Here is a 72,089-nt window from a genome sequence, read left to right as displayed (position 1 = left end):
ATAGATGAAAATCCCTTCACAAAGAGACGGTAATAACCCGCCAAACCAAGAAAGCTCCTAATCTCCGCGGCTGAGGACGGTCTAGGCCAACTCTGCACCGCCTATATCTTTTTCGGATCCACCTGAATACCCTCACTGGACACCATGTGCCCCAAGAATGCTAGTGAACCGAGCCAAAACTCACACTTGGAGAACTTTGCATAAAGCTTCTCCTCCCTCAATCTCTGCAATACAACCCTCAAATTCTGGGCATGCTCCTCCTGGCTACGAGAGTACACCAGGATGTCATCAATGAATACAATAATGAATGAATCCAAATAGGGCTGGATTACATTGTTCATCAAATGCATGAACGTTGCTGGGGCATTGGTCAGCCCAAAAGACATCACCAAGAACTCATAATGGCCATAATGAGTCCTGAAAGTTGTCTTAAGAATATCCAAATCCCGAACCTTCATCTGGTGATAACCGTACCTCAAATCAATCTTGGAGAACACCCTTGCTCCCTAAAGCTGGTCAAATAAATCATTAATGCGAGAAAAGGATACTTGTTCTTGACTGTGACCTTTTTCAACTGCCTGTAATCAATGCACATCCTCATAGAACTATCCTTCTTCTTTACAAATAGAACCGGTGCATCCCAAGGTGACACACTAGGCCGAATAAACCTCTTATCATGGAGTTCCTGATGTTTTTCCTTCAACTCCTTCAACTACGATACGGTGGAATAGAAATGGGCTGAGTACCCGGCACCAAATCAATACCAAAGTCAATATCCCTGTCAGGCGGCATGCCCGGCAGGTCTGCAGGAAACACATCCGGAAAATCACATACCACCGGAATAGAATCAATGGCAGGAGTCTCTGCACTAACATCCCTCACAAATACCAAATAAGATAGGCAACCCTTCTCAACCATACCCTGAGCCTTGAAATATGAAATCACCCTACTAGGTAAATAATCTATAGAATCGCTCCACTCAACCCTCGGAAATCCTGGCATCGCCAACGTCATGGTCTTAGTGTGACAATCTAGAACAGCATGACATGGAGATAACCAATCCATACCCAATATCACATCAAAGTCAACCATACTGAGCAACAAAAGGTCCACTTGGGTCTTCAGAACCCCAATAGTAACCACACATGACCGATATATGCGGTCCACAACAATAGTATCACTCACAGGAGTAGATACATGAACAGAAAAAACTAAAGACTCACAGGGGCATATCCAGAAAATGGGCAAAATACGAGGAAATATATGAATACATGGAACCAGGGTCAAATAATACAGAGGCATCTCTGTGACAAACTGAGACAATACCTGTAATCACAACATCTGAAGCAATAGCATCTGGTCTGGCAGGGAGGGCATAGAAACGGGCCTGACCACCCCCTGATCTGCCTCCCCCTCTCGGGCGACCCCTAGCTGACTGGGCTCCGCCCCTAGCTGGCTGAGCTCCACCCCTAGCTGGCTGGGTGGGTGGTGGAGGAACTGGTACTGGTGCGATCGGCCGAGTACTCCGATGTGGAGTCCCAGCCAATAGCCTAGGGCAATCTCTCACAATATGACCAAAATCTCTGCACTCGAAACAACCCCTCTCCTGACGAAACTGTTGTTCCTGATGCCCAAAAGAACTACCCGAGGATACTTGAGCGGGCGGGGCATGATGAGAACTCTGCGCTGGTAGTGCACTGAATGATGATTGGCCCTGCTGATGACTGTGAGAACCATGGCCAGATGATGTACCACGGTGAAATGGCCGAGCTGTCTGAGCTTGTCTGAAATGACGACCTCTACCGTGTTGGAACTGACCCCCAAAAGGAGCACCGCTGAATCCACCCTGACTACGAGGCCTCTTGGCCTCCCTCTCAACCCTTTACTAACCGTGAACCATCTCAATCTGCCGAGCAATGTCGACAACCTCATCAAAGGTAGCACCAAACACCCTCTCTCTGGTCATAAGCAACCGTAGTTGAAAAGTGAGACCATCTATAAACCTCATGATCCTCTCCCTGTCTGTGGGAACCAACCAGATAGCATGACAGGCCAACTCCAAGAATCGCATCTCATACTCTGTCACAGACATATCACCCTGGCAAAGCTGCTCAAACTGTCTGCGCAGCTCCTCTCTGCGGGACTGAGGCACGAACTTCTCCAAAAAGACCACGGAGAATTGCTGCCAAGTAAGGGGTGTTGCGCCAACAGGCCTACGCCTCTCGTAACTGATAAGTAGGGATTTTAACCTATTATTTGCTCTCTTTTAATTGTGTTTAGGGCCAGAAATGCGTGAAGGTATTCCCGAAAACTACTGTAATATGCTTCTTGGAGGGATTGTTCAAAATGAGATAAAGGAGTCATAATCAACTCATAAAGGAGTCTAAACTAGAACAAAAACCAAAACTGGGCCAAAAGATATGAAACGCGGACAGCACAAATATTGTGCGGCCGTAAAAGCTACAACGCGGTTGCGAGCACTATTTCGAGGTCCGCAAAAGGAAGATTCAAAGAGATGGATTTTTGGGCTAAAACATGAAAGCGTACCACGTCAGAATGGTGCGGCCACGAAAGTAATTGCGCGACAGCGATTGGAATTACGTGGACTGCGGTTGCTGAGGTTCAGAGAGCTTACATTTTAAGCAAAAACAAGAAGTGCGGTCCGCGTCAAGATTATGCGGCCGCGGAAGTCTTCTACGCGACCGCGATGGAAATTACGCGGTCCGTGAAACCATGCTCAACCCAGATCCAGAAGTGAAGAACGTGGACCGCGATAGAATTATGCGGCCGCTAAAGCAAGAGTGCGGCCACGGTCAGAATTACGCGGCTGCGTAACCTCCGGAGGGGTATTTTTGTCTGAAAATTTCAACTTAGTATAAATAGAACTTTTTTGTCATTTTTAGAGGGGGGTGTATTAGCTGAGCACGTGAGACGGCTGAAACTTCTCTTTTGGGCAATTTTATATTAGATTCACCTTATAAAATTAGATTTTCATCTTTTAATCTAGTATTATAAATTTTATCTTCTTTTCATATTTGATTTCTGCTATTTCTATGAGTAGCTAGACCCATAGCTAGGGTTGTGACCCCACCCTAGTGTGGGTATTTAATGGGTACTGAATTTTAGGGCTTGAATGTTTATAGGTTAGTGATATTTAGCCTAGTTCTTGCTAGAATTGTAGAATTAGTGGTTGCAAATACTGATTCATGCCTTTGTGACTTAGTCTCTTCTTGAGAAAGAGGGACTAAGTCTAGGAAAACTAGACTAACAAGGAATTGGGCGAACTCAAGAAATTGATAGCCCCAATTAAAGGGTTAAAGCTAGAGACAGTAATACCTGACTTGAGCTAATATCACGTGACTTGCATGAATACCCATTTGGACTTAAGAAAGCCAAATTGGGCAAAATCACTCAGACTATCGAGAGGTATAGAGTGAGTACTTGGGTGTGATAGATATATTACGACCCCAAATTAATCAAGCTTGCCCTAGATTCTTGCTACCCGTTAGATATCCACCTAGGCGAAAGTCACTACCCTAGTCCTTTTAAACACTTGAAAACCAACATCAAAAAAAATATTGTACTTAGCTTTAATCATTGCATACAATAGAATAGAATTAGAAGTAGAATCAAAACCAAAATATGTGGAAGCGTAATTAGGAACAAAACACGCATCTAGACTTAGATATAAACTTAATTCCAAATTAATTAACTCCATAGTAGTGCAGGCTTGGACCCGATCAATTTTTGGTTCCATTGCCGGGGAGTTAGACGGTCTTAGCTATATATCTAACTATTGTGTGTTTTGTTTTTCTTTCCTTCTGTTTTTCTAATTTTTGTGTGTCAATTTCTTTTAGGTACCAAATGGCTCTTAACGAGGCCCACGGACATATTCCTCAGGGAGAGGAGGTAGATGAAAATGAAGTGGATGAGGTTCATCTTGAACCTCAAGTACAAAGAAGAGGTCGCCCGCCTCATGACAACGTTCCAAACCCTCCCCCACCTCCTCCAAGGGCAGCACACCGGGTGTTTCCCAATGAAGGCTACGCAAGTGCAATTGTCCTGCCCCGGATACGGGCGGGCATTTTCAAATAACCAATGTCATGCTTACTCTATTGGAACAAAGGAGTTTCTTCACCGGAGCTCCACATCAGAATGCATATAAGCATCTCAAAGGTTTTGTAGACACATGTTAGGGGAGCAAGCAGACGAATGTATTTGAGGACGCTTTGAGGTTAAGGCTTTTCCCTTTCTCACTTAGAGGGAAGGCTTTGGATTGGCTTGAGAGGCTAACCAACCATTCCATCACCACTTGAGATGAGTTGGCCGAGAAGTTCATAGCAAAGTTATTTTCTCCGGGACATATGGCAATATTGAGAATGAAATCCTTGCTTCTAAACAAGAGCCAAATGAACCGTTATATGAGATTTGAGACCGGTACCAGATAATGGTCAAAGAATTCCCCAACAACGATATGACTAAAGCAATGATCCAGCAAACCTTTTATAGGGGTATCAACACAACTAACCAGTGTGTGGTGAATCAGCTCGCAGGGGGTAACTTCATGAACACGCCATATTCAGAAGCATGTGAAATATTAGATGAGATGGCGGACACCTCTTCAGCTTGGCAGGCGGGCCAACGTTCCTCAGGGTGACCCTAATGTTATCCACCTTCACAAGGAACTTCATGATCACTGACAAGCCATAACAGAGTTGACAACTACCATGAATCAGTTAGCCAAGGCACAACTTCAGCAGGTTCAGGGGCCAAAGCAAGTAAATGCCATGGAAGGAGTGAATGTAATGGTTAACAAGAGGAGACAAAGAGGTCAACAAGTTCAACACAATCAGGATCAATTTGAGCAAAGTGGTAGTGGGTACAACCAAGATGACTCTTATGACGATCAAAGTGAAGAGGTTCAATATGTGAACAATTACCAAGGTCAACGGAGCAATGCTCCAAATCAACAATGGTGGAGAAAACGGGAAAACAATCAAAATTGGGGCAACCAAGGCCAAGGGAATTGGAATTGTGGCAACAACGACAATCCGAACAATTGGGGGAACAACAATCAAAATTGGGGGAATCAAGGAAATAACCAAGGTAATTGGGGTGGCAACAATAATAGTAATTGGGGAGGAGAGGTTGGAACAACTATAATCAAGGGAATCGGGGGCCGGGCTTTCAAAGGCCCCCGATGTATCAACAACCCAACAACCCGCCTCCATATCTGTCACAAGGGCAAAGTTCTTCCAACAATGAGATGGGATGGATAGAAAGTATGTTCAAGCAAATGATGGAAAGAAACGCCGACTCCGATGCCCAAATAGCTTCCCACAATAGATCTATCCGCAACTTGGAAGTCCAAATGGGTCAAATTTCTCAAGCCTTGAATACTCGCCCTAGGGGGAACTACCAAGTGATACGGTAGTAAACCCAAAGGGTGGAAACAATACTGGCCATGTTATGGTGGTGACTACAAGAAGTGGTAGAGGTGGAGTTGCTAGTACCTCCAATCCAAGAAAGATCATGAATGATGATGTGGTTATGCAAGAAGAGGATGAGCCAAGAAATGATGAGAATGTGAATGATGAAGTGAGGATAGACATTGATGAAAACGTGGAGGAGACCCAAGATGATGTGAACCCGTCTAGGGAACACGTGATAGACATATCGGATCCGGTAGTGCCCAAAGCCACGGCTCCTTTGCCAAGGCCTCCTCCACCATATCCTCAAAGGATCTCAAAGAAAAACAACGAGAACCAATTCAAGAAATTCATTGATATGATGAAAAGTTTGTCCATAAATGTGCCTTTGGTTGAAGCTCTAGAACAAATGCCGGGATATGCCAAGTTCATGAAGGACTTGGTAACAAAGAAGAGGTCAATGAACTATGAGATGATCAAAATGACACATCAAGTGAGTGCCATTTTGCATTCCATGGCTCCAAAGCTAGAAGATCCCGGTGCCTTTACAATTCCATGCACTATTGGTAGTGCCGATTTCGCCAAAACCTTGTGTGATTTGGGAGTGAGCATTAATTTGATGCCATATTCTGTGTTCAAGACATTGGGGATTGGGAAAACAAGACCTACTTCCATGAGGTTGCAAATGGCAGACCGAACAATGAAGAAGCCATTGGGGATAATTGATTATGTGCTAGTTCGGGTCGACAAGTTCATATTTCCCGCAGATTTTGTGATACTCGACTGTGAGGTTGACTATGAGGTGCCAATCATATTGGAGAGACCTTTCCTAGCTACATGGAAGGACTTAGTTGATGTGGAAGCTGGGGAGCTCACCTTCCGGGTGGGCGGTGAAAAAGTTGTGTTCCACGTGTGCAAGTCAATGAGGCAGCCTAATTGCAACGAAGTACGTTTGTTTGTGGATTTTATGAATGAGGTGATGGTTGATGACACAAGTGCTATGATTAATATGGAAGACCCTTTGGAAGCTGTGTTATTGAATCATGATGAGGATGAGAAGGAAGGCTTGGTAGAATGTGCAAATGCTTTGCAAGGAATGGGATCCTACTCATATGGACCCTGAAAACTTTCCTTGGACCTTGAGAACCGGAAGACTCTACCAACAAAGCCCTCAATCGAGGAGCCACCCACATTGGAGTTGAAGCCCTTGCCTTCACACCTCAGGTATGAGTTCTTAGGCCATTGTTCCACATTACCTATTATTCTTTCTTCGTGCTTAACTAACGTAAAGGTAGATTCCACCCTTGCAGTGCTTCAAAGAAGGAAGAAGGCAATAGGTTGGACATTGGCGGATATTCGGGGTATAAGCCCCGCCTTTTGCATGCACAAAATCATATTGGAGGAAGATGCCAAACCCTCCGTGGAACATTAAAGGAGGTTGAACGAGGCCATGCAAGATGTAGTCAAGAAAGAGATCATCAAGTGGCTAGATGCAGGGGTTGTGTACCCCATTTCTGATAGTTCATGGACTTTGCAGGTACAATGTGTCCCAAAGAAAGGGGGCATGACTGTGATCACAAATGATAGAAATGAATTGATCCCCACAAGAACTGTCACCGGTTGGAGGGTATGCATGGATTATAGGAAGCTGAATAAAGTGACCCGAAAAGACCATTTTCCATTGCCATTTCTTGACCAAATGTTGGATAGACTTGCCGGACGTGCTTATTATTACTTTTTGGATAGGTATTCCGGATATAATCAGATTCACATTGCACCTTAAGGCCAAGAGAAAACCACTTTCACTTGTCCGTATGGCACATTTGTGTTCTCAAGGATGCCGTTTGTTTTGTGTAATGCACCAGCTACTTTTCAGCGGTGTATGATGGCAATATTTACGGATATGGTGGAGGACTTTCTCGAGGTGTTCATGGATGATTTCAGTGTTGTGGGGGATTCCTTTGAAGAGTGCTTGGATAATCTTGATAAAGTGTTGGCCCGATGTGAAGAGACCAACTTAGTGCTTAATTGGGAGAAGTGACACTTTATGGTCGAGGAGGGCATTGTCCTCGGCCATAAGATCTCCAAGAATGGTATTGAAGTGGAAAAAGCAAAAATTGAAGTGATATCAAAAATCCCTCCTCCGACTTCTATCAAGGGAGTGAGGAGCTTTCTTGGTCACGCGGGGTTTTACCGTAGGTTCATCAAGGATTTCTCAAAAGTGGTGAACCCCTTGTGCAAGTTGTTGGAAAAAGATGTCAAGTTTGTGTTCAATGATGATTGCATGAAAGCTTTTGAGCTACTCAAGTATAGGTTGACTACCACTCCCATCATTACCGCACACAATTGGAGCTTACAATTTGAGCTCATGTGCGATGCTAACAATGTTGCCGTAGGAGCGATATTGGGGCAAAGAATCAACAAGATATTTCATCTGGTCTTTTATACAAGCAAAACAATGAACGACTCCCAAGTCAACTACACGGTGACTGAGAAAGAGCTATTAGCCATTGTCTTCGCCATGGAAAAGTTCCGCCCGTACCTCATGGGTACCAAAGTGATTGGCACAACAATCACCCGGCACTTCGTTATTTGATGAGTAAAAAGGACTCTAAGGCTAGGTTGATGAGATGAGTTCTTCTTCTACAAGAGTTTGACCTTGAAATCATAGACCAAAAAAGGAGTGAGAATCATGTGGCGGACCACTTGTCATGCTTGGAAGAGGAGGGGAGGCCCCATGATGGCCTTGAGGTTAATGATTCATTTCCGGATGAATAACTCCTCTCCGTGTCTTTAACTGGGATACCTTGGTTCGCTGATGTGGCTAACTTTCTTGTGACCAGCATTGTCCCGAATGAGCTCTCTTCTAACCAAAGGAAGAATCTCAAACGTGATTGCTTGGATTATTATTGGGACGAGCCATATCTTTTCAAAAGTTGCAATGATGGTGTTATCAGGAGATGTGTTCCGGAAGAAGAGCAATTGAGTATTCTTGAAGCTTGCCATTCCTTGCCCTATAGTGGTCACCACGGTGGGGCGAGAACCACTACAAAGGTCCTAAGTTATGGATTCTATTGGCCTACCTTGTACGAAGACGCTAGTGAGCTCGTTAGGTGTTGTGATGAGTGCCAAAGAGCCGGTGGAATTTTCAAGAAGAATGAAATGCCTCTCACCACCATCCTTGAGATTGATATTTTTGATGTGTGGGGCATCGACTTTATGGGACCATTTGTGAGTTTATGTGGGAACACTTATATTCTTGTTGTTGTGGATTATGTTTCTAAATGGGTTGAAGTTGTGACTTTGCCCAGCAATGAGGCACGAAGTGTGGTGGCTTTCTTAAATAAAAATATCTTCACAAGGCTCGGCACCCCAAGGGCTATCATTAGTGATGGGGGTTCTCATTTTTGCAACAAAACCTTTGACACTTTACTTTCCAAGTATGGTGTCAATCATAAGGTGTCAACCCCCTATCATCCCTAGGCAAGTGGACAGGTTGAAGTCTCCAATAGGGAGATCAAGAGCATTCTATCTAAGACTGTCAATGCAAACCGGACTGATTGGTCAATGAAACTTGACGATACTTTATGGGCCTATAGAATAGCTTACAAGACTCCAACTGGTATATCTCCATACCGGTTGGTATTTGGGAAAGCATGTCATATTCCAATTGAATTAGAGCACAAGGCCATGTGGGCGCTGAAGAAATTGAACCTTGAATGGGATGTAGCTGCCAATCTATGGGTAGAGCAACTAAACGAACTTTATGAGTTCCGATTCCATGCTTATTCCAGCTCGTCCTTGTATAAGGACAAGATGAAGTACTTATATGATAAGTATATCCGGAAGAAAGAATTCAAGGAATGTAACTTAGTTCTTCTATTCAACTCTCGGTTACGGATATTTCCGGGAAAGCTCAAGTCGAAGTGGAGTGGTCCTTTCGAAGTGGTACATGTGACTCCTTTCGGTGCTCTAGATTTGAAATACAAGAATGGTGAGATCTTTTGAGTCAATGGGCACTGAGTGAAGCACTACCTTGGCAAGATTGATGATAGCCACATTGTGGAATTGATCCATCTCAAATGATGATGGTAATATGCATCGTGCCGCGACGTTAAATCAAGCGCTTCTTGGGAAGCAACCCATGTGTTTTTCTTTTTTTTGATTTTCTTCGTAGATTAGACATTGTTTTGGACTAACCGGTTGTGAAGTGTATGTAGGAATTGGTTATGCAGTGCAGGAAATTGACAAGGAAAAAATTTAGCTAAGTGGTGAACTTTCGCGGACCGCGCTCAAAATTTTGCGGACCGCATGAGCACTTCGCGGCCATACAATTTTGCGCGTGGTCGCATAGCTGAAATGGGCAAAATGCCAACTCTCTGAAGTTGGCCTGTCAAAATACCTTCAGAGTTCGCGGCCGCGTTCAAATTTTTGCGGTCCGCACAAAAAGTGCGGTCGCAGCCAGTTTTTCGCGGACCGCGCCCGTGCATCTGAGGCAGATCTACAGAAAGGTAAAAAGTGCGGATCGCGACAAAATTTCGCAGCCGCACTCAGGTAAGGTGGTGGGGTCACTGGGTTCTGAGTATAAATAGGAGTTCTTGAAACTTTTCACACTTTACGAACCCTAACCGCTCAAACTCACCTAAAGCATTGTGCATCCTTACTTGGTTTTAAACTTATCCTTACAACTAGTATGTTCATTTCAATAATTTGATTTTATCTTTTTCTTTTCTTTTCTCTTTGTTTTAATTTTTCTTTTTAGATAGGGTTAGAATCATGCCAAATTATCAAATTAATGCTTAATTTTTTATTAACAACATATGGGTAGTGTTTGTATGCATAATGTGGGTTGGGGTTAGTAACATTGCATGTTTAATTGCTACAATTCTTGGGTAATTAGTGAAAACCTTAGTTTTAAGTGTTCATCAGTGCCGATTTATTTTGAATTTCATGGCCGCGGTCCGCGATAGGGTATGCAGTCGCGTCCAAAATTACGCGGTCCATGATACCCTAGCTTCAAGGCACTGATGGTTATTTAGAATTCGCGGCCGCGTTCATTTTTATGCTGTCCGTGATTGGTCTTTCGCGGCCACACTCATTTTTGTGCGGTCCGCGATTGATCAAGTTCAGAGAGCTAGTAGTCTGAGCCTAGCCTCTTCGCAGCCGCATTCACTTTTACGCGGTCCGCGACGGGCAGTTCATGGCCGCACTCATTTTTGTGTGGTCCGCGATGCCCTGTTCTGAGAAGCATTGTTTCCTCTGACACAAGTGAATACCTCTCATCTTGGGAGACTTCTGAGGGGGATTCTGTACAACCACAACTGGGGGGCACAATTACAACAATTCCCCGACATATTCCATTTAGTCGATGAACCTACCTCCTTCTCTAGTTCTTCTAATGGCTCAAAGGGAGGTAGTCAGGCATCCGAACCATCTTCCTCACCTGCTACAACAACTGCCCCAACAGTTACCCCAATCATTTTAGATGAGGATGATGAGGTCCCGGATGAGGGGATAGAGGGTGACACAATTATGGGAGTCCTGGATAGATCAAAGAGGCCAGAGGTGTGGGCTGATAGATTTGTATGTGAGAAGGTGTATGGAAAAGTTCGAGAATGGTGGCCCCAAAGGCCGCTCACTCTTGAGCGACATTTCATAACCAAAGACCTAAGCCAGCACAATCCAAATATCCTACGGCAATTTACAGAGAGAAAAAGATGGAAATGGTTCACCTGCCGGATGCATGATGCATATGAATACCATGTCAAGGAATTTTATGCCAATGTTGCCCACATCAAAAAGGGTACAAAGGTAACAAAGGTCCGGAACATGAAAATCCGGTTTGATGGCCACGCACTGAACACACATGTAGGGTTTGAGGATGTCGAGGCAGTGCAATACCTGGAAAAGCTAGCATTGGGTGATGCAGTTCACCCATGGCTAGATGAGATACTTGCTATTCCGGGGACAACACCCGCATGGCTCACAACAGGAGTTCAAATTGTTAGACCCACCCTTAACTTTGAAGCAAAAGGGTGGGCAACATTCGTGTGCAGCCGTCTTGACCCGTGCCAACATGAGAATGTCCTTCCACTCCCCCGGGCAGTATTGGTAGCTTCCATCATGGCCGGCTATCCTATTAATATGGGAAACTTGATGTCCTACAACATCTCCAATGCAGTCCAGAAAGAAGAGAGATTGTATCCCTACCCCAACTTCCTCACAGAGTATTTCCAAGACCAAGGGGTAGAGCCGAGACATTTTGATGTAGAGGTGAAGGCTAAAAAGCTTTTCTCATGGTATAGCCTCCAAGGAGCGGACAACCCTAAAGCCAAGGGTAAAGCCACTACCTCCACTGGCCAGTCTGAAGAGCCAAGGGTAGTGGCCACCGGGTCAGAGCCTTCCACAACAGAAGGTTCTTCAGCTGCCATGCCTCCTCCTTCCTCCGGGCCATCCATCGCAGTGCCATTATCTGTGCCTTCATCTTCCACCTACCCTCAGACTGCATTGCGGGTTTCACAGACACTATCCAGCCTCAACAACTAGATGCAGGCAGCTACCACAAAGCTGACTGTCCTATCCAGTACAGTAGCAGTACAGTCAGCCCTAGCACAGCTTCAGGTACCTCCAACAGTGGAGGATTCATTGAAGGAGCTTCTGGGCAACCAGAAGAAGCTCATGGACAACCAAAAGAAGATCATGGAGACTTTGGATGCACATGGTAAGGTTATCAAGGATCTGGGCAAGCATGTGAAGAAGATAAGGAAGAATCAGGCCTCAAAGGAGTCACTGGAAATGCTGAAAAGGGAGGTGGAGAAGATTGCCTCTGTTGGAGATATCCCACTGGACCTGCTCATAGAGGAGGCAGCCCCAACAGCACTGGCAGCAGAGCATGAGGCATCAGATGCAGTAGCTGGCCAGTCTGAGGAGTCGGCTGCCACTACACATATTGTTGAGGAGATGATCCAGATGCTCAGCAACCCCGTGGTCCCCCAGTTAGAGGATGTGGAGATCCAGTTAGAGGACACGGAGGTAGCTGATGATCCTATGCAGTCTGAGGATCCCACTCATGTTCCTGACCCGATGCAGACAGAGACCACATAGGGAGTTCTCTTTACTCTATAACCTTTCCCTAGTCTTATTTTGATATTAGCATTGAGGACAATGCTATTTTTTATTTGGGGGGGTGATCCATTTTGATTTGATTTGTGATGATATTTGGTATGTACTAACTATGCTACTATTTTTCTTTATCCTTATTTACCGTTATTTTCACTTTTGGTATGTATATAATTTTACCATTCGATGTATATATTCATTTTCATTATGTATATATTCGTTTACTCCATTTTGTACATATTCAGTTTACTTTCCGTAGTTTACTTCATAACTTCTTTCGTTATTTTTCCTTAATAGCTTAGCTTCTTATTTCCTCGAGTAGCTTCTTTTTAAGTTTTTAGCTTCTTTTTACATTTTGTGTGAACAATAAGCCTTTGGTTTTCTTAATGCCACGGTTCTTTCCAAAGGTGGATGTTGTGTGAACCGGGTGGCTCTTCCCAACGATGGATGGTGTGATAACCTTCTTAAGGGATCGAGTCCGTTCCCTTTTTGTTTTGGTGTATATAGTAGTAGTAATGAATAAAAGTGTCTCAAGCAGGCTTCACTTGGTACTAACACATTTACCTTCGACCCCATGATTAGAGACAAGTTGATTGGCAAAGATTAGCTCTAGTTGTGACCTTTAGACTCTTGAGCTGACTAAGACAATAATCGATGGTTTCCTTGAGCCATTTGTGATTTTCAATCTTAGCTAGGGTTGTTGTGGGACCTCGACTCTATTCTCTTTAACAATCCAGCAGCTTGAGAGGTGAGGTATTGAATTGCAAGTCCAAGTCCCGTGCCAATAAGTCTAGAACTTGCCCTGAATGTTTGTCTAGGCAAAATTCTAAGTGTAGCTCGACTTGAGAAATGATTGTAGGCTCTCCTTGGTCCAATTTGAACTTTGAAAGCTTCCGTAGCCTACCAATATGATATCCCTAGTCAACCCCTTTGAGCCTAAGCCTTTTTCATTCAATAGCCACATTACAAGCCTTTATCCGTTCTATAATGACCCTCTCTTGGCACCCAATCTTTCCTTAGAATTCATGATGAACAATTGGCAAAAGCATAAGTTTGGGGGAGAAACGAGGAATTTGAAAGTGATAAAAGGTTCAAAGAAGAAAAAGAATTGATGAAAAGGAAAGGCAAAGAAAAGGAAGAAAAGCCAAAAAGAAATACATCAAAAAAGAAAGTGAAGGTTGAAGGGATTCAAAGAACGCAATGATGAAAGGCATGGAATGATGAGAAAAGGAGAAAAATGATTGTCATGAGTAAGAAAGAGTGACGGTGTGTCTCTCTAGTTCCCCTAAGGAAGAAGAAAATAACTCAAAGAGTCAAGAAAGTATGAGCCGAAATGAGAAAATGGAGTGCTTAAGGAAAGATGAAACCATCATAGTTCGATAAGTCCTACCTTGATCCAAAAGCCTTCATTACATCCCATTAAATCCTTATATGATTTCAAGTTGAGTGAGCTTACATTAGTGATGACTTACATAAGGGTAAAGTTATAGTACTTAGAGCCGGACTTGTGGCATTCTTTTGAGAGTGATGAGCGCACTTCTTCACAATCCTTGTTTTGAGTGGCACATTTTAAAAAGTGAGATTTGCTCATTGAGAGTAGAAGAGGAGGAGTTTGGGATCCATAATGACCTACGTGATAGAGCGAGTTTCCTTGATGAATTGAATCAACTCTTGATGCTCTAGTGTCACATTAGAACTATAGTACTCAAAAGGTCATAACATGATGTTGTTGATAATTCATTTGTGTTGAGGGTAATTGTTAGTCCCAATTGATGCTTGATGGAGTCACCTTAGGCCAACTGAAATATTCTTTCCTTTTTCTTGTAGAGGTGGGAATTACCCTATTTGCTCGAGGACAAGCTAAAGTTTAAGTTTGGGGGAGTTGATAAGTAGGGATTTTAACCTATTATTTGCTCTTTTTTAATTGTGTTTAGGGCCAAAAATGTGTGAAGATATTCCTAGAAACTAATGTAATATGCTTGGTTGCAGGGATTGTTCAAAATGAGCCAAAGGAGTCATAATCAACTCATAAAGGAGTCAAAACTTGAACAAAAATAAAGACTGGGCCAAAAGATATGAAACGCGGACCGCACAAATATTGTGCGGCCGCGAAAGATACAACGCAGTCGCGAGCACTATTTCGAGGTCCGCGAAAGGAAGATTTAGAGAGATAGAATTTTGGGCTAAAACATGAACGCGGACCGTGTCAGAAAGGTGCGGCCGCGAAAGTACCTACACAGCTGCGATTGGAATTACGCGGACCGCGGTTGCTGAGGTTCAGCGAGCTAACATTTTAAGCAAAAACAAGAAGTGTGGTTCGCGTCTAGATTATGCGGTCGTAGAAGTCTCCTACGCGATCGCGATGGAAATTACGTGGTCCGCGAAACTATGCTCAACCTAGATCCAAAAGTGAAGAACGAGGACCGCGATCAGAATTACGCGGCCGCTAAAGCAAGAGTGCGGCCGTGGTCAGAATTACGCGGCCGCGTAACCTCCGCAGGGGAAGTTTTGTCCAGAAATTTCAGCTAAGTATAAATAGAACTTTTTATCATTTTTAGAGTGTGGTGTATTTTCGGAGCACGTGAGACGGCTGGAACTTCCCTTTTGGGCAATTTTATATTAGATTCACCTTATAACATTAGATTTTCATCTTTTAATCTAGTATTATGAATTTTATCTTCTTTTTATCTTTGATTTCTGCTATTTCTATGAGTAGCTAGACCCATAGCTAGGGTTGTGACCCAACCCTAGTGTGGGTATTTAATGGGTACTGAATTTTAGGGCTTGAATGTTTATGGGTTAGTGATATTTAGCCTAGTTCTTGCTAGAATTGTAGAATTAGTGGTTGCAAACACTGATTCATGCCTTTATGACATAGTCTCTTCTTGAGAAAGAAGGACTAAGTCTAGGAAAACTAGGCTAACAAGGAATTGGGGTGAACTCAAGAAATTGATAGCCCCAATTAAAGGGTTAAACCTAGAGATAGTAATACCCGACTTGAGCTAATATCACGTGACTTGCATGAATACCCATTTGGACTTGAGAAAGCCAAATTGGGCAAAATCACTCAAACTATCGAGAGGTATAGAGTGAGTACTTGGTTTGATAGCTATATTATGACACCAAATTAATCAAGCTTGCCCTAGATTCTTGCTACCCGTTAGATATTCACCTAGGCGAAAGTCACTACCCTAGTCCTTTTAAATACTTGAAAACCAACATCAAAAAAAATATTGTACATAGCTTTAATCATTGCATACAATAGAATAGAATTAGAATTAGAATCAAAACCAAAATGTGTGGAAGCGTAATTAGGAACAAAACACGCATCTAGACTTAGATATAAACCTAATTCTAAATCAATTAACTCCTAATGGATTCGATCCCGACCTTGTTAGGTAAACCTGCATCGACCATCCTCGCTACTCAATAGTAGTGCAGGCTTGGACCCGATCAGTAAGTCTCCCACCATCTGAGTGCAGCCCCAGAAAACTGAAAAGTAGTAAATGAGACCCCACAAGTCTCCAGAATACCAGTTGTACGGAGTATCCTCTGACATCTGTCCAAGAAGTCCTGGGCATCCTCTCTTTTTGTGCCATTGAAAGGTGGAGGCTAGAGTCTCCCAAACCTCTCCAACCTACGCTGGTCATCCCCAGGCATAGCAGGAACCATATAGTCCTGAGCAGCTGCAACCGGCTGGGCTGGTGGTACCCACGGTGTCTGAAATCTCTGAACAACCTGCTCGGGTGTGCGAGCGGCATGAGTCTGAGTGCCTCCCACGGTCTGAGAAGTGGCTGCGGCCGTTCAGATAGAGATCGCCTGAGCAAGGCTGGTGCATGCTATCAGAATCTGAGCTTGGGCCTCCTGGAGGCCTGGAATCACAATAGGCACGGGTGGTGTCTGAGTTGGTGCATCAACAACTGGAACCTGGTCCTGATCTAGGACAACTGGTGGATCTGCAGGTACTGCCCCAGCTGTTGTACGGGCTGCACCTCTGCCCCTACCACGGCCTCTACCGCGGCCCTGGCTGGTGGTACTGGTGGCTGGCTCTCCTAATCGGTAGCACGAGTCCTCACCATCTGTGAGAGAATGAAACAACAGGTGTTTAATTACCAGAATAAATAGATTTACACGATAAGAATCCAAGAATGTGAAATTTTCCTAAGGGTTTTCCAGCCTCTCGAAGATAAGTACAGACGTTTCCGTACTGATCCGCAAGACTCTACTAAACTCGGTCATGACTCGTGAGACCTATGTAACCTAGGCTCTAATACCAACTTGTCACGACCCAAAACCTAACCCGTCGTGATGGCGCCTATCGTGGTACTAGGCAAGCCGACCTTTCCAAAACTCTTTCAAAATTTAACAGAAGTGAATTAAGACATTTAAAATATCCGGAGTTTTTCATAAATACGGGGTAAAACCCAAATAAAAACATAAGTGCGGAAAAGAAAATTGCCCGACATTAGGGTGTCACTAAGTCATGAGCATCTAGATAACCAAACTAATAAAACCAGTGTCTAAGTATCAATACAAGACAGAAAGGAATATAGAAGGAGAGACAAGGTCCTGCAGACGCCGGCAGCTACCTCGTAGTCTCCGGTACTCGATCGCGCCCGAACTCAACGATCTCCGTTAACAAACACACTTGGATCTGTACATGAAGTAGAGAGTGTAGCATGAGTACAACCAACTCAGCAAGTAACAGAAATAAATAAGGAACTGAGAAATTGTGACGAGCTATACAGTACAGTTCATTTTAAAAGTTTTTAGTAAAGAGTGAACATGTTTTCAAATCCTGTGGTATAAGTCAAATCAGTTCGCACTCATGTAAAACAGATATGAATCTTCCATAAATTTCACAACAACAATAGATAACAACTGAGTGCAACAATAAATAAAAGCAAGTACAGCCTCTCAAGGCAGCAGTCACTCAACCCATTTCAACAGCTCACACTCTCGGCTCTCAGCCCTCAATACACACACTCTCAATAGGTACTTGTGCTCACTGGGGGTGTTCAGACTTATGAGGGGCTCCTACAGCCCAAGCGTTAATCCACACGGATAACTCACGTGCTGCACGGATAACTCATGTGCTATAATATCATATCTGGATCCGCACGGACAACTCACGTACTGCACGGACAACTCACATGCCATAGTATAAACATAAGGATCCGCACGGACAACTCACGTGCCATATAACAATACCTCACAACTAGGCCCTCAGCCTTACTCAGTCATAAACCTCTCTAGTCTCACAGCTCTCAATAAAGAAAGGGAAAACAACCCAAATCAAAGTGTTATAGTATATCATCAGGGAAAACAAATAATAGAGGCTGAGGTAAACATATACAGAAATCACTATGACTGAGTATAACTACCATGAGCAGGAATATAGCCTAAGCATGATTTCTAACATGAAAACAGTCAAGTTCTAGTAGAGAGGAATACATGTAAACACAATTAAAGGCTATTAGACTTCACAGTCTCCCGGGACGGACCAAGTCTCAATCCCTCACGGAGTACACCCACACGTCGGTCACCTGGCATGGGTGCTACCTCCAAACAGTCATATCATACCAAACTTCGGGTTTCATACCCTCAAAGCCAGATTTAAAATTGTTACTTACCTCAAACCGATCAAATCCCTACCCTGCGATGCTCTTTCCCCTCGATTCGGTCTCCAAATGCTCTGAATCTATTCACAATCAGTACAATACCATCAATTTATGCTAAAGAAATGAATTCCTCAAGAAAAACTACCAATTTAGATCAAAACTCCGAAATTGGCTCAAACTCGGCCCCCGGGCCCATGTCTCGAAATCCGACAAAAGTTACAAAATTTGAAAGCACATTCACTCTCGAGTCTACCCATACTAAACTCATCAAAATCCGACCTCATTTGGTCCTTCAAATCCCCGAATTACTCTCTCCAAAATCACAAGCCCTAACCCCTTACTTCACTCCAAATATCCTACTAATTAGGTGAGAAATTAATGGGAAAACACCATAGCTAATGATAATAGAGCTCAAGAAACTTACCTCAGTGAATACCCTTGAATCCACTTCAAAAGTCACTCCAAAAACTCCAAAAATCGACTCGAAAATGGTGGAAATAAACCAAAATTCGCAAAGTGTTCAATTTATAGTTTCTGCCCAGGTCTTTCGCACCTGCGGCCAAATATGCGCACCTGCGGAAAATCATTAAAGCCTAAAACTTTGCACCTGCACTCCATATCTGCATCTGCGACCACGCAGGTGCGGAAAAGACCTCACACTTGCGGCCACTGCCTGACCTCTTCAATTCCGCTTCTGCGGGCATCTATCCGCATCTGCAGACTCGCAGATGCGACCTCTCCTACATACCTGTGGACCCAGCCTACCTCAATATTGTCCGCACCTGCGAACTCCCACGCGCACCTGCGACCTCGCACATGTGGCTCTCCTTCGGCAGGTGCAGAAATACCAGTAGCAGCAGCTTCAGCTGTATTTTCCAAATTCAAACAATCTGTTAACCACCCGGAATCACCCCAAGCCCCTCGGGACCTCAACTAAACATACCAACAAGTCATATATCAACATACAAACTTAGTCGAACCTTCGAAACACTCAAAACAACATCAAAATACTAAATTACCCTTGGATTCAAGCCTAAGAACTTCTAAACTTCCAAATTCGACAACCGATGCCGAAACCAACCAAACCATGTCTGAATGACCTCATATTTTACACACACATCACAAATGACACCAAAAACCTACTCCAACTTCCGTAAATCCATTTCGACCCCGATATCAAATTTTTCACTGCCGATCGAAATCGCCAAATTTCTAACTTTCACCAATTCAAGCCTAATTCCACTACGGACCTCCAAATCACATTCCGGACATGCTCCTAAGTCCAAAATCACCTAACAAAGCTAATGGAATCGTCAGAATTCAAATCTGAGATCATTTACACATAAGTCAACATTCAGTTGACTTTTCCAACTTAAGCTTCTACTTTAGAGACCAAGTGTCTCAATCCACTCCGAAACCACTCCGAACCCGAATCAACTAACCTGGTATATCATAATATAGATGAAAAGCACAAAAGGAAGCAGAAATGAGGAAAACAGGGCTATAACTCTCAAAACGACCAGCCGGGTCGTTACACCCACATACCCCAGAATGTGCCTCTAGCAAAGCTTGGAATGCTTCTTCTTCCCCTAAGCATCGCAAGAGTACTCCCTCGAATGACCTTCTATATAGAGTATCTTTGTAGTAAAGGAAGCGAGGTGCACGACAACGGATTTTAGTCCTTCTCCTCGAATTTTCTAGAAGTATACCATAGCTTAAGTAGTCGATAATGGGTTGTCGCCATTCTTCTTTCTCAGCTTCAGAAACAGCGACAAGATGCTTGAGTTCATTTCCTTCACTTCCAACCTTATTTGGCGGCGGTACTACCCATTTTTGGCAGACAGTAACTTGCGCTTAATCAGGCAGGGTTAACGATGAAGCTAGGGCAGCTAAAGCATCAGCTTTCTTATTTTCTTTCCTTGGCACATGTTGAATAGTCACGTCACCGACCCATCCCATTAATTTTTTAGCATAATCATGATATGGGCGTAGTTCAGGTTTCTTGACCTCGTAACTACCTAAAAGCTGATTGACCACTAACTGAGAGTCACCAAAGACTTGCAATTGCAACCGCTTCATTTCGACAACCATTTCAAGCCCAAGTATTAGTGCTTGATACTCAGCAACGTTAGTAGATAGAGTTGCGTCAATGTAAAAGAGTAGGGCAGAACTTCACCTTGAGAAGTGACAAATACTACACCAGCACCAGCTCCTTCGCGATATGCAGCACCATCAAAGTACATCTTCTATGGAGGCTGAACTTCAATAACCATTGCGTCCTCATCAGGTAGTTCGTCAGTTAACTCCCAATCATCAGGTATAGGGTGATCTACCAAGAAGTCTGCTAATATTTGTCCTTTTATAGCCTTTTAAGGGATGTACACGATTTCAAATTATTGAAACTAGAGGTACCACCTTGCTAGTCGATCACTAAGGACAGGTTTTGACATCATGAACTTGATGGGATTTGCTCTAGAAACCAAACGAACGACATGAGCTTGAAAGTAGTGCTTCAACTTTTGGATTGAGAAGACTAGCGCCAAACATAACTTTTTAATTGGCGAATAATTCAGCTCATTTGGTGTCATCATCCTGCTCAAGTAGTAAAGGGAATTTTCTTTCCCTTCACTATTTTCTTGGGCCAACAACGCTCCAACAGACCTTTCTTGTGCTCAAATGTATAGTATCAGCGGCTTTCCAAGTTTAGGGGCTGCCAAAACTGGAGGCTTCATCAAGTAGGATTTAATGCTCTCAAAGGCATTGCTACACGCTTGGTCCCATTTGAAAGGGACACCTTTCTTCATAAGGCGGCTGAATGGTGGCACCTCCCAACTAGGTTTGAGATGAATCTCCTAAGGTACGCTAACTTTCCTTGCAGAGTTTTCAATTCATGAATATCCCGAGGCTCAGGCATTTTTAAAATTGCATCTACTTTGGCTTGATCAATTTCAATCCCTCGATGTCGGACAATAAAACCAAGGAACTTTTCGGAAGTAACTCCAAAGGCGCATTTCAATGGATTCATCCTAAGTTAGTACCTCCGGAGCAACTCAAACACCATTCTCAAGTCTCTCAAGTGGTCGCCCCTCTTTCTTGATTTTACCACCAAGTTGTCCACACAGCATTCGACATTTTTGTGGAGAGGTCGTCAAAAATATTCTGTATAGCCCTTTGATAAGTAGCACCAGCGTTCTTCAAGCCAAAAGACATTACCCTATAGCAATAAATACCATTGGGGGTGCAGAATGCAGTAAGCTCTTCATCTTTTGGTGCCATGCGAATTTGGTTATAGCCTGATGAACCACCCATAAACGACATTGCCTCATAACCAGTAGTAGCATCTATTATCAGCTCTAGAATAGGAAGCGGAAATTCATCTTTCGGGCACGCATTGTTGAGATCCCTAAAGTCAACGCACACTCGAATCTGGCCATTTTTCTTCCTTACAGGGACAATACTTGAAACACATATTGGGTATTTAACTTCACGAATAAAGCCAGCTTCGATGAGTTTGTTAACTTCGGTTTCAATCAAGGGAACCAAGTCCGACCTAAAGTGCCTTTGGGCTTGTTTAACAGGGCGAGCACCATTTTTGACGGCAAGGTGATGGACTGCTACTTTCGGGTCCAAGCCAGGCATCTCTTTATAGCTCCAAGCAAAGACATCCCTGAACTCTTTGAGTAACTCAATATTAGTGGTTTCTTCATCAACTTCTAGTAAAGCACTTAGGTAGGTGGGTCTTGGTTCTTCATCGGTGCCAAGGTTAACTTCTTTTAAGGCATCAACTATAGTCTTCACTCCTTCTTCAAGTTCAGGTGGAGCATCTTTCGCATCTTCATCTTCTTGAGGGTCCCCATCATTGAAAGATATGTGATAACATGATGAAACACCGTCCAACTCTGCATTATCCTCCATTGAAGATGGAACACCATTCTCGCCTTGTACAGTAACATGATATGAAGAACCCACACTTTCTTCATCTTCGTCACGTTCCTTAGTGTAGACCACAGTATATGGCTTTACCTTTAGTACTTCTTTGCATGAAATCACAAGTTTTGTTTATCGCCTTATTCTAAAAGGAACCAAACTTTGGAAATCCTTAGAGATCTTCTGGATTTTGAGCGAAACAGGTGTTCTTATGCTTTGAAAATTTCTCTGGAACTTGTTTCCCTTCTTTAATGGACACAATCTCTCAAACACAGAAGTCCTCACAGTTAATTTTCCAAGTCGATCAAAGACAGAAGGCTTGTTAGAAGCGGCAGATTCATCTTCTACAGTGATATAATTGCTGCTCGCCCTTCTTATGGGGATGCGCACTGGTGACGATTGCTTGTATCCCAAACCTTCACGCGGTTGTCTCGTCACAGCTTCTGATGGTAGCTTCCCTAACTTTGACAGCTCATTAGGATTGTATCCATCTTTTGCAAATAGCCTGTAAGGGTTAGGATCAAAACCTTCATCTGTTCGCTTTGTAAGGAGTACCACATTCTGCAAACGATTTTGAGACACAAACCCTACAAGCGGTATTGAGGACGACTTTACTGCCTCAATTTGTTTGACTGGAAGAGTTAACCCCTTAGCATGTTAGTTTGGAGATTAGATGATTCATCTTCATCTTTATTCTTTTTAGGGATGTATTGGAGCTGAGGAGTTACTTTTTTGCCGTGAGACACAATGTTCCCTTTATGAGACTTATTTGAGTTAGGGTGTACCTTCTCAGCAACAACTTTGATTTTGTCGGCAACCACCTCAACTCTCTTAGTCGTGGACTCGTCATCCTTTTCATTCATGACATCATCAGCTTTTAGCTCCTTCACAATGCGGTTCTTCAAGTAGAACTTTGCATCGGCGAAGTGTGACTCAGCTTCGGTGAATGGCTCGTCATCAGCAATTATCTTCTTCTCGACTTCACCTTCGTAGTATTTCAAACATTGATGGTACATAGATGGAACCACTTTATTCTCATGTATCCAAGGCCTTCTAATCAAGATGTTGTATGAAGTCTTTGCATCAATCACATGCATCCATGCACTTTATTGCATATCTTCAATGGTGATTCCAAGCCTGATCACGCATATGGCTCTTTGCCCCCTTGGTTGAATCCTTGGATCATCACACGACTTTCTGAGAGTTCATTCATGGGAATACCAAGTTCTTTCACAGTACGAATTGGCAAAATGTTCATTGAGGATCCTCCATCAACCAAAATTCGATTTACCCTTTCATCACGCATATAGCCAACCAGGTACAATGTGCGGTTATGAAGAGTGTCACCTAGAAGAAAATCGTCATTTGTGAAAGTGACTTTTTCCTCACAAGCATTAACTTCTTGAGAAGTGGACTCGATGAGCTTTTTCCGAATATGGTGCCAACGGTAGGTCATCACTCTTTTCTTCCCCTTCGTCAGCATGGAAACAGGAGGTATCAATACCCCTATGGGAAATTTTCGTGCGGAACCAACTTGGTATAAAAATGCTCCAAGGTCACTGGATGTCGTGGCTTTTGAGGGTGGTGTACCTCCACTTTTGCTTTCTTTAAGTGCTTAACTGGATTCCATCTCCTTGGTCTTTTTACCATCATTTTCCTTGTTGGTTGTTCTACTGATTCTTTTCATGGGCTCCTTCTGTGGTGCCTACGACGAGTCACCAACGTCCAACCTTCATCATCCTCAGGTTGATCGTCTTCAACTTTGTTGTTCTCCAGTAATTCTTCATCTTTACTTTCTTTAAAACTGCATAATTTGTCGGACTGAATGAGCCAAATATGATAGAGACTTGATTTGCGCTTGCTTTCTCATCTTCAAGCACGATCTTCTTTTCATGAGCCAAGTCCATAACTCTGTCTTTGAAGACAAAGCAATTCTCCATAGAGTGGCTCACAAGTCGATGATATTTGCAGTAATTTGGGTCGTCAGTTTTCCCAGCTTCATTTGGCCGCTTCATCTCCGGAAGCTCAATGAGATTTAACTCGAGGAATTCTTCGAAAATGGCTAGCACATCAGAATCCAGAAATGGGTACTCTTTCTCTTGCATTTCTTTCTTTTAGAGTCAACTTTCCACTTGGCTTATCTTGAAACAAAGTGGATTTCATACTCTACTTCTTGCTCACCTTCGTCGTTAACTTCACAAGTGATGTGTTGACATTCATAGCTTCTTTGTTTTCAGATCTTAGTACAAACTTGCTCCATTTTCTGACTTTTTGCTTGTCGTTCCCTTTGCGAGGTTCATAGATGGACAGCCTATAATTTCCAGTGGAGGCCATGGTCAATTCCATGTCATGGGCACGAGTTGCAAGTTCTTCAAATATGCTACGCTTGATACCTTGCAAGATGTAGCGCAATCCCCAATGCATGCCTTGGATGCACATTTCTATGCCAGGAGCTTCACTAAGCCTGTCTTTACAGTTGAGGTTTGCGTTCCTCCAACGATTGATAAAGTCGATAACTAGTTCACCTTTCCGTTGACGAGTATTTGTGAGTTCCGCCATGCTCACAGTACGCCTTGTGCTATAAAAGCGATTGAGGAACTCTTGCTCTAGTTAATCCCAGCTATCAATAGATCTCGCCTCGAGGTCTGTATATCAATCAAAAGCATTTCCTTTTAGCGAGCAGACAAACTATTTGACAAGGTAATCTCCATAAGTCCCAGCGTTGTTGCATGTCTCAACGAAGTGCGTCACGTGTTGCTTTGGATTGCCTTTACCATCAAACTGTTGAAACTTTGGAGGTTGATAGTCAGCAGGCATCTTCAACATATCGATCCTTGCAGTGTACGGCTTTGCGTATGTAAGGGAGGACTTGGCAACAACTTCGTATTTATTCTTAATAGTTCCTTCAATGAACTCCTTCAGTTGATCGATGGGAATCATCCCTTCAGATGAGACAGGGATAGCCTTAGCGGATACTACTCGTATCGGGGGAGAATCAATCTATGAAACTTCTAGAAGCTTGCCAGGTGCATGGGTGGATTCTTCTTCCATCAAGATTCCCACCATGTCTGTTAGCTTGTCAATTCTAGCATCTTGATTTTGCATGCACTTGGTCAAGCCAGCGATTGCTTCCGTCAAGTTCGCCAATTGCTCTTCCACAGATAAAGTGTTTGTCACCATAGCTTGCATGATTGTTGTAGATGATGGGGAGTATCATGGATTGTCACACAGATTGATTCTCGAATGGCTCACGCTACGCGGTGTAAGTGGGGAGGATCTATCACTTGAAGCATCATCATCTTCCTTCATAGCCGAGTTCTTGGATCCGGAGAGGTCAAGCAGAGCAAGAGTTTTCTTGATCTTTTCATCAACATCGCTTCCTCCTTCGGGTTCGTTTGTGGAAGACCTTTCTCCTTTTGAGGATGAAGATCCGAAAATAGGGGTTGATACAGACGGCACTTGGGATGCTTGTTGTCCTAACGAGCTTGCTTTGCTCCTCGTAACTGGTCCAAAGCTTCTAAAGGTAACATCGAGGATGCTTTCCACATCAGCATAGAACTTGGAATTAGCAGCCTTGGTGGAAGTTGAACTGGAGTTAATTTTCTTTGAAGCCATTTCAATGTTCTTGAACTTTGGTGATTGAAAAGTTGAGATGAGAGTTAGAGATTGTCCCACTAGGCGTGCCACAGACAATAAATTTGCGTCAGGAAAATAATCTGAGACTGAAAAATATTGCAACAATCATAGTATTTTATTTTAAATATTTGAGTGTGCAATCTCTATGAATCCTCTGATTCTTCTTTTCAATAGTAAATAAATTCAAGGGCCTTTGAGCTTGATCTTGAATCTATATTTATTTTCACGAACGATGATCTTGAATTCAACTAGCACGAACTTTGATTTGAACTCGTACTCTTTGAATCTTGACTTGTTCTTCGTTTTTGAGCTTGAACTTGAACTTGTTTACTTGAAGCTTGAAACTTGTAGAGAAATTTGTGGTGTTTGATCCACGAACTCTTTCTTGCTTCTTGTTATAACTTCTGGTATCTTTTCTGGGTTATGAAGACCCCTATTTATAGTTGTGGAAGGGAAGAATTATGATAAGAACAAACTCTTTCCGTCCAATCAAATTGAAGTATGACAAGGCCGTATTTGATTGGCCAGAACATGTCACTTGCATACGTGGCGCGGTTTCATTGGCCCTTTAATTTGACTTGGCATGCCTTGTCATTTTGACACGTGGCACTATCCTATTGGCTCTTTCGTTTGACTTGGCGTGCCACGTCATTTGACACGTGGCACCAAATTGGGCCTCTAAGAAGATGACATATTGGGCTTAATAGAGTGGGCTCATCACTTTTAGCCCATTAAAATAGGCTAGCCTAATGGATTAAGACTTATTTATTTAATCCATACTTGTTGGACTTATATAACTAATCCAATTATATTAGCCCAATAAATTTATTTGAACTAATATATCTTGAATTTAAAATATAGTCCAAATTATTTTACGGATTTAATTCCAATAAATTTTAAATGCCTACAAAGTATTCAAATAAGAATTTCTAAGTGATAATAATTCTGTCAATTTAGTTTTTATATCCTTCCTAAAATTCTTATTTTTGAGAGTTAAGGTGTTTGTACAAACCTTAAAAGGGAGAAATATACAATTTTTTTGGGTAGTAGCAGGAGCTGAAAAATTAATTAGAAGTTCGCCCAAGCACGAATTTCTTATCTAATATTGGTAAAATTATATTTTAAATTTATTGGTCAAACACAAACTACTACTCTCGAAAAGTACTTTTTTTAAAGAAAGCATTGACCAAAAAACGTTTCAAATTAAATAGACGACTATTTTATATCCTTCAAAAATATGCTATATGTTAGATAAAATAATAATTACAGATAAACTATTAAAATTTTAGATATCTGTCTAAAAAATAGCACAAGCATGTAAGATACAACGTTTAAGAGCAGAAAATAGGAGCGACAACTTAATTAGAGCTGTAATTATTACCTAAACTTTGGGTGATTGTAATTTATTAAAAAATATTTATGTGTCACATAGTCACAAGGTAGTTGTGGATTTTGTTTTCAAAGAATAGATAAAACGCGACGGAATCTGTCAGAGTTCTATTTGATGTCTAACTTCAATACCTTCATATAAAAAATTTGAGTAACGTTTCAAACAACTGATTTTTTAATAATTTATTAGGTAAAAATTTAATTAGTCTTGTAGTCCTAAATATTTAGATTTCCTGTGTAATTTACATAGGAATGATTTAAGAAGTTAAATTTTAGTAGATTTTAATCTCCTAACTATTAAAAAAATTATTATGTAAAAGACTATTCTGTCAAATATGAAATATATTTTAAAAGAGTAAAAAATACGAAAGACATTTTGTGAAGGTATTTCGCGTTTCTAAAATAGTTCCACTGAGAAGTGAGACCTATGCACAAAGATTCATTAAATGCTTTTATAATCACCATTGACATTGTTAACCAAAATGTTCGGCAGAAGATGTTTGATAGATACAAAATAAGAGCATCTTTTTCAAGGCATGATGTAGTCGCTATATTTAGAAAGTTATTAGTCTCAAGTCAACTAACAATGTTGAAGAATTCTCTAGTTCTCTTATAATGAGTTTTGTTTTTTGGTATATTTGCATATTCCGTACAAATACCACAAATTAATGTATTTTAACTTTTTAAGTAATAAATCAACAATTCTGCTAGTAGACACGCGCGTTTATGAATGATCGTGTCTTTACAAAATAAAAAATGCATTTTAATGCCACATCCTTTCAAAAGGCACCAACCAGCTGTCGCAGCAGCACTATAAAGGTTTATCAACCAAATGTCAACATAACCAAGATTATATCATGATATAAATATTACTTTACTTTACTTTACTATTATATAGAAATGACACTTAAAAAGGACGAACATGGGTGGACGAACTAGGGTAAAATCAAAATTACAATTGTTTGTCAAGGGTATTTTTATATTTTAATCTTCAATTTCACAAACTTACATCATACTCATTTTATGAAACGTGGCAGCTCTTTGTATTTTTAGTAGGACATGTGTCTTCCACTATTATTTTTCTACTCCTTCACAAATTCTCTATTTTTCGTTTGGTTTGAAATCACACAAACTCTCTTCATTGCGTGTGGGTTTGTCCTTCTCAATCACCGCCTTGCTGGTTCGTACCGTTCGATCCTCGACGATGCGTACATTATGATAGAATCGGATCGTTCGTCTCGGCGAGATTATGTATTACACTTTTATGGAAGTGGGTCATTATCACGATCCAATTTAGGATCATAACCGGCGCCTAGGAGCAAGTGCCCCCAAGTAAGTCTCATCGATATTTTATAGAAAATCGGACAGAGTTTCCCCTATTTTAGGACTAACCAAAAAATCTTTATGTCTCATAAACAAATAACAGCCAACCAATATTCACCTAAACCTGTCATAATCTTCATCAACTAACAAAATAACGAGTTTTCACAAACATTACCAACCTTACCAATATTATAATACTAAACCCATGTAAGAAACAAATACGAAAAGAAAGTGCAATACTAGTAAATAATCCAATACAACGAATGAATACTCATGACTCTAATAAAAACGACTATGGAGCGACTCTAAGAGTTTCGAGAAAGAGACTATAACAAATAAATAACAATCTTTGCCCACGCGAATAAATGCGGGGCTCACCAGAAACTGTCAACTCATGTACTCTAAATAACGAAATACTTGCTTGCGTCTACTGCTGTCTCTGTAAAAATAATAGCGGGGAGTGAGTCGCTAGCTCAGTGAGTAATAATACTTAACCACAATCGTTTTTAATGGGGACAAGTCAGAAAATATGCTTTTATAATAATAATCATAAGTTATCATAAAAATAAATTGCCCTCTCAAAAACGGTAAATATAATTAGTCTATTCATGTGCTTCCTGTAACAGAAATCAATTTAGCAAATCGGTAATAAACTCGGTAAACACTGTCTCATAGCAAATACTTATGTTTGGGAGGTTTCCAAGAAAGGATCATGCAATCTGTATCATTGTGTGGCCCCCTTCGTAAAAGGAGTCAAATATAACTTGTAGGTTCCTACTCGAGGGAAAATTGTATGCTAGTTCTACCTTCCCACTAGCGAGGACTATAACTGTAATCGGTAATCTATAAATACAAGGTGCACCAGGTCTTACGAACCCGTTGTTAGCTACGGTATCCTTCAAAATCTCCTCCCATTTATACTTTTTCTTGTAACCAATAAATATTCATAAGAAAACATTTTCAAAATAATAAAGGGCATATCAATTCTTATCAAATGATGTAAATCCATTTCAGTAATGGTAACCATATCTCAAGTAACAGTAAAACATGTCTAGTAATAGTGAAAATATTTTAAATAACGGTAAACATCTCCAGTAAACTATTCAGTAGCATATCGAGTAAAGGACTTGTCCCACATGCAAATTTTAAAACATTCGATAACACATTTTATTTTTAAAATAATATATAAACCATGCAGGTTATGAAAACACAAATTGTAGTAAGATTACTACTTACACTACTCCTGTCGAAATATCAAACGTGTCACCTCGAGCAGTCCATAAGACTCGTTCAACTACCTATATTATCAGAAAATCGGTCTATATATCAGCTTTGTGAACAATCAACATAACTGGTCTTATCATGACACATCTAGTTAATTCCCTTTTTTTTAATCCTCGAAAATATAGCTACTGATTCTTTGTTAATCAATTTAGTAGTACCTAAATTAATAGGAACTATAGTTTTCTGCTTATTTTTATTTATTTATTTATTTTGGATTGATACTATGATACTTCTATATACAGAAACAAGGTAAAAGGAATTGATTTGTTTTAAAAGGATTGTATTTCTATTCTTACGTAGTGCTTTACAAGCACTAGTGGTTCTTCACTAGGCTAGATTGTTTATTATGAAATTAATAAAATAGTTATTCATCTAATTTAAAATTCATATTTGTGCTAAATCAAAAGTAACTTACCTTTTCTTGTTTCTAGTTAACGAAACAACCGTTAAATGAGTTAGGTTGAGTAAATTTTACTTACCTTATTCTTCCCCACTTTATAAATTCCTTCAACGAGAATAGATAGAACCTTCCTTTCTTTTTCCTTCTACTGTGTTGAATAGCTTCTGCCGAAGCTTGATATACTTCAATACCTAATCCTTCCTTTGTTTATCTTGCTGCCGTGGATTTTTCCTTCCCTTAATCCCTTTTTAATTTGATTATGATTCCACCCAAATTCCCTTTCTCTATTTGTCTAGTGCGTACCCTTTCCCCTTAGACCTTTTCTTCTTTTTCCTTTCTGCCAGATTTTTATCTTGTGGGCTTCGGCCCTTTTTGTGCATTTCACTTTTTTTTTGTTTGCTTGTTTTTTTTTACTTAGTTAGTTTGCTAAATGACTAATATATCCTTGTTTAAAATTATGGGATATTACATCCTTCCCACCTTATAAAATTTGGTCCCCGAATTTAACTCAAGTACGCACCTGTAGACTGAAATAAATGAGGATATTTGACGCGCATATCATCTTCTACTCCCAAGTAGTTTTTTTAATGGTATGATTTCTCCATAAGACTTTAACGAACAAAATTTCTTTTGATCGTAACTTTCTTGTGTCTGTCAGCAGTTGTGATCGACTCTTCGTCATAAGTTAATATCTCATCATGTTGTGTAATTGGTGCTTCACGCATATGGGAGGAGTCCAATATACCTTTTTTATATATAAAATAAAGATATGGAATACTAGATAATAAAAATAATAACTCAGGACTAAACGGCAAGCGACGACTCCCATTCCTTCAAGTATCTCTTCTAATCTTATAAACCTTGGATTCATCTTTCCTCTTTTTTCAAATTGTACCACACCTTTTACAAGAGAGACTCGTATGATCACTCGGTCTATAACTGTAAATTCTAAGTCTAATTTTCTCGTCTGCACAAGAGTTTTGTCTGCTTTGTGATGTAAGTAATATATGCCTGATTGACTGGACCTTATCAATAGCTTCTTCTACTACCAAGTTTGAACCTAATACCTTAGCCTCATTGTTTTTAATCATCTAATAAAGGAGCGTCATCGTCATAGAGTTTCATACAATGCCATCTTAATATTCTAACTGAAAGCTATCATTGTAGGTAAATTTAGCGTAACGTTGGGAATCATCCCAACTACCTCCAAGAGAAAATATTCAAGCTCTTAACATGTCCTCCTAGATTTGTATAGTAATTTTAGACTGCTTGTCTGTCTGTGGATAAATTGCATTACAAAGATCTACCCGTGTACTCGATAATTCTTGAAAAGATTTTCAAAAGCGTGAAGTAAATTGTGATCCTATTTCAGAAATGATGGACAATAAAATCATATGGAGTCGGACAATTATTCAATTTATGTATATTTGTGCATATATCACCTTACTATAAAAGTATTGACAAGTAAGAAGTATGTTTACTATGAAAGCCTATTTAAAATTTCCAACCTATAATCATAACTTCTTATTGTTTAAGGTAGTTACGTCATAAAATTTTGCTATAATTATATTTCATCTCCATTTTGAAATCTCTAGTTGTTGTAGTGGTCCTGCAAGTTGCAAATGCTTGCCTTGACATGCCAACAAGTCAAATAATTAGAAACAAATTAAGAAAATTTGAAATTTGTTCTTTCTTTTCTCAGAAATATAATTTTCTTCTAGTCATGGTACATCTTATTAGACACCGAATGTATAGTGTATCAAGAGTTATAAGCTCCTCACGAATAACTTGTCTTAACCCATCTACGCCTGGTACACGTGACCAGACACCTAGTCAAAGAATACCATCACTACTAATAATCATATCCTTACTTTAACTACCCAGGACCTCATCACGTTACATAGTCGTTCATCTTTATATTGAGTGGCCTATATATACTCTACTAGTGAAGACTTGGCTTTAACACAAGCCATCAATGCCTCTGAATTCCCCATACTACATTTGATACTGGTACCCTCTAGTTTACGCATATCATTAGCTAAATGTCTCCAGCTATATGTCCAAACTATCTATAGATTTTCTGCTCAATGCATCAGCCACAACATTCGCTTTCCCAAGATGATATAAAATAGAATAATCTTAGTCCTTGAGAAGTTCAATACATCGACACTATCGAAGATTCAAATCTCTCTGCTAAAAATTTACTTCAAGCTCTTACGGTCAATATAAATCTCGCAAGTTTTATCGTATGAGTAGTGTCTCTAGATATTTAGAGCAAATACCATTGCGGCCATCTCCAAATCATAAGTAGAATAGCTCTGCCATATTTATTTTTCAAGTTGTATTAAATCACAATATATCTCAATTATTCTACATGATAACACATCCCAATTCGACTTTTGAAGTATTACATAATATCGTGAATCCACTAGAACTTGATGGTAAAGCTAATACCGATAGTGGTCAAACATGTCTTGAGCTTCTAAAAGCTCTACTCATATTTCTTCGTCCACTGAAACTTTGAATTATCTTCTTTATTTTTTATGTTAACTTGGTAAATGGTGCCTCTACTATGGAGAAATTCTATAGAAAATAGCTTCTAGTAGCCTCATTAGCCCAAGAAGTTGTGAATCTCCATAGAAATAGTTGATCCTTTCCACTTTTGAACTACTTCTATCCTATTAGAATCTTCCGTAATACCATCCTTAGTTACAATATACCCGAGGAATTGACATAGCATCCAATTTCATTTATTTGCTATATCTATTTGTTCTGATCAATCTGAATGCCACGAAGACTAGCCAAAATTCATGCTTCGAGAACTTAGTAAACACCTTATTTTCCTCTGGTGTCTTTAATACATTATTCAAGTGATCCTCGTGTTCTTTTTGGCTACGAAAATATACCAGAATATCGTAAGTAAAACTAAAAATTTATTTTTCCCAAAAATAACTTGAACACCATATACATTATATACATTAATGCAGCTGGAGCATTGGCCAATGTAAAAAGCATCATAAGTAACTCCTAACGTATGTATCGGGTTCTAGAGGTGGACACCAAAATATATTTCTTTCTTATTCTAAGCTGATGATAACCGGATTAAAGATCAATGGCTCCTTCTAACGGATCAATCAAGTTATCAATACAAATAATGGGCATTTATTGTGTATTATTATTTTATTTAATTATTTGTAGTTGATGCACATTCTTAAGGACTTATTCCCTCTCTTTTTAAAAAAAAATAATAATATTGGTGTACCTCATAGCGCAACACTATATATGATAAAACTCGTATCCAGTAGGTCTCGAAATCGTTCATTAGCTCTCTCAACTTCGTTGATGCTACATAATATGGTTTATGTATCAGGTGTCAAATCAATATCGAAGTTTATTTCTCATATTGGAGGTAGTCCCGGTAAATCCTTAGGGATGATACTTTTATTTTTCAATATCTCTTGGATCTCTTTATAGAAATTACGAGACCCTAACCACTCTTATTCAATAATTTTAGAGCCTTCTTAAATGGTATAACCTCGACTATCACTGGTATATGATTCTTTTTTTTTTACAACTAGGTTTGCTAGATATATCACTCTAACTACCTTTGCATGGTAATAAAAAGTAATGTAATGAGATATTAACCAATCACACCTGTAAGCACGTCAAAATTATAAAGGTCAAGTACAATTTGGCTAGATATGGTATATTCTCTCTCAACTTGAAGCTGATAAGCTTAATATAAAGTTTCAACTGTACGAGAATCTTTCATAAAAATAGCAACTATTAAAGGATGTCATAATATCTCAAGATGTTATTTATCTCTCTCCGTCCCATATAAGAAAAATAAATTAATACTGCGAGATTTTCTAGTCTCTACCTTCTTAAATGAATTCTTAGTTGCATGTCAATCACATCTAATTCTCAAATTCTTTTGTCTAGCAAGTTCAACTTTCACATAATAGATCAGAGTCTTCGTATGTGAGAGTATTTCCTTGTTTAAACGGTTAACCAACCCTTAGACAGGCCTCTAAACCTAAGGCGTCGCATACCTAGCAAGTTGATAAAGCATGGTGTCACATGTAAGTACATCCATTGTCTAAATTAATTTCTTAAGCACATATTAGTTTGCGCTTTCGACTATCGAGAAGTAAACGATTCATAAAAAGTTCACTAAACTTATTTTTAAGTCAGTTGTGTCACTCCTAACCGCATCCTTAACAATAAGGTTTTATTCCATATATTCATCATGTACTCAAGTCAATAAGTTGCTAGATCCACAAGCCTCTCGCTGGAACATTATAGAGCTCATAATGCTTTAAGTGTTTTGCCAAAAACCTCTAAGGATGATTAAGTATAAAAAGAAAAAACAACAAACTTTGTGGTTTAAATTTTTGGAACTCTATTAAGAATACATCTTTGCTCCAGACGATCTTAGTACCAGATGCCTAAAGCTTTTATATCCCTAATCTATTATCCATTTTTTTTTGTCATGTCTACCAATTATATCTATCAGGCTCTCAATTATTCTCTACATGGAGGTAAGCACCTCAATGATAATAATCTCCTAGCCATGGTGGTGGTCTAGTACTTAATTCTAAGAGTGAATTTTATTATATATCTTAGCGGTATGAAAGCTCCTCATTGTGGCACAATAATCTTTTCATTGGCCTTGTTTACTACTTCTATTCCTTTTCTTGTTAGGAGACAATTGTTGTCCAATGATAGCATTTTAACGTCCTTAAACCTCTAGTCAAACGTTATTATTGAATGGCTGGTCTGCACTATACAGGAACAAGATAAAAGGTGACATTCAGTTATTTGACCCTAATCGCCACAAATGCACGGAGGAATAAGAAAGACAAGAAATATCCTATCACGCCCTCGCAGAATCACGATTATGGGAATGGACGGCTACATAACCATAATTGAGATTCTACTACCGACATGTGCTCCATTATTCACAAGAATAACATAGGGCTCTAATACCAACTTTGTCACAACCCAATTTAGGATCATGACCGGCGTCTGGGAGCAAGTGCCCCCAAATAAGCCTCCTCGGTATTTTATAGAAAATCGGACAGAGTTTCCCCTATTTTAGGACTATCCAAAAAACTTTTATGTCTCATAAACAAATAACAACCAACCAATATTCACCTAAAATTGTCATAATCTTCATCAACTAACAAAATAACGAGTTTTCACAAACATTACCAACCTTACCAACATTATAACACTAAACCCATGTAAGAAACAAATACGGAAAGAAAGTGCAATACTAGTAAATAATCCAATACAACGAATGAATACTCATGACTCTAATAAAAATGACTATGGAGCGACTCTAAGAGTTTTGAGAAAGAGACTATAACAAATAAATAACAATCTTTGCCCACGCGAATAAATGCGGGGCTCACCAGAAACTGTCAACTCATGTACTCTAAATAACGGAATCCTCGCTTGCGTCTACTGCTGTCTCTGTAAAAACAATAACGGGGAGTGAGCCGCTAGCTCAGTGAGTAATAATACTTAACCACAATCATTTTTAATGGGGACAAGACAGAAAACATGACTTTATAATAATAATCATAAGTTATCATAAAAATAAATTGCCCTCTCAAAAACGGTAAATATAATTAGTCTATTCATGTGCTTTCTGTAACAGAAATCAATTTAGCAAATCGGTAATAAACTTGGTAAACACTGTCTCATAGCAAATACTTATGTTTGGGAGGTTTCCAAGAAAGGATCATGCAATTTGTGTCACTGTGTAGACCCATTCGTAAAAGAAGTCAAATATAACTTGTAGGTCCCTACTCGAGGGAAACCTGCATGCTAGTTTTACCTTCCCACTAGCGAGGACTATAACTGTAATCGGTAATCTGTATATACAAGGTGCACTAGGTCTAACGAACCCGCTGTTAGCTACGGTATCCTTCAAAGTCTCCTCCCATTTATACTTTTTCTTGTAACCAATAAATATTCATAAGACAGTATTTTCAAAATAATAAAGGGCATATCAATTCTTATCAAATCATGTAAATCTATTTCAGTAATGGTAACCATATCTCAAGTAACAGTAAAACATGTCTAGTAACAGTGAAAATATTTTAAATAACGGTAAACATCTCCAGTAAACTATTCAGTAGCATATCGAATAAAGGACTTGTCCCACATGCAAATTTCAAACATTCGGTAACACATTTTATTTTCAAAATAACATATAAACCATGCAGGTTATGAAAACACAAATTGTAGTAAGATTACTACTCATAGTACTCGTGTCGAAATACCAAACGTGTCACCTCGAGCAGTCCATAAGACTCATTCAACTACCTATATTATCAAAAAACCGGTCTATATATCAGCTTTGTGAACAATCGGCATAATTGGTCTTATCATGACACATCTAGTTAATTCCCTCTTATTTTTTTATCCTCGGAAATATAGCTACTTATTCTTTGTTAATCAATTTAGTAGTACCTAAATCTATAGGAACTACAGTTTTCTGCTTATTCTTATTTATTTATTTATTTATTTATTTTAGATTGATACTATGATACTTCTATATACAGAAATAAGGTAAAAGGAATTGATTTGTTTTAAAAGGATTGTATTCCTGTAGTGCTTTACAAGCACTAGTGGTTCTTCACTAGGCTAGATTGTTTGTTATAAAATTAATAAAATACCTATTCATCTAATTTAAAATTTATATTTGTGCTAAATTATAAGTAACTTACCTTTTCTTGTTTCTAGTTAACGAAACAAACGTTAAATAGGCTAGGTTGAGTAAATTTTACTTACCTTGTTCTTCCCCACTTTATAAATTCCTTCAACGAGAATAGATAGAACCTTCCTTTCTTTTTCCTTCTACTGTGTTGAATAGCTTCCGCCGAAGCTTGATATGCTTCAATACCTAACCCTTCCTTTGTTTATCTTGCTGCCGTGGATTTCCCCTTCCCTTAATCCCTTTTAATTTGATTATGATTTCACCCAAATTCCCTTTCTCTATTTGTCTACTGCGTACCCTTTCCCCTTAGCCCTTTTCTTCCTTTTCCTTTCTGCCAGATTTTCATCTGGTGGGCTTCAGCCCTTTTTGTGCATTTCACTTTTTTGTTTGCTTTTTTTACTTAGTTAGTTTGCTAAATGGCTACTATATCCTTGTTTAAAATTATGGGATATTACAGTCATTCGCCTCGGCAATATAATAGATGTATCTATGGTTCGTGTCGTTCGACCCTCGGCAGTGTACATATTTTGATGGGATCGGGTCGTACACCTCGACATTTCTATAAAATACTCTTAGGGAATCGTGCATATTATTTGACAAAAAGACAGTGTATATGTGATTTTTCCTGATTTGAAATGTGACGACCTATCTGGTAGGTCCATTATATATACACTCCGCTTGAGGAGGTAACTGCTTAGTGAGAGCTTGAGTTTACCGTTCAGAGAAGGATTGTACCTCGTATTTATATTTGTTCATACTGTTTATCTTCTATGTCCCATATTTATTTACTTCTTGTTGCGCCTGTCTTATTGGACTACTAGTAAGTGTCAATGTCGACCCCTCGTTACTACTTCTTTGGGGTTAGGCTAGATACTTACTGGGTACTGATCTTGTCCAAATCACACCTCAAAACAAGGATATGATACGGTCGATTGCAATAATAGTAACCCAATAAAGAGCCGGGATCGAATCCAAAGGGAGTTTATATGGGAGTTAGGAGTATATATTCTAGTACGTGAGTTTGAACTATCTTAATTTACACTTCCACAAATTAGTTTTGATTCTATTTTTATTTTTAAAACTAAGATTACAAAGTTAAGAATTAAAACTAAGATAATTATTTTTGTTGTTTTTCAAGTTTGTAAAAAGACTAGGGCTATGACCATCACCTAGGTGTTTGCCTAATGGGATATAAACCTTAATGCTTGTTTTGTTAATCGGAGTGTAATATAGCTATCAACTCTCAATTACCCAGTCAATACCTCTCGGTCAGAGAGTGGTTTTGCCTAATTTGGCTTTCTCAAGACCAAATGGGTATTGCACAAAACGATTGATAAAAGCTCAAGTCGGGTTATTACTATCTCTAGGTTGAACCCTTTAATTAAGTTAATCAATCTCTCGATAGACCCAATTTCTTGTTAACAAAGTTTTCCTAGACTAAGTCTCTTTTTCTCACGTAGAGACCAAGTCAAATAGGCATGAACTAATTTTACAATCATTAATTTCACAAATTAAAGCATGAAGAAGGCTAAATAATAAATACTCAATCATAAACAAGTACTAAATTAGATACTCATAAGGTTTACACACTAGGGTTGGGTCACAACCCTAGTAAAAATCTAGCTACTCATGCTTGAAATTGAAGAAATAGAAGAAGAAATACTAATTAAACTCATATTGTAAAGTCAAAATGATAAAATCTATGTTCAAATATCCCAAAATATAGAAAACTACTAAAAGAAGCAAAGAAAAACGGCTACATGACTTGCTGATGTCAAAAGTTAACCTAATTTTGTGAAACTTATCTATTTATACAAGGTTGAAAATTTCGGATAAAAATGCCCTTCGGGAGGTTCTGCGGACCGCACATGAAATGCCCTTCGGGAGGTTCTGCGGCCGCACAATTCCATGTGCGGTCCGCAAAAGTCTTCATCTTGCAGGAGCTGCGATTCTGCGACCGCATAATTCTCCACTGCGGCCTCGAAGCATTGTTTCTGCGATCCGCAGATTTATCACTACGGCCGCAACCTGGTCTTTTGCGGTTTGCATCTGCGGTCGCACAATTCTTGTGCAGTCCGCAATCTTGAGGGACTTGGACTTTGGAAATTTTGCACATCTTCTGAAGTTCATCTCCAGTTCTTCATTTGTGGCCGCACAATTCCTGTGCGGTCCGCAATTTGCTAGGAAAACTGTTGGGATTTTCTTCATTATTTACGGCCGCAGATGGAATTTTGCGGTCCGCACTTTGCAAGCTTTTGTGCCTTTTGTTGCCTTGTGTTTTGATTACTCCTTGTTGAGTCGGAATTCATCTCAGGAGTCCAACTTCCAACATTCCTGCAATTTTGCACATTTCATCAATTTTGGGAATACGATTAAACGCTTTTAGACTAAAACAAAAGTTAAAAGGCGCTAATAAACAGTCAAAATCCCCACTTATCAACTCCCCCAAACTTAAGTTTTTTTACTAGTCCTCGAACAAATAAAATAGTTTTCACCTCCACAAGTTAAGGGCCATTCCAACCAATCAAAAGTCAGCCATTCACACATTAATTGGGACCAACAATTACCCAAACTACTTATGTATTATCAACAAGGCGACAAGTTAAACTTTTGTGCATATATAGTTCTAATGTGACACTTGAGAATTAGGAGTTGACTTTATTCATCAAAGAAGCTCATTTTTTCTTATAGGTCATTGTGGATCTCAAACTCCTCTCCTCTACTCTCCATTTGCCTAGCTCACTTAAGAATTTTAGCACACAATCCAAAGATTTGTGAAAGGTTCACTCATCTCTCTCAGGAGAATGTCGCAAGTACGACTTCAAGTACCATAGGCTTGCCCCTCATGTAGATCTCCACTAATGTAAGCTCACTCGGGTTGAAATCACGTAGGACTTTTTCGGGATGTAATGAAAGCTTTTGGACCAAGGTTGGATACACTATGGTTGAGTGGGTTCACCTTTCCTTAAGCACTCCATTTTTTTATTTTTTATTTTTTCTTTATTCTCGGCTCATGCTTTGCCAATTCCTTAAAGCACTTTTTTTTCTTGGGAAACTAGACCGACTTAACATCACTCTTTCTTGATCATGGCATTCATTATCACCCTCTTTGATTTCTCCATGATTTGTATCATTACTTTTCTTTGAATCCCTTCAACTCCTCCACTTATTCACTTTCTTTTGTATTTTTCTTTTTGTTCTTTCCTTTTCTTGCATTTCCTTCTCATCATTTCTTCTCTATTTTTTTGTGCCTTGATACCTCTTTCAAGCTCCTCGTCTTCCCCCAAACTTACGTTTTTAGCCAATTGTCTCACAAGAGTGTTAAGGAAAGCTCGGGTGCCAAGAGAGGGTCACGACAAAACGGGTAAAGGCTTTTAACATGGTTATCGAATGAGACAGGCTCGAGGCTCAATTGGGTTGACTAGAGATAACAACATTGGTAGGCAATAGAAAAATTCAACCAGGTCAAGGAAAGCCTAAAATCACTTCTCAAGCCAAGCAAAACTTAAGATTTTGCCTTGAAACACATTCAGGAAAAGTTATAGACCATTCGCACGAGTACTTGGACTAGCCACAAAACATCTCACCCCTTACGCAACTGGATTATTGACGAGGATAGATTCGAGGGTCTACAATGACCACATTCAAGATATAAAATCATTATAGTTCGATTAAACCACTCGAAGATTGCCTAAGTCAACATAAGAGTCATAAAGTCACTAACTAGAGTTATTTCTTTCAAAAAAACTTGTTTCTAACCATAAGCACGTAGTTAAGTATGTTGGTACCAAGTGAAGCATGCTTGATTCTTCGAGCATCACTTAATTAGGTCTTTTTATTCATTACTACTACTATTATTACCTAAAAACTAAAAATAGACTCAATCCCTCAAGAAAGTTATCACGACATCCATCGTTAGAAGAGTCACCCGGTTCATACAAAAACTAGCTTTGAAAAAAAACGTGGCATTAAAAAAACCAAAGGCTTATTATTCACTGAAAAGAAGCTACTAAATCGAAAAGAAGCTACTAATTCAAAAAAAGAAAGTTACTAAATAGAAAAGAAGCTACTAAATTAAATACTAACTAGTAATAGAACCAAACATAAAGAAGCTACAAACAAAAACTATCGAACGCAACACGAATATACATAACGAGAGAAGATATATACATAATGAGAGAATAAAATAGAGAATATATACAGACTAAGGAAAAAGAAGAAAATACTGCCAGTTATTAGAAACCAACTGTCTCAAAATCATCAAATCAGATCAAATAAACTCCATCCCTTCGAATAAAAATAAGCATTGTCCATAATGCTTAACAAAATAAGAGTAACAGAAGGGTAAGAGTAAAGAGAACTCCCTATGACTCCTTGGCCATCTCTGTGTCCACAACAGCATCACCACCCTCAGTCTCCTTCAACTGGATCTCATCGTCCTCAACTCTGGGAGTGACTCGGTTGGTGAACATCTGACGCACTGCCTTAGTAGAGTCTGGCTCCTCAAACTGGCCAATTGGTGTTGTAGGTGTTGTAAGATCTGGGCCTGGATGGTGTGGGTCAATCAGCATATCAAATGGAATATCTTTGGTTGCCGCAAGCTTGGTAACCTGTCTCCAGAGCTTGTCTACTAACTTCTTGGATGCCTGGGACTTTCTCATCTTTTCCACTTCCTTGCCCAGTTCTTCTATCACTGACCTATGTTGTACCAGTGTAGCCATGATAGTGTTTTGGTTGTCCAGGAGCTTCTTCAAAGTTTCTTTCACTGTTGGGGGCATCTGAGGTGCCGGAATAGAGGACTTTGCTGTAACAGTACTGGATATGTCAAATGGCTTTGTAGTGGTTGTCTGCATCCAGTTGTTAAGGCTCGCCAATGTCTGGGAGACTCTCAGCGCAGAGAGTAGAGCAGTAGGCATCGGCACTGGCTTCAAAGTCGAGAGGGAACCTGTGGCAGGGACAATTGTAGGCACTAAGGTTGGAGGTAGAGGCATAGCTGCTGCACTAGCTGAACGCTCGACTGAAGTGGATGGCATGTCAATTGCCTCTGCAGCTACCACCGATGGTTTATCAGACTGGCCTGTGGTGGTAAACGACTGACTTTTTTTCTTAGGGTTTTGTGCATCCATCAACGAGTACCATGAAAAGGGCTTCTTTACCCACACCTTCATATCAAAATATCTCAGATCCACCCTCGTATCCGTAAGATACTCAGTAATGGTGTTGGGATAAGGATAGGATGTGTCAGCTTGCGACCACAGAGATGTTGGCCGACATCACGGCACCCACATTGATCGTGTACCCGGCCATGATGGAGGCGACTAGAACTTCCCGCGAGATTGGAAGATTTATCTCATTCTGACACGGGTCTAGTCGGCTGCATACAAAGGTCTGCCACCTCTTTGCCTCAAAACTTAAAGTGTTTATGTGAATAGCCACCCCTGCTGTGATCCATGGTGGTGGTGCCCCAGGAGCTACTAGAATTTCAGCTAGCCACGGGCGAGCTGCATCCCCAAGTGCCAACTTCTCCAAAATACTCTATGGGCTCGACATCATCAAACCCCAAGTAGGTATTCAATGTGTGTTGGTCAAAGCGCACCTTGAGGTTCCTCACTTTAGTTACCTTTGTCCCTTTCTTAATATGCACCACATTGGCATAGAACTCCCGGACAAGGTATTCCTTTGCATCCACCACACTCTGGGTGAACCACATCTATCCCTTACGCTCTTGGAACTGCCTCAAGGCTGCAGGGTTGTAATTTTCTAGATCTTTCAATTGGAATTGTCGCTCAAGAGTGAGCGACCTCACTGGCCACCATCCACGGAAGCTAGAGAAGGCAGCCAAACTGACGAACATATCCTCCCATACCTCTTTCTTCTTCGACCGCTCAAGGTCAGCAACTGTAGTATCTCCACTTTGGCCATCATCTGGGATGTCCCGAACTGAAGTCTCTGGTGCCTGGGGGGTAGGTGTAGTGGAAGGCTCTGAAGCCTGACTGGCACTCTCCGAACCCTCGGAGGTGCTATGTGATGAAGACGGCTCATCCCTGAGCTGATATCTCCCTTATGGCCTTGATTGGATAGTTGGATGCTCATGTACAGAGGCTGAGTTGCCCTCTGATGCTTCCCGAGATGGGGCATAAGAACTGGTCTCGAAAAGGTCTATACCTCTCCCTTTGCCAGCTGCTATCTTCTTTTAACTTCAAGTTGTTGGGTACTAGGCAAGGGTCTCTTCCCTCGTCCTCGGGAAGGGTCACCCCTTCCTTTTGAAGTATCACCTTGTCCTCTAGATCGAACCATGTTCTGTACCAAGCAAGGGTGATTGTTAGTTGCCATTCAATTTCAGATACAAAAAGAATGCAAGGACACACTAGAGATTGCAGTGAAAAACATTGTAGACACATGCTTACAGGTTAGGAAAGTGCGGTCCGCATAATTGTTATTGCGGCTGCATAATGGGCAGTGCGGACCGCATAATTTTCTAGTGCAGATGCATAACTGGGTTGCGGTCTGCACAATTTGCTTTGCGGACGCACTTGAGATGTCACCAAAATGCCAACTCTCTCATGATAGATAATTGGTTGTTTTGCGGCCGCACTCAATTTTTTGCGGTCCACACAATTTGCTTTGCGACCGCACTTGAGAGTCACCAAATTGACAACTCTCTGATCACAGGGATTAAGCTGTTCCGTGGCTGCAATGGGATTCCTGCGGTCCACACATTTTTCATTGCGGCCGCAGAACCATGCCTTACTATAGTGCCCTAATCTTTAACTTCTACGGACCGCACAATTTCTTGTGTAGTCGTAGATTCTAACAATTATGAACAAAAGATCATTTTTCACCTAGGACTTCAAGTGTTTGCATAATTTTGACATGGAAACAACATCTAAGCATGAAAATTAATTTACCCATTCTCCTTAGAGCATTTACCAGTCTACCCACTATATATTTACCCCATATGGTTGTTCAAATAGATTCAATCAGACAAATGGTCCAAAATTTTACTAAAAATCTAAAATTTCAGAGGAATTAATCAAGATGATGATGCATACCAGATATGAATTTGTGCAAGAGATGAGTGATCACAATTGTTAAGCTTGTGAGCAGCTAATTTAACATGAAATTTCAAATTGTGCACTTTGTGAGCTCAAAGAGGGAAAAGGGAAACAACGCTCTAGCTTCTGCTATTTATAGTGAACGGGTTCTGGCAAAGTAAGAGGGCTTGAGTGCGGCCGCACAATTCCCATTGCGGTCTGCACTCTGTTACCTGAGGGCCCCAGTTTCCCTAGCATTTTGCAATCCGCAAAATTAGTTGTTTGGCCACAGGTTTTGTTGTGGACAGCATAATTCGTGTCGCGACCGTAGATCGACCATTTCTCTGATGGACTAACTTCAGAGAGTTGACATTTTCCACCTTCAACTTGTGTGGTCAGTAGTGTATTTGTGCGGCTGCAAAGAACCTTTTGCTTGAGCAACCAAAATTGTGCGGCCTGTAATTCTTTCCATACTTAGCCAATTTTTGCATAATTTTGTAAAGTACACTTATCCCTGCAACATACTTAAAATCCAGTTAGCATAAAAATAATACCTATCTACAAAAGAAGAAAATAAAATAAAAGGAAACATGGGTTGCCTCCTAAGAAGCGTCTGATTTAACGTCGCGGCACGACGCAAATTACCATCATTTGAAATGAATCACTGCCATAACGTGACCATCATCAACCTTTCCCAAATAGTGCTTCACCCGGTGACCATTAACTCGGAATACTTCATTATTTTTGTTCTTCAAGTCCAATGCACCAAAATGTGTCACACCCACAATGTCAAAGGGACCACTCCATTTAGATTTCAGCTTTCCGAGAAACATCCTCAACCGTGAGTTGAATAACAACACATGATCGCCCACCTTGAACTCCTTGTTCCGAATGTATTTGTCATTAAAGTACTTCATCTTCTATTTGTACAAGGACGAACTTGCGTAGGCATGGTATCGGAACTCATTCAATTCATTCAAATGTGCAACCCTCAAGTTAGCAGCTACATCCCAATCAAGATTCAACTTCTTTAAAGCCCACATGGCTTTGTGCTCAAGTTCTACCGGAAGATGACAAGCTTTGACGAACACCAACCGGTATGAAGACATTTTGATAGTAGTTTTGAAAGCAGTCTGATAAGCCCATAATGCATCATCAAGTTTCTTTGACCAATCCGTTCGGTTAGCATTCACTGTTTTGGACAAGATACTCTTTATTTTCCGGTTGGAGACTTCCACTTGACCGCTAGCTTATGGATGATAGGGAGTCGTAACTTTATGAGTGACACCATACTTGCTAAGTAAAGTGTCAAAAGCCTTGTTGCAAAAATACGACCCCTATCGCTTATGATAACCCGCGGAGTACCAAACCTTGTGAAAATATTCTTCTTCAAGAACACCACCACACTCCTCGCTTCATTATTGGGTAGAGAAATGGCCTCAACCTATTTAGATATATAATCAATCGCGACCAAGATGTAGGTGTTTCCACAAGAACACACAAAGGACCCATGAAGTCAATACCTCGCACATCAAAGATATTAATCTCCAAAATGGTAGTGAGAGGCATTTCATTCTTCTTCGAGATTCCACCGACCTGTTGACATTCATCACATCTTTTCACCACATCGCTTGCATCTGTGTAAAGAGTGGGCCAATAAAAACCGCAACTTAGCACTTTGGACGTCGTTCATGCTCCTCCATGGTGACCACCATAAGGCAAAGAATGGCAAGCCTCAAGAATACTTTGCTCTTCTTCCAGTACACATCTTCTAATTACCCCATCTGTGTAAATCCGGAAAAGGTATGCCTCATCCCAATAATAATCTTAACAATCCCATTTGAGCTTCTTTCTTTGATTTGAAAAGAACTCATCCGGGATGATTCCACACACAAGGAATTTTGCTAGATCAGCAAACCATTGCATCTCCTTCATTGAGATAGCCAGGAGTTGCTCATCGGGGAAGGAGTCATTGATTTCAAGGCCATTATGCGGCCTCCCCTCCTCCTAGAAACGAGACAAGTGGTCTACCACTTGATTTTCACTCACTTTTCGATCTTAGATGTCAATATCAAACTCTTGCAACAATAGCACCCATCTCATCAACCGCGCTTTTGAATCCTTCTTGATCATAAGATAGCGAAGTTCCGCATGATCCGTATGAACAATAAACTTTGCAGCCATCAAGTACGGGCGGAACTTCTCAATTGCAAACACAATGGCAAGGAGCTCTTTCTCCGTAACGGTGTAGTTGACTTAGGCACCATTCATGGTCTTACTAGCATAGTAGACTGGATGAAAAAATCTTGTTGACGCGTTGTCCCAAAACGGCCCCAACCGCTACATCACTAGCATCGCACATGAGCTCAAAAGGGATACTCCAATTAGGAGCGGTGATAATAGGAGTGGTTGTCAACTTGAACTTTAGCAATTTAAAGGCTCTCATGCAATAATCATTGAAGTGAAACTTCGCATCTTTCAATAAGAGCTTGCACAACTGGTTTACCACTTTAGAAAAATCCTTGATGAAGCACCGGTAAAACCCCGCGTGACTTAAGAAACTCTGCATGCCTTTCACCGAAGTCGGAGGTGGAAGTTTGGAAATCACCTCAATCTTTGCCTTGTCGACTTATATGCCATTCTTTGAGATCTTCTAGCCAAGGACAATGCCTTCCTCGACCATGAAATGTCACTTCTCCCAATTTAGCACAAAGTTCGTTTCTTCACACCTTGCTAATACTCTATCTAAATTTGCCAAGCAATCATCAAAGGAATTCCCAACCACTGAGAAGTCATCCATGAAAACTTCAAGGTAGTCTTCTACCATGTCCGTGAAGATCGCCATCATACACCTTTGAAAAGTTGACGGTGCATTACACAGACCAAATGCCATCCACTTGAAGGCGAAAGTACCATAGGGACATGTAAAAGTTATTTTCTCTTGATCCTCCGGAGCAACAAGGATTTGGTTGTATCCCATATATCCATACAGAAAGTAATAGAAAGCACGTCCGGCCAACCTATCAAGCATTTGGTCAAGGAAGGGAAGTGGAAAATGATCTTTCCTTGTGACTTTGTTTAGCTTGCGATAGTTCATACACACTCTCCACCCGGTCACCGTTCTTGTAGGAATCAACGCATTCTTGTCATTGGTGACCACCGTCATGCCCCCTTCTTTGGGATGGGGTAGATAACCCCGGCATCCAACCACTTGATAATCTCTTTTTTGACCATGTCTTGCATAGCCTCATTGAGTCTCATTTGATGTTCAATATATGGTTTGGCATATTTCTCTAAGTTAATCTTGTGCATGCAAAATGCGGGGCTTATTCCCCGAATATCCGCCAAAGTTTGCCCAATAGCCTTCTTCCTCTTGTGGAGCACCACCAATGTAGAGTCAACCTGCACGTTAGTCAAACAAGAGGAAAGAATAACCGATAAAGTAGAACAAGGGCCAAGAAATTCATACCGAAGATGTAGAGGCAATGGCTTCAACTCCAACATACGAGGCTCTTCAATTGAAGGCTTTGTAGGAGGAGTTTTCCTATTTTCAAGATCCAAGAAAAGTTTTCGGGGTGCATAGTTGTACGACCCCATCCCTTGCAATGAGTTCACACATTCCATAAAGCCATCCATCTCGTCATCATCAAAGTTGAGCAAGACATCCTCCAACATATCACCCACATTAATCGTGGCATTTGTGTCATCAACAATCACATCGGTCACCATTGCCTCATTGATTTGCACACGTGGAATACCACTTTTTCATCATCCACCCGGAAAGTGAGTTCTCTGGCTTCCACATCAACAAGAGCCTTCCTCGTAGCAAGTAAAGGTCGTCCAAGAATAATCAGCACCTTATAGTCCACTTCACAATCAAGAATGACAAAATTCGCCGGAAGAATTAATTTATCAACACGAACCAATACATCTTCAATCACTCCCAACGGTCTCTTCATGGTACGATCGGCCATTTGTAATTTCATAGATGTGGGTCTTGGTTGCCCAATTCTCAAAGTCTTGAAAATCGAATATGGCATCCAATTAATACTTGCCCCAAGATCATAAAGAGCTTTAGCAAACTCGACACTTCCAATGGTACAAGGGATTGTGAAAGCACCGAGATCTTCCAATTTAAGGGCCATTGAATGCACAATTTCACTCACTTGATGAGTGGCCTTGATTGTTTCAAAATTCATCGACAGCTTCTTTGTCACCAAATTTTTCATAAACTTTGCATAACCGGACATTTGTTCCAAAGCTTTAACTAATGACACATTTATCGAGAAACTCTTCATCATGTCAATGAACTTTTTGAATTGATTCTCACCATTTTTCTTGGCAAGCCTTTGAGGATACGGAGGAGGAGGCTTAGGCAATGGTGCCTTAGCCTTTTGCACTACCAGTTCTGGTATGTCAATAACATGATCCCTAGACGGGTTCACTTCCCCGTGAGTCTCTTCCACATTATCATCAATATCAATCCGAACTTCATCATTTGATTGCATCACATTGCTCGGGATCTCTTCTTCTTGTACCACTTGCTTATCATCCACAAATTGCCTTTTGACTTGAGGTTGGTGCATTCCCACATTTTCCACTTCTTGTAGTAACGTTCATGACATGCCCCGTGTTGTTCCCACCCTTTGAGTTCACCACCATGTCACTTGGTAGTGCCCTCTTAGGACGAGAATTTAGAGCTTGAGAGATTTGTCCCATTTGCACTTCTAAGTTGCGGATCAATGTGTTGTGTGAGGCAATTTGGGCATCAGAATCAGCATTCTTCTCCATCATTTGCTTGAACATGTTCTCAATACATCCCATTTTATTGTTGGAAGAGCTACCCCTGATTTCCTTGATTGTTACTCCAACCGCCTTGATTGTTGCCTCCCCAATTGCCTTGGTTATTGTTGTTATGCCAATTTCCTTGATTATTACCGCCACTCCAACTTCCTTGATTGTTGTTGTTATTCCAATTGCTTTGATTATTTCCACCACTCCAATTACCTTGGTTGTGAGAATTCCAATTTTCTTGATTGTTTTGAGGTCGCCATTGTTATTGGCTTGTGCCTTGAAAGTTGTTTCTTTGCCCTTGAAAGTTGTTCACATATTGTACCTCTTCTTCTTGGTCATTATAAGATTCATCTTGATTAAACCCACTATCTTCTTGCATAAAATAGTCCACTCTTTGTTGCACTTGTGGACCTTTTGGTCTCCGTTTGTTCACCATCATGTTAATCCTTCCATTGCATTGACTTGCCTCGTGTTTTACACTTGTTGAAGTTGAGCCTTTGCCAATTGGTTCATGGTGGTAGTCAATTCGGCTATGGCTTGCCCATGGTCATGCAATTCTTTGTGAAGGTGATCGCATTGGGATCACCTTGTGGAACATTAGCCTGGGATTGCCACGTCGAAGAAGTGTCCTTTGTCTCATCCAAAATATCACACGCCTCCGCATAAGGCGTAGTCATGAAGTTCCCACCGGCAAGTTGATTCACTACACATTGGTCAGTTGTGTTGATCCCCCGATAGAGGGTTTGTTGAATTATGTTCTCCGTCATATCATTGTTGGTACACTCTTTAACCATTGTTCTATATTGTTCCCATATCTCGTGTAGTGGTTCATTGGGCTTTTGCTTGAATACTAGAATTTAATCCCGAAGTATAGCCATGTGCACGGGAGAGAAGTACTTAGAAATAAATTTCTCTGTCAATTCATCTCAAGTATGAATGGAATAGTTTGGGAAACGTTCCAACTAATCTAAGACTTTCCCCTATAGAGAGAAGGGAAAAAACATTAGCCTCAAAGCATCCTCTGAGATATTTATTTGTTTACTCCCCCAACACGTATCCACGAACCCTTAATATTTATATGCATTTTGACCCGGAGCACCGGTGAAGAACCCTCGTTGCTCGAGCAAGGTGAGCATCACGTTGGTTATTTGAAAGTTGCCCGCCCTAATACGGGGAGGGACTATTGCACTTGCATATCCTTCATTCGGCAACACCTGGTATGGAGCCGCTCTTGGTGAATGTGGGGATGGAGCGGGCACATTGTCTTGAGGCACTCGACCTCGTCTATTGTCTTGAGGTTCAAGAGAAACCTCATCCATTTGATCATCCTCAATGTCCACATCCCCTAAAGCAATGTTTCCGAACTCATTATTTGCCATGGTTGCACCTACAATTTCCCAACACGTTAGTAACATGGAAGAAGAAGAAGATATTCCAAAAACATTCTCAAATATATAGCTAACACCGTTTTTAGCTACCCAGCAACGGTGCCAAAAATTAATCTCATCCAAATCACACCTCAAAACAAGGATATGATACAGTCGATTGCAATAATAGTAACCCAACAAAGAGTCAGGATCAAATCCACATGAAGTTTATATGGGAGTTAGGAGTATATATTCTAGTACGTGAGTTTGAACTATCTTAATTTACACTTCCACAAATTGGTTCTGTTTTTATTTATATTTTTAAAACTAAGATTGCAAAGTTAAGAATTAAAACTAAGATAATTATTTTTGTTGTTTTTCAAGTTTGTAAAAAGCCTAGGGCTATGACCATCACCTAGGTATTTGCCTAATGGGATATAAACCTTAATACTTGTTTTGTTGATCGGGGTATATTATAACTATCAACTCTCAATTACCCACTCAATACCTATCGGTCATAGAGTGGTTTTGCCCAATTTGGCTTTCTCAAGACCAAATAGGTATTGCACAAAACGGTTGATAAAAGCTCAAGTCGGGTTATTACTATCTCTAGGTTGAGCCCTTTAATTAGGTTAATCAGTCTCTCGATTGACACAATTTCTTATTAACCAAGTTTTTCTAGACTAAGTCTCTCTTTCTCAAGTAGAGACCAAGTCAAATAGGCATGAACTAATGTTTGCAACCATTAATTTCATAAATTAAAGCATGAACAAGGCTAAATAATAAATACTCAATCATAAACAAGCACTAAATTAGATACCCATAATATTTACACACTAGGGTTGGGTCACAACCCTAGTAAATATCTAGCTACTCATGCTTGAAATTGAAGAAATAGAAGAAGAAATACTAATTAAACTCATATTGTAAAGTCAAAATGCTAAAATCTATGTTCAAATATCCCAAAATATAGAAAACTACTAAAAGAAAAAAAAAATGGCTACAGGACTGGCTAATGTCAAAAGTTAACCTAATTTGGTAAAACTCGTCTATTTATACAAAGTTGGAAATTTCGGACAAAAATGCCCTTCGAGAGGTTCAACGGCCGCACAATTCCATGTGCGGTCCGCATAAGTCTTCATCTTGCAGGAGTTGTGATTCTGCGACCGCATAATTTTCCACTGCGGTCGCGAGGCATTGTTTCTGCGGTCCGTAGATTTATCACTACGGCCGCAACCTGGTCTTTTGCGGTCTGCATCTTTACTTCTGCGGCCGCACAATTCTTGTGCGATCCGCAATCTTGAGGGACTTGGACTTTGAAAATTTTGCACATCCTCTGAAGTTCATCTCCAGTTCTTCATTTGCGGCCGCACAATTCCTGTGCGGTCCGCAGTTTGCTAGAATAATTGTTGGGATTTTCTTTATTGTTTGCGGCCGCAGATGGAATTCTGCGGTCCGCACTTTGCAAGCTCTTGTACCTTTTGTTGCCTTGTGTTTTGATTACTCCTTATAGAGTCGGATTTCATCTCGGAGTCCAACTTTTAATATTTCTGCAATTTTGCACATTTCATCAGTTTTGAAAACACAATTAAACGCTTTTAGACTAAAACAAAAGCTAAAAGACGCTAATAAGCAGTCAAAATCTTCACTTATCGAGTACGCGCTGATTTACGTACTCATGCTACACTTGTTGTACTTATTGTGCAGGTATATATATGTTTCTGGTGTTCCTCTGGGCGTAGAGGCGCAACATTTGCGGGGGACTTTACGATGAGCTGCATTCCATGTTACGATCCGCAATAAATAGAGTCTCCATCAGAGTTATTTATATAATCATGTCTTACTTGTATTCCAGATAGATGTTGTATTTTATTCTATTTTCTAGTTAATGCTCATGCACTTGTGACACCGGATTTTGGGGGTTTCTACTGGTTGTTCGTTATTGCAGTTCACGTAATTATTATCATTTTACCCTATAAATTATATTTTTGCTATTTAATTAATGGAGATTATGTTTTTGAAAGTAATAAAATGAGTAATTAAGTTGACCAATCACCGTTGGCTTGCCTGACGGCGGCGTTAGATCCCATCACGACCTTTAGTGGAATTTGGATCGTGACAAATACTAGATGAAATAATTATATCGAATTTTATAGTACGTGAAATAATATAGAAAGAGGGGGTGGAGATAGTGTGAGAAAATTTATACTTTGAGTAATGTAAAAAATAAAATAAAATAATAAATAAATGAAGGAAGAATATTAAAGAAAGAAAGAATTTTAAGCGATAATGTAAAATGTATATCTTATTTAATTTTTCATATAGGAAGTTTTAATTATTGAATAGAAGTATATAACTCATAATATTAGGATATTTATAAATAACATAAGAGTATTATATATATATATAACACAAAATAACAATTATTAAAAATATTAAAAATCATTAAGTATCATTGAAAAAGAATTTGAATATTCCCCGCCTTATTCTTTGCTAGAGGTTAATAACCGTCTTTTAAATAAAAATACAACTCCAGCAAGAGATTCTTCTTTCGATGATTTAAAGGTTGAAGTTGAAAACTTGAAATGAGAGATCAAATCTCTTAAACAAAATCAAATGATTTATGATCATAGGATTACTCAGATTGAGAAAAACAATTCTCCAGCTGAGAAATCTAATGATAAAAACAAAGGTATTTCTAAAAATGATATTGAAGAAAAACCTATTAGTTTTGATCCTAAACATGATATGTTTTTAGGAATGATGCAAATTATTACTGCTCATAAATGGTATATCAAATGTACTATTCTCATTGATAATAGTTTTTCTATTACAAACATTGCCATGATTGATAGTGGAGCAGATGTTAGCTGCATTCAAGAAGGTTTAATACCTACGAAATATTTTCAAAAAACTACTCATATGGTTAGATCTGCATCCGGACATGCTTTAGATATAAAGTATAAATTGTCTAATACGGGTATTTGTCAGAATAAAGTCTGAATTTCTCACTTTTTTTTCTTGGTTAAAAATCAGTTATACCCTCCTATTATACTTGGAACACCGTTTATTAATGTTATTTATCTTTTTACCAGCATAGACTCGAAAGGTTTTACTGCTACTTATAAGGATAAAGAGATAAGTTATACTTTTGTTACAGATCCAGTAACTAGAGATATTAATGTTTTAATTGATATGAAGCAGAAACATGTTGATTCTTTGCAGTTAGAATTGTTTAGTATGAATATATTTGATACTTTGAATTCTACTAAATTACAGGAAAAGATCCAATTGATTTCCGAAAATATTGATATTGATATTTGTGCAGAACATCCTAGTGCTTTTTGGAATAGAAAAAAGCATATTGTCACTCTGCCTTATGAAGATAATTTCTCTGAGGATAATATTCCTACTAAATCTCGACCTTGTCAGATGAACGCGGAATTAGTGGAATTCTGCAAAAAAAGAGATTGATAATTTGTTACAAAAGGGCTTGATAAAACCCTCAAAATCTCCTTGGTCTTGCACAACTTTTTATGTTAATAACACAGCTGAAAAAGAACGTGGTATTCCTAGATTGGTCATTAATTATAAACCCTTGAATAAATATTTGAAGTGGGTTAGGTATCCTATTCCCAATAAAAGAGATTTATTGTCAAGATTATATGATGTCAATATATTTTCAAAATTTGATTTAAAATCTGGATATTGGCAGATTCAAATATTTAAAGAACATACTTATAGAACTGCTTTTAATGTTCCATTTGGGCAATATGAATGGAATGTTATGCCTTTTGGTTTGAAGAATGCCCCTTCTGAATTCCAAAAAATTATGAATGATATTTTCAGCCCCTATCTAGACTTTATCATTGTTTATATCGATGACATTTTGGTATTTTTCAAAACATTTGAAATGCATATTAAACATTTAGATATTTTTAAAAGAATTGTTATACAAAATGGTTTGTTTATCTCAAAATAAAAAATGAGTTTATTCCAAACTAACATTCGATTTTTAGGATATTATATTTGTCAAGGAAAGATTACTCCTATTCAAAGATCGATCGATTTTGCTTCAAAATTTTTCGATGTTATTACTGATAGAACTCAGTTACAAATATTTTTGGGAAGTTTAAGTTATATATCGCCTTTTTATAAAGATTTGTCGCGTGATTTAGCCCCCTTATATGATAGGCTGAAAAAGGATTATAAAAACCCTTGGACTAATAGTCATACTACTTTGGTTAAAAATATTAAGCAACGTGTTAAATCTTTACCTTGCTTGACCCTTGCTAATCCTGCATGGCAAAAGATTATCGAGACTGATGCGTCTAATATTGGTTACGGAGGGATTTTGAAACAAATAAATCCCAATAATAAGCATGAATATCTGATTAGATTCTACTCTGGTAAATGGTCTGAAGCCCAGAGAAAATACGCTACTGTGGCACATAAAATGTTAACCATAGTAAAATATGTTTTAAAATTTTAAGATGATTTATACAATCAAAAGTTTTTGATAAAAACTGACGCACAATCTGTTAAATATATGTTTAACAAAGACTTTAAACATGATACCTCAAAAATGATATTTGCAAGATGACAGGCTCAATTAGCCCCTTTTGATTTTGAAATACAATACAAAAAGGGAATTGATAATTCTCTACCAGATTTCTTATCTCGTGAATATTTACAGGATGGAACCCCCCTGGGGTAGGGAAAGAGGTAGAGGTTGGGGAAGATCATCCCCACAGTCCAGAGGAAGATCATCACCTTCAGGATCGTTATACGGATCCACATCAAACTCCCCAGTTATACAAATGGGAAGAAAGAATTTAATCAATGAGAGGATATCTCTCAGAGAAGAATCATCGATCGGACCATCCGTCCATCTGGAAGATATTCCAGAAGATAGTCCGTTATACGCACACTTACAGGCATATTTGACTGCTCAAAAATAAAAGGATACTTTTGCTAAGCAGAGTGATACTTTTGCTTCCATTACCAAAGATGACAATGATGATATCAAGTCATATGAGAAAGTGTCTAAAAAAGAAATATTTCTTTTAGAAAATTCTGATATTCAGAGAAAAGAAGAGCCGTGGAAGATATTCCAAAGGTATTTGATAAATGGGTTGTATAATACGGGTGAGTCATACAAAACCCGCTCTTATTATGAAACAATACTCACCAGTACTGGCAATGCAGAGTTTCAGCACTTTTCTGGTTATAGCTTTGACGAGAACGTTTATAACTTCTCAAAGATTATAATTAAACAGATTATATCTGTTGAAGACTGGGGTATATCCACAATGAAAGAAAGGCAGATAAGCCTTAACAAATCTAGAATGAATTTTACCTATTGGGATTATATCCAGGCATTTGATAAAGTGTTATACTACAATAATGATCGACACAAACATACTTGGTTTATTAAAGTATGTGCAAAGATATTTGCAGAAGACTATTCCTAATTGGTTTCTAAACTGGTGGTCATACCACGGTCCGACAGTAAAAATTTTACCTGATCCATTTCTCATGTTATACAAAGAATGGATAAAAATTTCTCCATTTATAAACGATTTATATCACACAGATCATATTTGTTACCCAGAAAAAATTGACCAGATTTATTTCTTTTTGGAATTCTCTATTCCCTGGATTCATAAATGGACTCCAGAAGTTAGATTCATCGAAGAACAAGCCCCGTGCTTATACATGACCTTTTACAATAATTTTTGGGATAAACTAATGAAAAAGGATCCCAAAACGAAGACATTATACGGTCAAGAACTCTTGGATTCCATCAAGACAAAAATCCAAGAATATTCCAGCAAACCTCAGAAAGAGGTGATTGATGACAGCTCAGTATGGCATATTGCCAGAAAGATCTCCTTTCAGGAAGGAGATAAAGAAGAAATGGTTAACAACTACTTGGAAGAAGTCAAAAGAAATTTACTCCGTTCCATTAATCAATATGAGAAATCAGACACTTCTATGCAGAGTGAAACCAGCAACGATGATATCGCTGAAGATTCTCAACCCTTTGAATCAGAGAAAATACTATCTAATGAAGATTTGCAGAATGCGAAAGAATTCCTCCGCAAAATGAAAGAATCAGACAAAAGACCAGCACCGTGAAACAGTTGGACCCCACAAGCACAGTGAAGCCGCCGGACCCACAATATAGTGAAGCCGCCGGACCCCACTCAAATAATAGATACACTGTTCATCAACAGTAGAAATACTGTTTTGTATAGTAAAAATACTGTAATAGGGACCCACTTTTACTGTTCATAGATTCTTTTCTTTTCTATTTATACGTTTCATTCGTTCAGAAGAAGAGGAGGGAAGCGAGACCCTCTCTCTCTAGAATTCTCTCTCTCTCTCTCTCTCTCTTCAAGTGTAATTAAGAGTTTGTAGTTTGTAACAGAAGAACAAAATAAATAAAGTTTTCAGTTCTTCATCTTCAGGCCTTGCATCCCGGCCAAAAGGTACTGATTTCTTTCTTAGTTAGTTTTTCTTCTAGTCTCTCCTCTCTGGCCGTGACGATGTCCGGCTAAGAGACTTCATATCTATGTTGAGTATCTAACTTCTATCATATATAAACCATGAAAGACACGACATCTATTTAAATATAAATGAACTTTATATATAGAGTTTTGACTTGGTGTCAAGATGGTTGGTACAGTCTAATATAACACTGCTCTTATTGGCTTTGCCTTAGTGGCTTCGTCTAGCTAGCCGTGAACCTCAGCCCGATAAATGAGTTAAAAAGGGCATCTTCTTTCACGGTTAGAACTGCTAGACACATGAGCTCAATAAAATTATGTATTATATTAAGACAGACCCCTTGCTTAAATAAAGGTTTTAACCTTCCATATAGTCATTAAACTATATATAAAATTCAAGTATATTTCAATTCTTATATCCTTACTGATTGTGCGGATTACCGCCAGTTTTTAAATATAAGAGTACTGAATTAGCTAGATTGAGAATTTTTTATCGTGTTAAAATAAGAGATCTTTAACTGGTGGAAACCTCGGTGGACATTTAAAAGTCAGCAGAGGTGCGAAACAATTCCAGTTCCCGATAACTCGGTGATCTCTGTTTTAGCTCAGTCAAGAAGGCCGTGCGGATTACCGCCCGCCACTTGATCCTATTAAAATGGTATCAGAACTAACAATTATTAAAATGGTTTAATAAATAACAATTATTAAAAAAATTAGTATATTTTAAAAAAATAAAATTAAAAGGCTTATCTTTTTATATTTTTTATGAATTCAAAATTATAATTTAACCCCAAAAAGATATTATATAATTTTAATTACAAGTAGAATGCAAAATGAGAAAAAAATCAAATATTGCAGTAGAAAAGAATATATGAAAAGAGAGGGATAAAAATAACATTAGAATATTTATAATTTATATTAATTAATAAAAATAAGAGGTAAGTAAATAATACTCAAAAAGCATTGATAAATTTAGACAATTAAAGAATTGTAAATAGTAAAAATAATAAAAATATTTTTAGAGTAAGAGAATATATATCTATGTTATCTTATAGAAAAATAGCGACAAAATACTAAGCCAATTGACAAGTTAATAAAAAATCACATTAATAAATATTTAGTACTAAATACTTACTAATTTAATAAAAAATAAAATAAAAAATAAATAATTTATTTAATTACCATATGATGTGTATCCTTTAATTATTAAAAAATAAAACAATAACTAAAATTTATTAAAATAATATGATATATCAACTCATAATTTCATAAGATTTATTTAAGTTTGTTAACACCAGTTATAACGAGAAACGAGAAGTTATAGGATCTTCTAAAATCTACCCCAAACATAAAGGATATTTTTGACATTTTGTTGTTTATGCAATTCGATAGGGGTTATAATTGTAAATTTGTAATATAGGTAAATATATATTTTGTGGGGCGTGGGCCTGAAGGGATTAGAAAGCACGGTACAGATAGGAGCGGTGTCTTTGGGGTTTGAAGGAGCTGAGCTGAGCGGCGCGAGGAAGAGCGAGCGAGCGAGCCGAGCGGAGTGAGAGAGCGAGTTAGGGTTTTGTTAATCGGAATCACGAAGGTCAGTTGAGCGTAGATAATCTTTTGAGTACTTGTGTAATTTTAATTTCCTTGGCATCTGAATCTCTAGAGAAAAATCGGTGAGTTTGTTATGAAAATATGATGGTAACGATGATATTTGTGTGTGAGAAAGAGGTGTTGTGTGTCTGTTACGTGCAGGAAGAATCGTCGAGTGTGAGCGATTCATTTCTAGAGAGAGGTTTGGTGAGATCGCGTGAGCCATTTGAGTGTACATCCAACGATTTCCCCTCTCCGCTAATCGATTTATCAAATCAGCCTTCATTACCATGTCGGAGAGGAAGCTGGTGGTAAGTTTTGGCTTCTTCGTTGATTTTTCATTGCATATTTGAGCCTTTTATTACATCTTAATTAATGTGATTATTTGGTGATTTTAGGTTTTAGGTATCCCATGGGACGTGGATACAGAAGGTCTAAGGGAATATATGATTAAATTTGGAGACTTGGAGGACTGTATTGTCATGAAGGTCAGCCCCACAGCTACCTTGAATTTTATGATATCTATTATTTCAGCTACATATAGACAAATTGGTGCAATCTTGTTTACTGTGTTGAAAATGTTTTTTATTTTTTTCTGTGAATTTTTTGCCTTATATCAGAAGCATTTATTATCTGCTGGAAAGCTTACAAAAAATTAGGGCTGTCGTATGGTGAAACAAAAACTTAAGAAATTTCGTTCGGATTGCCCCTAAACTCTTTGTCCTACTTGTTGTCAGGAAAAGGTTGTTGTTTCCTCTACTTGGAAAATATAGCAGCACTATCCCACTTAAAAGTTGTCAGCTTTGGGACTCAACCAACAACATGTCTTAAACAGGCTAATCCCTTGTAGACTATACTGGCAAATGAAAACCGGGTCTAAAAAGAAAATCTTGTCTAGTAGATTGCATTGGATTTTTGAAGGGCCAAGGGCCAAATACCAATAGTTTCAGTTAGGACTAGAAGCCACTATTTGGATGGCTCCTACTTTACAGGATTGTGTTCGTCTCCAACATATTCTTTATTGTCCATCTTTCTTTCCTTATGTTAACTGATTCTGCAGTACTATTTGTTTATTATGATAATAGGTTAACTGTCTTTAACTTATACCAAGTTTGGTCATATGTTTGTGTCCTTGATTTCTGGTGTGTTTTCGTATCACTATGATAATATGATGATTGTTTTTAACACAAGTATAAGCTTGACATAAAGAGCAGTGTATACCCAGACTGAAGAGGAGCGTTGGCGTAATTGGTAAAATTGCTGCCATGGTCACAGGTTCAAACCGTAATTGCTTTCCAAAAATTGTGTGCAAACTTTAGTGATGGGAGGTCCACTTGTCTCTGGAGATTGATCTCTTTTACTAATTTACTAACTTCCCAGAAGTGTGTTGTGTTGTTTATTTAGTTATAGTATGTTTGCATTATAGTGCTTCTGACAGTCAATGTCTCTTTTTTGTGCGCAAAGTTTCTTAGCATCTTAATATGAAGAAGACTAATGTGTATAGTTTCAACTAGGAGCGTGCTACTGGTCGTTCTCGTGGATTCGGATATGTAACATTTGCTACAGTTGAAGATGCTAAGGTGATACTTGGTTTTATTTGTTGATTTTCATGCCATTCTCGCGAGCATATTTATTTACCGCTCTTGAGTAAAACCTTCTGTTTACATGTTACCGTCTTGTGCCTTGTGGTTTTGATGCTAACTTTTCTCATTGTATTTTCTTGTCATGATATTCGTATTTTTGTGTTATTATGATGTAGAATGCATTGTCTAAGGAGCACTTCCTTGGAAACAGAATGCTGGAAGTGAAAGTGGCGACACCAAAGGTGCACTTTTTTTACACTTTTGTGACAATGTTTGATTAGAATGGAATGGTTGACAACATCTTATTATTGATCTCTTTATTTGGTTGAACATGAGCATTGGATGATTGGAATGAGTTGTGTTCTGCATATGAAATGTTTCTATTTCACTTTCTTTTCCCCTTTGTTTTTTGGTTATTTTTCTAGGGATTCTTGCCCAAAATATTTGTAGTAACATTGCTCTCCTAAAGTTATTGTCCTCTTCATTGTCTTTACTGTCCAGTTATTTGTTCGACAGATGTTTTAAACTTTAGTTCTCCCAGGATGTCTGCCAAGTTCATTAGTCATTATATGCTTGCTCTTAAACGCATTGTTTCTTGATTATTTAGCTTGATACTTGGCTTTGGAGTTTATGATGGTATGTGTTTAAAAGATTTTATAATCCAGTATCCAGCATTCCTTATGGATTCTATCATTTTTATTTTTTAGAATTTGCATTTAACTTTTATTATTGCTGTCTAAATCTTTTTTTTAAAACATATTCTCTTTCTTTGTTGCAATTTAATTTGGAAAGAACCATGATTTTCATCAAGTAAAGTCCTATTTTTCTAGCCATTTTGCCTCTAAAGGTCTTAGTTAAGGTCTAATACAGATGCTACTCATTCTTTTTGCAGGAGGAGATGAGGCATCCTGCAAAGAAAGTTACCCGGGTTTTTGTTGCTAGAATTCCACCGTCGGTGTCTGAAGCTACTTTCAGAAGGTATTTGTGAAGAATTGCTTAATTAAGATTGTTTCTAGCTGGTCGGTTGTTTCACTATTAGAACTTAATATCCTTATTTGAATTTCTTTTGCAGTTATTTTGAGAAGTACGGTGAAATAACGGATCTATACATGCCAAAGGTTCATATATCTCTCTGTGACCTCATTATTAGAACATATTTTGAGGTATCTTGTTCTGACTCTAAATTACAGGATTCATGAATTAACTAATCTATTCCCAATCTGCAGGATCCAACTACAAAGGGACATCGTGGAATTGGGTTTATTACTTTTGCAAATGCTGGTATGTGTCCCATCTTTGTTTTTCTTTTTTTGCTGTTACCTTTTCTCTATTATCCAGGTGCCTTGGCCAACTTTAGTTATTCCTCGGCTTAACATCGAGCTGTTTTTAGGAACAATTTTTAAAAAAATAGGTAACTTATTTGGCAGGAATTGTATCTGATAGGAACTCTGTTTTCAATACGAACTGTATCTGTGAGAATTTCTTGTACCCATTTCTATGCTTTATATGTAGATTTGTTTAGACACTGTTCTTATATTTCAGGGAGGAGAAACATGAAGTGTTCTTAGTTGCAGATACATCTTTTCTTCTCTCTAGTATGAGAGGCAGTGACTGAGACCTGCATTTGTCTAAATCTGTCTGCAGTGCTTCCAGGATGTAATCACTTTAGTGCAGTTAATTCCTTAAAACTGGATCAACAATTTACCTTGATTCGGTATAAATTCTAGTAATTACTGTAGATATGAAGATTTTCTTCCCTTTCTGCATTCATTCAGTACTCCTAGAAAATTCACCAGCTTCACTATAGGAAAGTGCATTTTGCTTTTAGATATAAGTGGTTGATAATTCCCTCATTTTTGGAGTAAATAGCTCAGTAGTTAGCATAAAATATAAGTTTTAACCTGTCACCCAAACAGGAAAACGAAAAACGATCTGGGAACAACACCTTTCTCTTTAATTCTACACTTGGATATATTTCCTTTCGAGGTGCTTACTTCTAAACCTGATCTGGGAATGACCGGAAGTAATTTGATGACATTTGAAGAGTTTTTTATTGTTGCTCGACAGAGGTTCTGATTTAATCTCAGCCTTGATTCGTCCTCTAGTTTTTTTCTGTCAATTTCGTAATTCGCAACTGTTCTTGCTGGCAGTCTAGTTATATATTCTAGGTATTTTGAGCTGCATATGCATCTTAACACCTTTTAATGGTCCTGTAATTGTGCTTCGTCCCTAAGAATTCTGCCTACTTCAGTTTTGTTAATTGCTGTAGGGATGTGGTAGCTACCACCTTGTTTTTATTTATGTACCCAGGGAAGACAGGGCCAGTCTCCAACATGCATGCTTATCTTGTCTTCTTTTCCTTTAAATTGAGTCACTCTTGGTTTCTTTGCCCAGAATCAGTTGATGATCTGATGGGTGACACACACGAACTGGGAGGTTCCACAATTGTGGTCGACCGAGCAACGCCCAAGGCAAGCTCTGCATAACCAAACTTTGATGTATCTGCTGTTCAAGGACATGTCATTGAACTTACACATTTGCTTCTGATGATTCATTAACCTTTACATTTTCTGCTGATGATTCCAGGAAGAAGATTCCAGACCTGTTAGTCGGATGCCTCAGGGTGGAGGAGGATATGGTGCATATAATGCATATATTAGTGCAACTAGATATGCTGCGCTTGGTGCTCCCACATTATATGATCATCCAGGCTCTATGTATGGACGTAAGTAAATAATGAAAAATTTATCTTTAACATGATACAACATCCTGCAACATTATGAAATCATGCCTCGCATTTAACATAATTCATATACTAAAAGAAACTTAATTAAATAAACCAGGAGGAGGAGGATATCCTTCTCGTGGCATGGGCAAGAAGATCTTTGTTGGTCGACTACCTCAAGAGGCAACAGCTGAAGATCTTCGCCAGTATTTTGGTAGATTTGGCCGTATTTTAGATGTTTATGTTCCAAAGGTAAGAGCTCTTTTATTTTATCGCCTTCTGATAACAGATCTTGTCTTATATAACTTAGTAATTGCTTATTTCTGTTAAAATGAGAATGCTTATTTGGTGTAGGATCCCAAGAGACCAGGACACAGAGGGTTTGGTTTTGTCACATTTGCTGACGATGGTGTCGCAGATCGTGTTTCTCGGAGGCCTCACGAGATATGTGGACAGCAGGTATTTGTTGGAATTCCAAGATCTACCTTTATTTTTCTAACTCAATACCCCAAGAAAACTGTACACTGAACTATCAGTTGATCAAGTTTTGTATGAGACCATGGTGAGGAGACCCCTTCTTCCCCAAAGAATTATAGAAGGGAATAAATTAACTAGATCATCATGGATGAGCAAGAATGGGAGGACCAGATGTGGGGGAAATTCCTTACTCTGGAGCCCGCTTGGTGAGGGATATCTTATAATTACCTGGCCGTTACCTAGGATGTCCTGCGACAGAAGGAGGGCACTGGAAGATTTTTTTTTTTGGCAAAACTTAAAACATATATTGGTGTAAAGTACCTTAACTCTGACCTGGCCATTACTTGGGATGTTCTGCAACGCGAGTAGCACGAAAAGATTGTTCTTAAAGACGATAAAGTTGTAACTGCTTTTTTTGCAACACCTATAACATACATTGATGTGAAGTTAGCCTTTTGGGGAGTTTGAACATTTACCTATTGAATTTTTTTATCCTCCTAGAAGTTGCTTGGGGTATCCCTTTTGGCTTCTCACTAATATAAATGATTTTTCTGTTTCGCTATGAGGATCCTTATTCCTAGTTCTACCTTGCTTTTTAGGTTGCAATAGATTCTGCCACTCCCCTTGATGATGCTGGTCCAAGTAGTCAGTACATGATGGATCCTCCTCCTCCTCCTCCTCCTGAACCGTATGGGGGATATGGTGGTCCTATGCGTTCCTATGGTAGGATGTATGGGGGCCTAGACTATGATGATGTAAGTATTTGAACCTTACTTTGATAAACTTCTGTCTGTTATCTTCAGCTTATTACATCCGTGATATAATTGCTTTCTCATTGTTAACATTATCTAATCACATCCTTTTTCATCCGGGTGATTTTAATTTTTCAACCCTCCCTCCCCCTTCCAAGAAATGGTCAATTACTGGGCATTTGTCCTGCATCTTTCAGCTGGTCTGCCTGGAAACAATCCCGTTGGTGAAATTTGTTCCGCTTATCTGTTTGACCTGGATATGACAATGCAACGTCATGCTTTTCTTGTGAATGAAAGAGATCTCTCTCTCCTGTTGACTGCATCTTTCTATTGCTTTGGTGCAATGATTTTTACTTTAGGCGTAGTTTATTTGATTATTTGTTCATACCTCTTTGATTTTTTTTAGGTTTGTTTCACATGTATAGCATAACTACTGATAACAGATATACTCAACCTTAGGCTTATGACTTGTCTATTTCTCGGTTGTCCTTAATTCAACAGATGATAATTCTGATGATATAACCTTTACATATGTGACTTCTCTGTTTTCGACAGTGGGGTTACGGCCTGGGTGGAGGGAGACCTTCAAGAGCAGATATGAGATACAGGCCCTACTAGCGGGTGTGCCCAGTAGCTTGTGTGGCATGAAGTTGGAAGCTGTCTGAATTTCTAAATGATAGGTGTTGGGTGTCAACTTATATACTATGTCATATTTGACTCAGCTTATTATGCGACATTATGATATATGTGCTACTGGTATTTCCTTGATTTGAATCAAGGATCTGTATTGATGGATTGTGTAATTCACTTCCTGCTCGACCCATTGAATTGGAAGTGCAATAGAAACGGAGATGAGAATTGTTTTGTTTTTTTCATATCCGAAAGTATTAAAATAGTTAAGCAACATAATCAATTGGGGTAATATTTTACATTATTACAGCTGGAGTATTTGTGAAATCGTCTGAGAGACTGAGTGGTCGTGGACATGATTCGTGTTTTGGGAGTCTATTTTCCCATGCTTTCCCCATGATTAAGTTAGCAAATTGGTTATTGCAAGTAGTATTTAATTGCTCGCTGCCTCGGATAGATGATTTCTACTTTTTGTTGAGTAGGATTTTACAGTGAAAATTTTCCAGTTTTTTCTTGAGTAAAGGTTTTGGACCACAGAAATCAGCTGTACAGAATTCAGTCACAGATGGTGGCAAGGCTTGAATTACGCAGCGAATAGGTAGGTCAGAAACTGGATTAAATAGTTGCTTCCTTTGATCAACAATAATAAAAGACGCTCCAACTCTAAGCTCTGACGAGAACCTAACGGATACGGCAAACATAGCAACTGCTAAATGAGGCAATCTGAAAATAGTTCCGAAACGGAATGATTCTCTGGGAATTCCTTCGAGGCTGATGAGAGTGACTTTCTGAGATTGCACGTCTCATATCTTGGGCCTTCAACTGAGCATATCTAAGCTTGTTCAGAATCTTATCCATGGATGCTGACCTCCTCTTTTCTAGTTTCATCTGAAATGCAAACAATAGTTAAGCCCTTTGATGCTTGTCCTATTCTTTAAGAGGATAGATATGTATACTAATCATTAGATGTACTCAGATATCAATCTTTATGTCCAACGGACCTCAAGCTTTTGGATTGCTGCTTCCGCTTTAGCCGTCTGCAAGTTCTCCCAAGCAGTAATCCTTGCTTCCTCTCTTTGTGACCTTCACAAAATGAGGAAAGACAACCGTTATCCCTTAAATAGTAATTCTCTCCCCTTGATAAATAAACCTATACCATAGTAAATATTTGTTGCTTAGTGACATACATATTCCCCAAAGAATGTCCATCTATCTTACCACCATTACCAGTGTTGTGAAGGCTAAGTATTGCTGCTACTTGTCTAAATAGTTTCTACAAACTTGTGGAGAAGTAGGCGTTAAGGGCATAAGCATACAGGTTCACTTGAAAATGAGGATAACAGATGCCCTTGCAAAGCATAAGAAGCAAAAACAAAAACTTGAAATGAATGGCATAGTGGCATACTTTGACATGTTCTCTGCTGCATTAGCAACATCCCAGGGTGAAATTGAGCCAGTCACATCTGGTGTTTCTTTACTCGGTTTCCTCACCCGGCTTTTCTGAGAGTGCCCGGAAATGGGGGCTCCTTTGTCCACCTGCACATCCCTAATCTCGACTTTAGCAGAATGCTGCTTGTTCTGCTCCACTCCAGATGACCTTTCTTTGGGAGAGGCATGGGTACTGCTATCAGGGCTCATCTGTGTTGCCATGTCTCTCCTTGAAACTACGCAGCTAACAGAATCTGGCTCCTTGGTCCCATCATCTGGCCATAGGATTCATCAGCAATAAAAAATCATTAATTTATAGTGATGTACTTTTCTAAAGACAAATTTTTCTTCCAACACCTCATGTCTCATTGATTTCACAATATGTTCTATAATTAACCTTTTGCTTGTCAACCTGATAATGTTTAAGAAGCCTCAAACAAGGGCTGGAATCAGGAAGGAACTTCGAAAGTAGTTAAGAAGCTTGATTAATGTCAAAAGGTTCTAAGAATTTCTCCAAAAGTTAGGAATACTATTGCTAATGCTACATGTACGGGTGAGAGGTAGCAGACACCTGATGGAACCACCGTCATTAAAAAAAACTATTGCCAATGCTATGTGATAAGAATCAAGATTCAAGAGTTGAAAATAGAATAATGGAAAAAACTTAGGAAAGTATTTCTAAATCTATTGGATAATAACGAACATTCGGCAAATGAAAAGGTTTAATTATGTCATACCACAGATGCATGTATCTCTTTTTCTTCTCCTGGCAAAATGCCTCAAATGATACTCAGTCATTTCATATGCATCCACTTTGCATAGGCTAATGTAGAAGAATTGTGCTATGATAATCAATATACAATAACAACAACAAACCCAGTATATTCCCACGAGTGGGGTTTTGGGAGTGTAATGTGTACGCAAAATTTACTTCTACCTTTTAGAGAGGCTGTTTCCGGTAGACCCTCGGCTCAGGAAAGAGGAAAGATAAAAGGGAAGGGGCAAATGATAATCAGTATAAAGCAGGAATTTTTGCCAATGAATCTCTTTCATGTTCAATTCTACGTTATAAAGGGCAGTCCGGTACAGAAGGTATCCCACGTTCACGTAGGGTCGCAGGGTCCGGGAAGGGCCGCATCCCAAGAGGTGTGATGTAGACAACGTACCCTAATGCAAGCATTAGTGGCTGCTTCCACGGCTCGAACCCGTGACCTATAGGTCACACGGGACAACTTTACCGTTGCTCCAAGGCTCCCGTTCAATTCTACTCTATGTTAGAACATATTTCTGCAATTGGGATAAAATGCATACCTTGGGAGCTTGGCACCGAAGATTCACTGCACAAATCTGACAGACTGGGAACACTAGTTGTTCGAGCCATACTATTCTCAGCATATAGAGCACCAGGATTTGCACCAGCACCATAATGAAGGGATACACCACCAGGCACTAGCACACCTGTTGTAAATGGTGAATTTGCAATATAGTTACTTAAAGTTCCACCTTCTAGGACCGGCACGGAGGGTGAATAATTTGGTAAGTACATAAGGCCAGGAGCCCCAAGAGGTCCACTTTTCGACTTGGGGCGCCTGTGGATTTGCGCGGTTGAAGTCTTCCAAACCCATAACTAGACACTGGGCTAGTAATCCATCTTTCAGCATCATCCCATTTTGAAGGCACTGTCCTTCCACTATTGAAAGGCATCAATGCAGTGGCACTAATATGCCTCCTGCTGCTGTGAGTCGGCAATGGGGCTCGTTCCGAGCTCCACCCTTTCTGATTATCTCCATATTCTGGTGTTGGTGGGCTTGTATATAAACCCGAATTCCTCAACAAAGTAGAGTTCTTCTTCATGATTTTCAACAGTGGCAAAATGCAAGTCACATTCTTGTTCCCCTGGTTGAATCTTGTAAACAATGATCCTATCCAAGTGCGCAAGAAATTAGAAACCATAAATCTGAACTAGTTTCAGTTCCTTATTCTCACATTAAGGCATAGCCACCACATTCATTTTGCCTACTCAGGAAAAGTAAAGTTGTCTTGAACAACATAAAGATAGTCTTTTCTTAACAAAAAAAAAGATATATCTTGAAATTGTGGTCAATTTTTTGTAGTCTGTGGCAATTAATCAATAGGTCACTTCAAAAGTCAGGACCACTGGAAGAGTTGTAAAGGCCAAATACTGCCAGTAATGGAACAAACTCGACAAAACTTTACAGAGAAGTCGATTTTCAATCCCCCTATATTTCATTAACGGTACTCTCCCGCCCTCAGAAGTTCAGAACAAGAGGTAAAAAGAACCAATCAGGAAGAAAGTTGGTTATTCCAATTGCCACTTATGTACCTCTATATAAAAAGTTAAAAAGGAAAAAGTGCATCCTAAAGAGGAAGGGAGAAAGGGAAGCAGCAAAAGCACAAAAAAGTTTCAACTTTTAGAGCAAATGTATTAAATGAAGCTTACCCTTTAAACTAATGCAGAGAGTTGAGCTTTTTTATCTCTATTTGAAATCAACTTTTGTTCTGGTGCTCAAAGCTTCAGTAAAGCAGCTGAATAGTGTGAATCTTTGGTTACAGAGTGTGAACAAAAGGTATTGCTGGTAGTGATATCTGAAACAATTTTTAAATCCCAGAGAGGAAAACAGAAAAAAGAATAAAGAAATGAGAGAAAGGTCACCCTCACCTAGGTGTGAAAGAATCAAGAATTTAATAATGTAGATTATAAGAACAAGGGGGCGTTCAATTATTATGGGATGTTTGACGAATGGCCCCTGCTATTTTGTGAAAGAAGAGCTAACAAATAATAAGAAAGGTGAACAGAGAGTGAGATTCTTGTACTGCTAAAGCATTAAAAGAGGGAATAGAAGAGAGGTTTTGTAACTATCGAAAAGGAGAGAACCGACAGAGTGGAGAAGAGCCAAGAAATGGTGAGAGTTGTCACAAACAAGTTTGTCCAAAACAAATGGGCATTCCCACGTGAGTAAGCTTCTTAAATTTCGGGTTATACTTTTTTGGAGCATTGCCCCTAATTCCATGCATTCCCTCTTTCTTTAAGTTTTATCTTCTATCACAGTGTCATATATAATGTGATGATTGAGATTACTTTATTTTTAATTAAACGTTTCAGGTTCAAATTTAGTAATAAAGAATTTATCAATATGTGAGCATTTTACTTCTCAAAATGACTTATAGGAGTGAATTCAAATGAATTAAACCAATAAACATAATACCGAATAATTTAAAAAAATCTTATCTTCTCGTTTTCTTCTTTCTTTTTCTCCTTAAATTAAAAGCCTTTTCTAAGGTGGGGGCCTGTAAATAGGAAGGAGAATGGATAATCTTTAATGAGATTTAGACCCTCCACTTGAATGATTCAATAAGAATTGGAACAAATAGGGGCAAGTGCACAAATAGTATTCTCAATAATGCTATTTAGAGATTAGCCAATACTTATTTTGTCATAAAATTTAAACTTAAAATCTTAACTATAATTCATGATATTTTTATCCTAAAAAAATAAAATTCATAAAGTACTGACTAATTTCTACATAGCAACCTTATAGAGTGATTACCTGATTTCATTTTTACGACAAATAGGCAGGAACTCCAATCGCATCTTTTAAGTCTTGCCTCTTTCTTTTCTTTTTCTTTTTCTTTTTCTTTTTCTTTTTCTTTGTCCAATAATATAGGCCCAGAAACAACTCCAAAGGGAGTGTAACAAAACAAAGAAATAAAAGATACTCCTGGGGTCCTAGCATACATTGCTAAAAAAGCTTATAATTATCTATTGTTTTTGCAAAAGAACAGTGCTTTATTTAAAATATGTGGTTAAGTATCTCCCGTTTTATGAGACTCAAAGCTATCAACTAGTCGTTTTTCACGACTGTGTGGGAGCTAGCATCTAGTCATTTAATAGTATTCATGGTGGAGACAACAATTTCGAGCTTAACTTGGTATAAATATTGAGTTTTCTCTTGGAAAAATGAAATCACGGATAACGAGACGAGAAAAGTATTTTTTTCTTAATTAAGTGATATTCCATTTTATACCCTTAATGGTATACTAGAAAGAGGTCCCTAAGAGGGTGGTCCAACGATCAAACAATTAGGGTCTTTTCGTTGGTAGGGTGTATAAGAATAGTGCGAAATAAGGTGTATTAGTAATGCATGAGTTAATAATGCAAGTATTAGTTATGCAGAGATTATTTTTTGTCTACTATTTGGTGTGATGTATTAAAATTATAATGCATTGCATAATTTTTAAGAAAAATAATTATTTACAAAAATGCCCTCCATATTCTCAAGCTTTTAGGGACTTTAAGAATAATTTTGTCTTTAACCAACCTAATGCATGCATTAGTAGCCTTGGTATTACTAATGCCATGGTTTTCTATGCATTACTTATACATAGGATAATACCAAGTATGATGTATAACTAACACAAGTATTAATTATACACATATTAAAAAAATATACCAAACAAGGTATTAATAATGCATAGAGCTAATGCTTGCATTATTTTTTTTAATATCTCCTATCAAACCACCTCTTAGAGTAATAACAGTGACACTATGGTTCAAGTAATTCTAGATAAGTTCTTCCCATTTATCTGATTCATGCCGGGCAACCTTATTTTGTACTTGTACAAATGGAAGGTTACACTCACCCGATAAATTTATCGAGATATGTTCAAATTAATACGACACTACTGTATTATAAATGATTATGTGGAAGAAGTGATTAATTAGGCAAGATATGTCACATATTCAACTTATCGAGGACATTACCTTTGATAAGCAGGTGTGGAAAATGATGATTAGAGTAAAAGACTAATAGGTAATTGAGCATCTTCCTTTCATTCCATTCTTGGGATTTAACTTAGTTTGTTGTTGCTGAAATATTTAAAGTAGCATACTGCTTCATAATTTTCTGTTCTAACCCACAAGCTGTTTAATCTGTTAAGGTGTCACGACCCAATTTTTCCTCCGTTGGGTATCGTGATTACACCTAGTCTTAGGGACTAGGTAAGCCTAACAATAATTAAAACAACATCATTATTTAAATAGAATCTCTTAAAATTTTCAAAACCGGTGGGACAAGTCATAAGCTCTACAGAGTGTTTGCTAGAAAACTTCTAAATACTGTTGTCCAGAAATAATGATAAACAGTGCAAAATAAAAACTGGAAGGTGACTCCGAAGCCTGCGAACGCAGCAACAAGTTTACCTTGAGTCTCCACAGCAACAGTCCACACAGCTAGTTAACGAACAAGTACCTGGATCTGCACAAAAATGTGTAGAAGAGTAGCATGAGTACACCACAACGGTATCCAGTAAGTATCAAGACTAACATCGGTGGAGTAGTGATGAGGAACAGTCAAGACACCCACTGGTCTAATAAACTGAACAGATATAAGCACATGAATAACAGAAATATAATGTCTACATAAAGACTATGCAATATGGCTCACAATACAGTAATGACATTAAAGCAAGGAATAACAAGTATCAACGAAATATCATGAAAATGACGCAGACAAAGTAAATGGAACACAACCTAAATCCGAAATCACGAATACAACAAGGACAAGTAATAACTCAGTAATTATAACCGCTTTTACATCAGGTTTTAGTCAACAACTCCATGAGGTGCCGAACCTCGGACAATTCACAACTCACGGGTCTCAATGCCTGAACCCTAACACTTGGCATCCTATGCCCTCATAACACCTCATAACCACACTGACGACTCACGTGCCAATTGAGCCATTCTCACATAGAAGACAAGTAAACAAGGGTGAGCATACATGCTCAACAATATCAAGAACACCTCTTATCCGATAAGAGTGCTTAACTATGTGTATGCTTGTGCAAGTGTCCTAACATAGTCCATACCAGCAAATAAGCATAAAGAAGAAGAAGGACGGACAACATGTAGAATATTTTCTCACACCTTTCACAAGACAAAGCTCACACAGGTACGTATACCACTACACAAATATCAACAACAAGAATGCCCCCAGGCCATAAACCATCACAAATCAATCCCTGACACAACCCACCTAGTCTCGCCATATGTGTAATAGTAACATAAATGCCCGCCTTGTCTCGCCACACATGCATAATAATATTCCTACCTTGTCTCGCCACATGCGCAACCCACACACATATATATATATATATTGTCTCGCCACATGCGCAACCCACATATATATATATCCCACCTTGTCACGCCGCATGTGCAAATATCAATAGTAACAATAGCACGACAGAAACCTTGTGCAACCCCATAACAATAATCGCACGGCAGAAACCTCGTACATCACCACAACAAATATAACAACA

The 72,089-nt window shown here is 39.0% G+C and overlaps 1 protein-coding gene and 1 pseudogene across 1 annotated transcript; one reads left to right on the top strand and one right to left on the bottom strand.

Moving 5' to 3' along the window:
- Positions 1-58,017: 58,017 nt before the first annotated feature.
- On the top strand, positions 58,018-64,601 carry LOC107788630 (heterogeneous nuclear ribonucleoprotein 1). The gene is made up of 14 exons (XM_016610320.2): positions 58,018-58,159; positions 58,318-58,466; positions 58,554-58,643; positions 59,670-59,735; positions 59,915-59,980; positions 60,631-60,716; positions 60,811-60,856; positions 60,965-61,019; positions 62,133-62,209; positions 62,325-62,463; positions 62,582-62,715; positions 62,818-62,922; positions 63,540-63,695; positions 64,248-64,601. Exons 2-14 carry the CDS (start codon positions 58,446-58,448, stop codon positions 64,308-64,310), a joined length of 1,104 nt encoding a protein of 367 aa, XP_016465806.1. The 5' UTR covers positions 58,018-58,159; positions 58,318-58,445; the 3' UTR covers positions 64,311-64,601.
- A 205-nt stretch (positions 64,602-64,806) lies between these two features.
- Positions 64,807-67,832, bottom strand: LOC107788631 (uncharacterized; annotated as a pseudogene).
- Positions 67,833-72,089: the final 4,257 nt, after the last annotated feature.

Source organism: Nicotiana tabacum, chromosome 17 (assembly GCF_000715075.1).
Source record: "Nicotiana tabacum cultivar K326 chromosome 17, ASM71507v2, whole genome shotgun sequence".
Classification (NCBI taxonomy): Eukaryota; Viridiplantae; Streptophyta; class Magnoliopsida; order Solanales; family Solanaceae; genus Nicotiana; species Nicotiana tabacum.
This window is presented reverse-complemented; position numbering and strand designations above follow the sequence as displayed.

Bases quoted from the DNA above. Each gene is read 5' to 3' on its own strand.
- LOC107788630 (XM_016610320.2), top strand. From the start codon at position 58,446: ATGTCGGAGAGGAAGCTGGTG. The intron at 59,736-59,914 runs GTGATACTTGGT...ATTATGATGTAG, and splicing joins CTACAGTTGAAGATGCTAAG to AATGCATTGTCTAAGGAGCA. The intron at 63,696-64,247 runs GTAAGTATTTGA...TGTTTTCGACAG, and splicing joins GGGGCCTAGACTATGATGAT to TGGGGTTACGGCCTGGGTGG.